The sequence below is a fragment of the Vulpes lagopus genome, chromosome 19 (assembly GCF_018345385.1).
Source record: "Vulpes lagopus strain Blue_001 chromosome 19, ASM1834538v1, whole genome shotgun sequence".
NCBI classification, from domain to species: Eukaryota; Metazoa; Chordata; class Mammalia; order Carnivora; family Canidae; genus Vulpes; species Vulpes lagopus.
Window position 1 is genome coordinate 43,534,432 of NC_054842.1, and position 72,089 is coordinate 43,606,520.

The window sequence follows — 72,089 nt, forward strand, 5'->3', positions numbered from 1 at the left end:
TCTCTAAATGATGTGATGATATTACCATTTATTGAATTATTAATTTTGTACAATATCTATAAACCTCATATTAAAATAGGTAAGGACCTAACTCATATAAACAAGTCTTACCTACTCTCTTCCTGATTTTAAAACATGAACTACCTTTCTCTTCTTTTTTTCTTTCTTCCTCCTCCTTCTCCTCCTACTTCCTTCACTTTTCTTTTAGAAACTATCTAGATATGTACTTATTCTTCTCTATAATAAGTACTCTTAGAAGAATCATTGTCAATCTAAAGATACATATCACAATCACTTCTGAAGCATTTAAAAATACAGTTATCAATCAATCTTCAGGGATTGAGCTTAGGCACGTCTACTTTTATAAAAGCCCACTTGGTTAAATCATTTATTTTAAACTGATTAATACTTTTTAATCTATAGAATAAAGTATTTCTTTACCTCAGGAAAGTTTTCTTTTATTATGTCATTAATTATTTTGTCTGTTTTTATGTATTTTTTCACTCAGAAATACTTATACTCCATTCTCTCTCCTCCAAATATATAATCTTCATTCTTAGTGTTCTGATTTCTGCACTTTTCTTTCATTTTACCAAAGACAGTACATCAACTCTGTACTTTTTACTTGAAGATGACACTGATAGGATTGTTCTCTTTTTGTGAAAAGATAAATTATAATTTACAATATATAACTAATATTAAATTTTACTTAAAGTTTGTTTTGTCACTATACCTGCCATATAATAATCCCATATTTGATTGACTTTATCAATAAAACCTGTAGTCTCTGAAAATTTTTTCATAGCAGACTGGAGATGGTATGATGCTATCTTATATTTTATCATGAGTTAATATGTACAGAAGTAACTGGGGAAGCTTGAGGACAAGACTGCCAGGAAGTTAAACTTTTCAGGGATTTGTGAGGCCCCTTTAGAAGGAAATCATCTTGTGGAAAGAGAGAGACCAAGCATACAATGGATTTGTCATGGAAAGCTGTGGAAAATGGTAATATTTAATTTATACTGTCTTCCTTTACTGACTACCCCAACTGATTTCCTCATGTGTTTCCTTCTTCTCTGATATACACACCATTTGCCACTAAGGCACTTAGCCAAAACCATAATAAATGGAAGCTGTAACTAAAAACTTTTTAAGATGTTTAAAGCACAAAACTCAAAGCATTCAATGCACTGAAATTCAAATGGGAGAAGGAATGATTGATGTCATTTTGGTATGAAACACGGCATTGTAGGTTTCAGAATACATAGGTAGGTTACAGAATACATAATGTGGCCTTGGTATATTGAGTGGCTTATTAGAGTTTTTATGGCCTTGGGACCCAGCTCTTTCAGTGATGACATTCTGTGGTCAAACCAGAGCTATTTTAGCTTTTATAGAGGCAGTCCTCTCAGCAATAAATATCAGCAGCTTCGATGTAGACCTTTGCATCACCAACTTCTGGAGCAGCTTTGTCACCTTGATCATCTTTGTCACAAGATTGCAAATCAGTGTTCAGATTTAACTAAGAATACATCAGAATGTCATCTGAGGCACAGAAGACAGAGAACTTACAAATAAATGAATGAGGATTCGAATGGAGAATAAGAACTTCCTGAAAAAAGAGGTGGGATGCATAGTCAGAGCAAAAGTATTTATTTTCTCATTAATATGATAAGCCATTTATTTGTATTTAAGATTGTTCTACTTTATGCATGTGAAGATGTCGAATTTGGAATAAAGACCAAAAAAGGCATGAGCATGTGAAATTCATGAGACTCTCTGTTTAGGAAAATAATCATCAATAATCAATAAGTCAGTTTCCAGATATAAACACTGTGCTTATTGTAGCTTACAAAAACTGAAATTTTCCACAGTTCAGAGTCATAGCCTAATTCTGCTTATACTAGAGGCAGACAGGGGAGTCCTGCAGGAAGCCTGGGGACTGGTAGTCCATAAAGGTTTGGCTGGTTTTGATGAAAATTAGTGTGATATGATACACAGATGAAAGAGCAAATGGGTTTTCTTTACTTGATGAAAGCAGTGAATTCTGAAATTATGCACAGCAGGTACAGATGGAAGATACTGCACAGATATCACACATAGTTTTTATGCTGAAACATTTGTTTTATCCTTTTACCTCACAGCCTTTTTGTGGGGAGAGGAAGAGCAAAAAAAAGTGAGCATACTAATCTAAATAAGGAGACCTTCTTTTATAGGGAAAAGTAAATGAGAAAAAGACAATGATAAATCACACTGCTTAATCTTCCTTCATCCATTTATTAAAGAAATATTTATTGAGTCCCTACTATGTGCTGGCTGGCCATTGTGCCACAGCAGATTTCTCACCTTCCTCCATTGAATAAAATGGATTTGTGTGATCTGGGTCATTTCTAGGCAATATTGTGAAGCGAGTGAATTTTCTACAGAACTTGCTTTTCCCTCTTCTGAGACCCTGCCTCTTCCATGCTCAGAATTATCATTCATTGATCCCACCTGCTAGCACTTTATTCTCTCCTTTCAATTATAATTTCTTTTAAACATTAGCATATAAAGTCACAAGATTGAAATCCAATGCTAACATAAAGCAATAGGCAATGTGTGTGTGTGTGTGTGTGTGTGAGTGTGTGTGTGTGTGTGTGTATGTAAATATGTAGAAAGGTGTTTTGGAGTGAGAGTTCTACTTGAAGGCCTATGGATCACACAATGTTAGCACCTTTTTCTTTACCTCCAAAATCAAATTTGTATACCCTTCTTTGACATACTTGGGGACAGAAACCATTTTTACTTCCTTGGTTTCTCCATAGTAGAATAATAAATCTTTTCTAAAAGGAGTTAGGTATTTTCATTTATTCATTCATTCAATATTTGAGTACTTACTCTATGTTGTTCTAGGGGCTTGGCATATTGGAATGAACAAATTAGACAATAAAAAATCCTTATTCTCATAGAGCTTACATTCTAGTAGGGGGAAGATGATGGAGTAAACATCATAAAAAAGTAAAGTATAGAGTTTCCAGTAATGTAATAATTTTCAAGTTAAAAAATAGAACAGGAAAAGGAAATTTGGGGATGCTGAGAGGTAGGAAAGGCGAAATTTTAAGTAGGAGGGGAGGAGGAGGAGAGTGAGGCCTCATTGAAAAGGCAACATTCGAGCAAATACTTGAAGTAAGGAAATTAGCCACTTGGCTATTTAAGGAAGAGTGTTCTAGATAGAAGGAGAGTATGTGCAATGGCCTGAGATAGAAAGTATGTGGCGAATTCCAGGAACAACAAAGAGCAGAATAAGCAGAGGGAAGAGAAGTAGGTGTTGAGCTCAGAGGGACCGTAGTGTGTGGGGCCTTGTGAGACATTGTAAAACTTCGGCTTTTATTCCAATTAAAATGGAGAGCCAATGCGGGCCTTTGAGTGGCATGATTTGGTTATCATTTCAAGGGATCCCTCTGGGTGCCTGGGCAAGAGGGAGAGCAGAGACCCATGAGAGACAGATTCAGTCACTGAAGAGGAAGTTTCATTGTATTGTTTGCTTTATTTTTTTATTTTTTATTTTTTTTTTTGTATTGTTTGCTTTAAATGGTTAACTGATTCTCTTCTATATAATCTCCCATCTCAGTTAGCCTCTACGGGGAGACTATTCTCTGTAGGCTTAGATTTGCTGAATCTTGTGCTTGAGTAAGGGTATCCATCTGAAGGGAAGGGAGAAGCGTGGAAGGGCAAATTAGGTAGTAGCCATTTATTGCACTGGCCTCTGCTTCAGTGTTCTTACCTTTAGAAAACCAGGGAAACAATAGCACAATAATAATATTCCTGGGCCCCAAACCAAAATAATTAAATCAGAATCCTGTGTTTGAGGCTCAGCCATTGGTTCCTTTAAGAAGCTCCCTACATGATTTACACACGTAGTCAAGAGTCCTTGTCACTGAGCTTCACATTTGAAACTCTAGAAATCCATCTTCTATGTATGATTTCCAAGATAACGCCAGCCATTTCTATTCATTTTTAGCCAATGGGAAGGAAAAAGGAACAGCATGTTCAGGGCTAGTGCCTTTTAAGTAGAAGTTCTGCTTACTTTTTTCACATTTCATCAATGAAAAATTAGCCACTTGGCTATTTGGGGAAGATACTCTAGACAGAGAGAGGGCATGTGCCCATCCCTAATCACAGGGGAGGCAGGAAAATATAGTTGAGTTGAGCATCCATGTGAGAACAGTTGTGTGTTGTGGAGGTGGAGGGGGGGGTCAACAAAAGTGTTTGCCATATTATCTCAATATCACAAGAAGGAAGATAAGTTTCAGAACTACTTGATAGGGGCCATTTAAAAAAAAATCCAGCCAGTTATAGATAAAAAATGAAGCTTATGAAAGCCGAGAAACTGAAGCACTTGAATTCTAAAAGGTTTTCCTTTCTTATCCACTCTGTATGAAAGTAGTATTTGAAGGGAATGGAGTTGACTATGAACATAAGCATAACAAATCAGAATTTCCTCAGTGGACTGTCTCCATAGTTTCTATAACTGACACTGATACAAAAAAGCCTGGGGTGAAGGAAGGAAAGTAGGGAAGTCATAGGGTGGTGTCCTGTTGTACTGATAACCTAGGCCTGTTAAATATATAGCCTTTTCAATCCCGCCTCCACTGGAGATCCACCATTGTGGGTTTTCTTAAATGTGGGGTTAGAAATAGAGCATCACGGTCTGACTCTGATGTTTCATTTGTCTATTAGAAACAGTAATTGTTAGGTGAGAAGGCTGGAGCTTTCATGCACAGTCATTGGGTATCCTGACAGTCAGTGGGAATAAGACAATTGGATATTGGTGTAGGGAATGCCACACTGAGTGAATAGCAGTCATCCCTGCATTTGCCTAGCATACAACAAGCACAAAGCAACACTCCGGGAGCAAGTGAAGAAAAAGGAAAGTAGGAGAGAAAGAGAAAAATAATTTTCCATTTTGGAATAGCCAACCTGAGGTATGAGGATCTGAAAAAAGCCTGCTCATATCGGTTCAGGGTGATTACACAATTAGGAGCAAACAAGTCTCACACTCCAAAACTCACAGCTGCTTCTTTTGAACCTATGATTGTAACAATTGCTCTCTTAATGAGAGAGATTAATTAACTTTCCCAAGGTCGCATAGATTCATATCTAAGCCTGGCAACTTCATCAGACTTTGTCTTTTAATCTTGCTTGATTGGTTTTATTTTATTGTCTCACTTTCCCTGGTTCTCCAAGTTCTCTTTCCAAATAGACATTAAGTTGAATTGACTTCAAGGACTGGAGTATTGTTGCTCACAATTCTTTTTGTATAATGAACCCAAATAATGTTTTTCAAGTAAATGCATGAAAATAAAATAATATATAAAGGAGTTCTTCTCATCCTCATATAAACCAGAATATATCCTTTTTATAACACTCTATTCTTACAGAATAGCATATCGAATTGTGGGAAATTTTAGAAAATGTTTCCCCCAGGAGTAGTCAGGTTATCTCTTTCGGGTTCATTGCTTCAGCAAATATTTTCCCATTGATTCAGAACCCTTTAAAAGGAACTTATCTTTTCTTCAGCTGGGTGAAAAATGGCTTGATTAGAACTAAATGGGTGCAATTCTCCCTAATGTAACTGGGTATAACATCTGCTGTCATTTATTTTTCTTACTAAATTGTAACAGGTGAGGCAGGCTGGAAGCTTAGTGGCAGCATTACTGCACAGAGACAGGCCAATTCCCAGTCTAATGCCAAACTACACTGGGTGTAGAAAAGCTAAGTTAAGCTTTGGGATCTCAAATGGATATCAGGGTAGTCTATGACACTGGTCACCTCAAGAACTACTGAAACATAGCTATGATGTTTTAGAATATTTTCTGTCATTTAAGTTAGACTTTTATGAGGAGCTGTTCTAGTTCAAATGGACTGGGGTAGGGGTAAAGGAGAGGGTTTTTTTCCTTTTTTTTCCTCCAGTGATACACTTCTAATATACAGTATAGTGTCAGGAATATAGTAGGTGCTCAATAAATATCATCTGTTGATTTGATGCCCAAATCATATGTGGATCACTTCTACATCCATGGAAGGGTTGTGGATGATGGAGGCAGAAAGGGGCAGCAAGGTTATCTGCAGTTTAGCTTGGACCCAAAATTTAAAAATGCCCAGGCCATACCATCTACTGAAGTCAGTGGCCTCCTTTTGACACGCAGTCTTTCCTAACCATTTGACAACTATCCATCCATCTAGGTTGTAGTAAAATCTCACATTTCTACTGATGCCATTTCAATCTCTCCATCAGAATGTGTGTGTGTGTGTGTGTGTGTGTGTGTGTGTGTGTGTTGCTTTTCTTTTTCTCTTTTTTGAGTTTGTTCAGGAATTCTATATGGAATGTAGAATTTAACACCTTTTATTCTCGGCCTCGTTTTTTTTATCTTTTAGCCTTACTGCCCTAGCTTGACACAGTGCCTAGCCTCATCTCCTAATGTGCCAATATATCAAGCAGGAAGTTGCTTTAGGCCTTTATTGATGATTGATCAAACTATATTACTCACTGTAGAAAATATATTCTTAAAATGTGTTTCTTCATTTGGGAGAAGAATATATGTAATAAAATAATGGAAATGTCAGTGCTTTTAAGACTACTGCTCTAAAATAAAAGGCAGACGTAACTATTATTCAAAGGAAATTACTCAGGGAAAAAGACTATAGGTTCAAGAAGAAAACATTGGGAAATAAAAAGTTGTTTTATATCCTATATCTTGTGTGGTGATTTTGGTGATTTCCAAAACATGGAAAGAGGCCAGATGTCAAAAATGATGAAATCCAAGAAGAAAACATTGGGAAATAAAAAGTTGTTTTATATCCTATATCTTGTGTGGTGATTGAGCCAGTAATGGGAAGGGAATAAAATAGAGGGGAAGACAGAAAAGAAGGGAAGGATAGGATTGGGGAGGAAAGAGAGAGAAAGGAAGGGACAAGGGGAAGGAGAGAATTGAAGTAGCAGAGAGTAAAGCTATTGTGGTATTTTTGGAATGACAAGGCTGCTCTGATGATACAGGAATTTAAACATATATATATATCATTTTAAGTATTAGAATATAGAGATTTGTGAATTTTATTAAAGTAGTTGATATTTTTTTTAAAGGAGAAATAAGCAATGCCGTTCCTATAACACCAAAGCATTTCAGTAATTGTATCTTCTCGTCACTTAGAAGGTATAAAAAAAAGATCACCTCTTATAAACTTGTCTGGATGGCATGTTAATTTAAAAATACTCCTTAGCATTCTACTTCTACCAAAATTTATTTATGAAGTTGGAGTAATGTTATACGAAATCTTGCAGGTACAAAGATGAAATGTTAGGTGGCACATAGCAGGTCTCAGTGTTTCTGGTTTGGCAGGGAGGCTCTTACTGACAGTTATTCTCTACTCATCATCATATGTAGATACATACCAGGAGCAGAAGATATTCAATCAGAAAGTTACTAGTTCTATTTAGAAATATTTGACTTTTAGATTATTAGTCAACAACTTTACATGTAAAACTAATTTTCTACATCAAAATTTTAATCTAATTTCATACATCAGGCACTTTACATTGGGAAACAAAATTATCAAACAAATCTAGTGGATCTGAGAAGTGTGAGTCTTGTCCATTAGGATAGTTTCCTGTGTGATGTCATGCTGAATCTCTGACAAAATTGCTGTGTGATACCAATAATTTTTCCATTACCAATCTAGGTACATTCTGTATTAATCTAAAACTACATCTGGCCATTTAAAGTATGATAAATTTAAAGTATAATAAATATATGTTTAAGCTTTGCTTAATGATATCTGGACTGGTGATCTGAAACTTCATGTATGTCCTTTTCATTATAAATTTTTTTTAAGATGTTATTTATTTATTCATGACAGACACACAGAGAGAGGCAGAGACACAGGCAGAGGGAGAAGCAGGCTCCATGCAGGGAGCCTAGTGTGGGACTCGATCCTGGGTCTCCAGGATCATGCCCTGGGCCGAAGGTGGTGCTAAATCACTGAGCCTCCCGAGCTGCCCCATTATAAATGTTTAAATATATATTATCTATTTTTTAAATGAAAATACAAATATTTTCAGCCAAAATATGGAAAGACCCCAGATGTCCATCGATAGATACATGGCTAAAAAGCTGTGATATATATATATATATATATATACACACACACACACACACACACACACACACAATGGAATATTACTCAGCCGTCAAAAATGATGAAATCCTGCCATTTGCAATTATGCAGGTGGAACTAGAGAGTATCATGCTAAGAGAAACAAGTCAGTCAGAGACAGACAAACACCATGTGATTTCACTCATGTGGAATTTAAGAAACAATAAAAGATGAACATAGGGGAGGAAAAGGAAAAATAGCATAGGATGAAAACAGAGAGGGAGACAAACCATAAGAGACTCTTAATTATAGGAAACAAACTGAAGGTCGCTGGAGGTGGAGGTGGGGGGATGGGGTCACTGGGTGATGGGCATTAAGGAGGGCACTTGAAGTAAAGAGTATTGGGTATTACATGCAACTGATGGATTAGTGAATTCTACCTTGGAAATTAATAATACGGTATATATTAATGAAATTGAATGTAAATTAAAAGCTTAAAAAACACAAAACACAAAAGCAAAAATAGATAAAAAATGAAATACAAAAAAACACACACACAAAAAAAATGAAATACAAGTACTTTTATATGTAATATACCATTTAGTTTATAAGGCATAAACACCACTAAAAACGATGAAGCATAATTATATCTACCTTTATATAAAGAATTGACTTGCACAGATGCTAAGTTGCACGTGTCCTCCTTTGGAAACCGCTGATCTAAAGGCTATCAGATTCATAATGGTAAACGTACATAAGGAACAAAAGGTACAGTTCAGGAACTATGGTGAAAAGGGACCTTTTAGCAATATCTACGAAGAAAACACTAAATACTTCAATGAGGAATGGTGACAGGACCAGCTCTGGGAAAATGGGGAAGTCCCAGCAGCGTAATCAGTACCGAGGCAAGGAATCTAAGTACTATCAAGATTTCTTATCCTTCTGTATCAAAACCATCACCTGATTCTATGGGATGTAGATGTGTGTTTTCCAAATTGTAGAATGAACAAAAAGCCATTATGTAATAAATGTTGAAGATCACCTAATATATAGTTTAGTTCAAAAAGAGCCAAGTGTTTATGGTAAAGTCTGCTTCTCCTCAAATGAGACCAGGGGAAACACAATGAGTTCCAGCTTCATTTTGCCTTTTGTGCCTTCCTGGTGCTTTCATGCTGTATCATAACACCATAATTTAAGTACAGCCTTGGCTGAAATTTTCCTCATTTATTTTTCAGAAGTACTGCTATAAAAAACACTTCCAGGAACGTTATAAATCACATGTTACTATACTGAGATACTTAACTAAATCCAGAGGCATTCTTGCTTATCAGATAAATATGAATTCTATCTTGTTTAAATATATACCCAGAATTAGTACTATACATTACTTTGCCTTTCGTCCCTAAATATGCACACACATACATACACACACATTTCGATATAAATATTATTTTAGAAATTGACTGTAACTAAATACTTAGGCACTTTCAAAGATTTTTTTTTAAATAAATGGATCATGTAAATTTCTTTTAGGCCTTTTAAGTCCGCATTATGAATTTAGCACCAAGTGGGAGACAGCATTTATGAATTTATGAATTTATGAATTTAGCACCAAGTGGGAGACAGCATTTTGTACACACTTTGGAAGGGCAAAATAAATGTATTTTTTAAAATAAAATTGAATACTTTTAGCTTTCAAAGATTAATAACAAGTGAATTCTCCATTACTGACAAATAGCTATACGAATTCCCGTTTAGAAATAGAGGCCCGACGGCAGACGTAAGTGACTATTTGGATACCTCACATTTAATTATCTTCAGGGGTAGCACATTATTGCTCCTGAGAAGAGAGTTCTGAAACAGGTCAATCCTCAGCAGGCACCTGGACATTATGGGGGTACCAGAGTGTCACTCCATCACTGAAAAATGTCCTAGGAATATCTGAACACCAGGGGAGAGAGATTTTTTTTAATGTGACTTTAAAAAAATTCCCCTTCTTAAGCTTTGCGATCCTCCTATATCATCATCCCAATGACATGACCAGTTGTCATATTCTACTTTCTGTCTACGTAACCTCATGCACAGCTAGGAAATAATGATTTAGGACTTGAAATTCAAAACATAATGGTGTTCCTTTTTTTTTTTTTCATTCCTCATTTTACTCAACACCCCTGCAGAGTTGATGCAAGTACTGAGCTCCCTTTGAAGTCAGCTTGCATCATCTTTGATGGAGTATAAAGCAATAGGAGATACTGACTGCAGTTTTGAGCATCTCAATTCCCATCTCAGATGATGCCGATACATTTGTCATTAAATGCATGGCATGAGTAAATCCTTGGAAGAATTGCCAAGCCGTTAAAATTGGCAGGTATAGACTACACATTTCTCCTGTAAAAGAATAGAAAAGGAAAATATCATCCTGTTTTTAAAGGATTTTATCTCATATTCCACTTAGGTTATTTTTACTGTGGGTGATTTTGTAACATATTCTCGTTACTCGGTTCATTCTTTCTAATACTTTCAATGTTTTGTGAAAAGTTATGTTACACAGATATATTTAGATGCCCCAAACACTTGAGATCTTGAAGGATGATGCCCTTCATTGTTTAAGTAATGGTAAAATAAATCAGCATCTGTGGATGAATGCCAGTAATGTTAGCATTGTAATACGCTTTGCTCTTGGCAATAATTATAAGCCACAGAGTAAAGATGAGGGTAATTTGGAGATACAAGAAGAGCAAGGCTTTTGATTGAGAAATTCTGTCTGCATTTATGGTAGGCGCTACTACTGATCACCAATCTCTCTCATCTTCTATGAGGCGCATGGGAAAATTGCACTTCTCTGCCCCCTTGATGGTGGGTTTTAGCCATGGGACATGTTTTGGCCAATGAAATATGAGCAGAGAGGCTGAGTGAAGCATTTGATTACTTGAACTCGCTTCACGCCCTTCTTCTGCAGAGATGATCACAGAGGTATGTGTGCTATGGGAGCAAAGCACATCAGAATGCCAAGTAAACATGTGGAGTACAGGTGCAGTGGAAAATAACCAAGGACACTGCAGTGGATTTGCCTGGTCGAAAATTTAATTTTAGTTTTGCTAAACCATTGACATTTGGACACATTATCCTCCTTACCACAGCACCACCCAGCCTCTCCTGACCAACCTGTATGCTTGTGCCTGTGTGTCTATCTAAATATACATACAAAATTTTAAAGAGATTTAATACAACAATTCAAAGAAGAAGACCAAAAATCCACTGGTGAAATATTCTATGACATTTTTGTGATTCCCACTGGCCTCTTGGAATATACCATACGTAGTTCCGCAGTAAATGTCTCTAAGTGTTCTTGAGTAGAACTCAAGCTGTACTCTGTAAGGATGATCATTACTTTCTATTGCCTTATACCCGTCTAAAAGTAGAGTTTCAGCATCATTTCATTTTTATAAAAATTTAGAATCAATTTTGATTGTTGGTGAAAAGAAGAATTTCAAAGGAGTAGGACTAGCGGGTAACGACTTTGTAAGAGTTTTAAGGAGCATGGTTTAGTTTAGAGAATGTCTGGTTGATTTGGGTGGCTAGATCATAGGTTATAAGAAGGCTGGGAGAAGAGAGGAGGATTATGGCAGAAAATATGTGTGGATAATTTTTTCCTGTGTTGCCTTAAGTCTATATATCACAAGATATTACATTCCATTAAGTTCTACAACATTTCCATTAAAAATACAATCCGAATCCTAAGAGGAAAATACTGACTACCAGAAACATAAGATTCTCAGAGGGCTTAGCAAACTGTATGCTAAATTGCAGACAGACATGTTAGTTTCCTTTGAATCAGTAATTTCCATCTTTCCCCTTATTTTTCCATCTAATTTTCAGTAGGTCACTCTCGAGTCAAAATTTAATTTTATGTGGTTGAAGTGCTAGAGCCAAAATGAAATTGCATGCTGTAGGGGGAAAAATTTAACCTACTTTTAATAGCCCCTTTGAAAGATACTTTGAAGACATGACTTACTCTCGTAGTATGTTGACTATCTGAAGAATGAATTATTATATCCTTGTCAAATTTTAAATAGCATGCTGTTAAAAATATTAGTCACACAGGGGGCTGTTTGACAGTAATGTCACAGAAAAGCTCTGGTCTGTATGAACAGAGTCTGCAACTTAATATCATGGTTCCATGGAGCTCTGCCTTCCACGGGCATCCACGGAGGGGTGGGGGGGGGAACCCGCTTCGAGTTTCTTTGGAACGGTGGCAAAATTCTGCCAACTGATGCATTTTACTTGCTGTTCCAGCCAGCTGAGGGGGCCTTGTGTCTTTCTCCCTTCCGTCCATTCCTGGCAGAGCTTAGAACAGAGCCTAAAAGAAATGAAAAAGCTATCATTTCAAGTGAGGAAGAGTTTTTTGCCTCCCCCCCCTTTTTTTAATACATCCAAGAAATGTGAGTTGACATCTAGAGTAGAGGTTGTAAAGAAAATGATCCAAAGAATTTCTTTTAAAAGGCAGGTTTTTGTTTTGTTTTGCCTACAAAAATAAGATTACCAACTGGCTTGTACGAGTCCAACTGTGATGAAAAAAAATAAATAAACCCTTCAGAATCAAGTCGAGAATTTTCCCCCTTTTTTGTTCTTTGACTTTTTCTGCAGGGAAAGGGGAAAATCTTTACCTATCAGAGCAAAGTGAGAATCACTGAGGCAGCGGAAGCATCACACAGGGGAAGGTCAGGCCAATTTTTCCCCATGTAATACTGTTTTATCACTCATCGGACAAAGATTGGGGCCTTTCTTGCCTTGATCCTTTGTGGCTTTCCCTATTACTTTAACAGATCTGAACAAAGCAGAGATTCTTTATCCAAAAGTTCCATTTAGCTCCATTTATTTCAAATCCTCCAAATTTCATGTCTCAATATGATGGCAACTTAAGGATGATACACAATCCACGTGTTAGGCAGGAAGGCAAAGTTACCTAGACACAGAATTGACACAGACCCCAGAGAATGTTTTCATTGGTCCTCTGCCCTTTAGTGCTGGGCTGTGTGTCAGCCCCATTAATCCAGGCACCTTTTAGTTTCAAAGATTTCTGTCTTCTGTGCCTCTACAAAACAGGAATCTTGTTGGTGAAACACTGAGTTACAAATTGAATGATGTTACTTTTGGCAACCCGGATAGGGGTCAGGTTGAGAAGCCAAGACCATAAAACAAATACTCACCCTAGGGACGGGTGGTGTCCTAAATAAATGCATTCTGCAGTTGCCTCGTTGCCTCTGAGTAACTGCCACGGGGCCCTAATGCTCTTGGTCATGTGCCATGGCCATTGACCCTCGTGAGTAGATCTGGCGTGTTCACAGGGGTGGGGTATCCGTGCGAGGAAATGGGGAAAGTGCCATTGTGCCAAGATGAAATTAAGAATTAGTTTAACGATTTTTGAAAAAATCATCTTATTTTGAAAAAGCAGGATTTTGATTTACAAATAGCACTATGGCACTGCTTCTTGGCCCTGACAGCTTTGCCTCAGTTTTCTCCTATCTGAGGAACTTTAAGTTATCCTGGCTTGCTTAACTCACCCAATCCTCTCTCTATTTTTCTACTTTTCACTGATCTTTCTTTCTTTCTTTCTTTCTTTCTTTCTTTCTTTCTTTCTTTCTTTCTTCTTTCTTTCTTTCTTTCTTTCTTTCTTCTTTCTTCTTTCTTCTTCTTCTTCTTCTTCTTCTTTCTTCTTTCTTTCTTTCTTTCTTTCTTTCTTTCTTTCTTTCTTTCTTTCTTTCTTTCTTTTTCTTCTTTTTTTTTTTTTTTCATATCTTTACCTGCCACTTATTTCTCTCTCCTTTTTTCCCCCTTGTCTTCCTTAACCAGAGCCCAGGTAAAGGGATGGGTGCTTTCAAATGGAGGGATCCATCTGGACCCTACCCTCCAGTCTCAAAGTGGCTCAAAGTAAGTTTTTAAAGCTAGAGATGTCCTAGCTTCATAGATATCCTGAAAATGTTATTTTGAGGATACTATTATGAATGTCTAAGTACTAGTGATCTGACTCTGAGAGGATTAAAATTCAGTATTTAATTGTAAATAATCTTGTATCCATCCGGACAGATCCAGAATTATTTGGTGACATGTTATCAGCAAGTCAGGTCATATGGCTCTCTCTGCTGAAAGAAAATTTAAAGTAGCGCCAGCTTTTCCTTTATTCTGGGATTAATTTTCTACCACTCATTTAGTGTCATGAACTTTCACAATATATTTGCTTCCTTCCCATTCTCCAGAGTTCTGTCTTCAAAGGGAACAATTTCAAACCATGATTTTTTTTTTTTTTTATCATTACTAGGAGAATCCAGTGACACCCGGTTCTATCACAAATATGGCTAAAATAAAAATGCTTACTTGGTAGTTTTTTTATTCGATACCCAAAGCAGTTTTCAGAAACTGGTAATGTATGATTCGCCGTCTGGTACAGTGAGCGACAAAACATTTTTTATCTGCTCAGCTGATGTTTGCGTGCTCAGCTAGCCAGCCCTTGCATGCACTGTCTACTCTAAGGGCTGCAGAAATTTCAATACAGTGAATGTTCTATGACAACTGCTGATGTGAAGCCAATTCATTTCCTTGAGTACAAGATCAGTTCACAATTACTTCAGGGCAGTCCATACAGGGCATCGTAGTTGGCCATTAATTAAGCAATAAGACATGACAGGCAATATATTTCTGGGCCATTTAACATATCTCTTGAGAGATTTTTAAAGCCAGAGGCTAAAGGTCAAGTGACTTTAACCACTTGAGAAGTTCACGGCCAGGATTTTTTTAGGATGACAAGAAAATTTAAATATGGATTATTGAAACTAAGACAAATGTGGGGATTTTTTTAGTGTGTAGTTAAGAAATCGAGTCAAAGCAAAATTTAAAAAAAATTAATTTATGCAGTGCTGTACATTGTACTGTGGTTTACTATGTATTATCTAATTTAATTTTTCTAATGACCTTGTGAAGTGCCCATTATCTCTATTATCCAGTTGAGGCATGTGAGGCTCCGAGCAATTTTATGGCTAAAATGCTTTGCACTATGATTTGGAATTCTGAAATTGAATATTATTGGATTAAATCTCTTGAATTAGCCAGTCTTAAAGCATTGTTCTCCCAAAACCAAACTCCACCTTCTTTTGATGAGAGCAAAGATGTTTTTAGAAAACATGGCTATCCCGTGGGCTACTGGAAAACCGCTTTTCCAGACTTCATGGCTCTTTTCAGTGAGCCTTGCAAAAATTAATAACAGAGTTTGTTAAATAAATTATTAATCCCACAAGTCAAAGAATAAATATAATGGTAGACATGTTAGGAAGACCATCTGGAAGAAATTTTTGAGCTTCACTGGATAATATTTGAGATTTGTCTAGAAACTGCCCTGCCATACTGAGATTCTTTCTGGATACCACTGTCCTACTTATGCACCTTATTGCCATATCCCCTGGCGCAGACATTTGTTCACATCTATCTCCTAGACGTCATGTTCACCCCCACTCTTTTTGTATATAGAGGCACAGTCTATTAATTTCTTTTTGTGAAAGGAACATGATCAACTCTCTTTTAGAGTTAATCGTTTAATTTTCCCTAAGTTATTCTTCACTCAACACTTAGTATTCCTTGAACTTAACCTCCAAGTCTAACGAACTCTCTTTGAGTTTTTCCTACTCTACAAATGCCCACCTTCCCCTGCTTGTTGTTCATAGGGATACTCTGAGAAGCAGTTCCCTAATTTCAGTTTATATCCCAAGTGCGTATCATGAAGGTCAATAATTATTTCATTTGCCATATAGATGAATGAATTACCTTATGGCTTTAAAATTTTCAAACCATAACTAAATGTTAATCAGGACAGAATGTTGCTTAATATCAAATTTGATTTTTTCATGAAGGATTTTTCTAGCTTCCCAAACTCACTTCCACTTAAAAAAAAATAGCCAATTTGATTCAAATTCCTTAAAATGTGTACTCCATATATTGTTTCTCAAATGTATGTCACTCTTTATAAAATGGCTTTTTGTTTCATCTTTATTTTATAGTTTTTTCATCTTGTCTTTACACAAGATGGCTTCTTCTTCAGTAGAAGCCAGAATCCTGAGCTGCCCAGTTAGGAGCCTCTGACCTACTATTCTGATTAAGTTTATTCTCAATATTTATGGCAAACATCTGGCCTCTAAATGAAAGGCTTCTGGTCTTTTCAATAATTGCTGATAGGGTGAGATTGTTTTGTTACCCATAACCACATGACCTAATTTAGAATCAATCTTGGCACCCAGTCTTGCATTGATGATCACATTTATAAGCCACCTTTCAGCTTCTTCTGGAATCATGTTTAGTTTGTCTGCCAACATGTTAATGTTGATACACTGGTGGGTGAATAAAAAGTCTCAAGTATGATGAGAGGTGCATTTTCAGTGAAATCTTCAAAACGAGCCACCAAGAAGTCATTCATAAGTACTGATTCACAATCCCTCAGCTTTTCCTGAGCCCTACTGAAGCCAAAGTTAACAGATAAACATTCAACTAATTTTGTCACTGGGTCTTTCTATGTGTAAGACTCCTGTTGAATAACTTTAACGGAATCTTTTAACATCTGTTGGGGTTTTCAGATGTTTTGTTTGTTATGGTGGGTGTAGCCAAATGGTGCAGAATAAGTGGACACATCATCTGAATTACATCAAGACACTGTGGCTGGTAAAGGAAGAGATCAATAGAGTTATCACGCCCTTTGGGGTGGGTGAAGAAAACAAACCAAGACCAGTGGATGAGCCATGTTTGCTGCCAAAGAGGCTGAAAGGGAGAGTTCACAGAATTACTTCTGTGGTTTCTTTTAACCCTGTCAGGTCTTCCATGGAGGCATCCCAATTCCACATTAAGATCTCAGAGGCCAGTTTTCCCCAGAGTGAACTCAAAGCACTTCTATCTGCTGCTGGAACCAACACTCTAAAGAAGTAAAGACGTTCCAGGGTAATGCCCACATTCATATTGGAATTTTTCATACCTGTGGGATGTATCTAAACATTCTTGCCTAAAATCATGCTTGTCCTCCAGTGAGTCAACCAACATCCGACCATCTCTGGTTGACGGCATCTTCCTTGTAGTTTCTGGATCAAACATCATCGTGACTGGTCCCGTTTCTGCCTGAAGCTGTTTCAGTTTCAGTTGTGCAACAGCTGAGGTTCTTTTTTTCTCTCAAAGCCTATAGAGTATCATCAGAATAAAGGTTTTGTATACACCGCCAGCAAAGTATGGTACCACATTGGTATCACGAAGAAGAAGGTCTAATTCCCCTTGTAATAATTCTTTTTCATTATATATCTCTCCTATGGAGAGAAATTCAAGCGATGGGAAGACTAGATGTGGATCCAAAAAGTGTGCAGTGTGGCTAAAAAAGAAGCTGCTTTCACATTTTTTTTTTAAAGATTTTACTTATTTATTCATGAGAGACAGAAAGAGAGGCAGAGACACAGGCAGAGGGAGAAGCAGGCCCCTTGCTGGGAGCCTGATGGAAGACTTGATCCCAGGACCCTAGGATCACACCATGAGCCGAAGGAAGACTCTCAACCACTGAGCCACCCAGGTGTCCCCACGTTCTTAATACACTCTATTAATGAGATTTTCTTTGCCTTCATTGAAGTAGTTACTTCTGTCAGCTTCCATGACACACCACTCACCTTGTTTTTCTTCTTATGATTTCATTTTTTATTCATGTTTATTGAGGATCAGCTATGCTTCTACTTTTTTTTGTTATAAAGATTATATTTTTAGCAGGACTCCGTAGCTTTATATGTCATTAAAATGGTTTCCAGATTCTGACGCTACATTATTGCTCAGTCTTAGTTTCCAAAATTGTATGATTTTGTTGTGTGTGTGTGTGTGTGTGTGTGATATTTGTGTGTGTATGTGTATGCACAGGTGTATTCCCACATATACTCCAGTTCAGAATTTTTTTTAAAGATTTTATTTATTTATTTATTCATGAAAGGTACACACAGAGAAAGGGAGAGACATAGGCAGAAGGAGAAACAGGCTCCCTGCAGGGGAGCCTGATGCAGGACTCAATCCCAGGACCCCAGGATCACAAACTGAGCCAAAGGCAGACGCTCAACCACTGAGCCACCCAGGTGCCCCTCCAGGTCAGAATTTATGGAGTCAGTCATTGTTATGCAGAAGACATTTGGAACCAAAAGAATGTCCTTTGGTCACTCTTTTTGTTCAAACTCCAAAGAAATCCACATGGTTTGCTTTTATCTCCAATGGCTAAAATCAAAGGAAATCTCTGTACATTTTAACATTTAAACCTGGGCCAGTTCAATCAAACAATAATTGAGGCTTGAGTTTTCAAGAGAAGGTTTTGATTTGCAATGTTGAGGGGAATAGGACTTGAGTTTGTGAGCATGTGCACAATCCTGCAGGTGCTGGCAGCCTTCCTGTTGCACTGAGAGGGGTTCTTGTCTGAGAGAGGAGCCAACCTAAGGAGAAGACCACCTGAGGGGCAGGGAGAAGTAGGCTGACTTCTGAGGTCATCCTTCAAACTTTTGTGTGTATCTTTGCTCCCAAACCAGTTCTTCTTATTAAAATAAATAAAACCCAAAATTTTTCTCTACATCTTTTCTTTAAACCAGTTTAAACCAGCTGGAGCTTTTAAAATTTTATTATTTTTGTCACTTGAAGCTAATATGATAAAGATAAGATGTTCCTAAAACTTTGGGATGAATTGTAGGTGTCAAATAAATTACTTTCTCTGATGTCTATTACCTGAAGTGTTGATCCAGTGCTCAGATTTATTCTGTAGGAAATAAATTTTACTTTTGAAAAGACTTTATATGTTGGGTCACTCATATTTTGGAATCTCTGCCCAATTTTGGAATTATTTAGATTCTAGTAGGTTCCAGAGAAGTGTATATATACAATGAAACTGGTGAAGAAGGAAGTCTTTTCAGAATTCAATATTATTCTGTTCTAAATGATTGTTCTCAGGGTGAGTGATATAAATTTTCACAAATACGTGGAACCAAATGAAGCCTAGCTCTCCGTATATAAATTTATGGTAGATTTCTAATAGTTTCCTCAGAGTTCTTTTCTTAAGTGGATTAGATAGAATGTTTACCACATGTCTTCCATGGTTTCACTGTTAAGGAAGACTTTCAGCAGTCAAATTATGGTGTCATATAAAACTTTGCTCAACAAAGTCTTCTTGGGGAAATCTCAAGCAAAATAGTGTCTTTATTGAGGAACTGTTTGAGTGCTACTTCCTGTTTAAATGAAGCTCCATGGAAATCATGCATTTTGAGGTCCAACATTGAGGCCAAACTTCAAGGTGTATTTTGTTCATCTTTTCTAGGCATCTGACGTCTGCACAAATATTAAGCTTTTATCGTTAGAATGCTTTTTCAGGTCATTTCCAGGAAGACCTGATCTGCTATATTACTGCAGATGGCTGTCTCTAATACACCAATAGTTATTAAAGGCTCAAATCATGGGTTCTTAGATTTCCCCCACATTTTTTCCTTTTTTTATTTGTAAAAGGCTTCTATAGGAATTACTGTACATGCACAAAAAGGCCCCATTTAGAAAATAGTTTGTGAATCCCCATTCTGTACAGTAATGGTCCATATAACTGTATTAAGTCAGTTCCTTTAATAGGGAGAGTGCCTTTTTAGTTTGTGAGAAATCTGCCCCTGCTGAGATTTGAACCAGGTACCCTTGGATCTAAAAGCATGTGCTTTACTCTTTAGATAAAGTGAAATCTTCTTAAAAGTGGGGGGAGGGGGAAAGAGATGGAGTTCTCTTTGACTTTGGAGCCATTTCTTTGACAATTTTATGTTTCTTTCTGAGTTACTTTCTCAGTCTCTTCCCTCTGTCCTTTGTTTTACCTGTTCCAGGGTCTTTTTTTATTTGATCATTTGGCTGGTGTTGACCCTTAAAAACATGAATATGACCCTCTGTATCTAAGACCACCATTTAATATCTGATAATGGCAGTATTGTTAAACTAAATAATCTGTACATGCCTGGTCTCAGACTTGGGCTAAAGAATCTGTAAAATTTTCCCACCTCTAAGAATTCATGAGCATATGTTATTTGTGTCAAGTTAAAAATAGAAACTTTTTTCCCCCTATGGAAGAAAAATGATCAGGTCATCCTTTGAATTTGCTACTTTCTGTATATTGCCTGATAGTGGCCATTTTGTCATCAAGGCTTCTGGAATCCTCTTCTTAAAAATATATTTTGGTAATGAAAGAAAAGTTCAATTTTCTATATTTCCTGAGTCTCATTATTAAGAGAATTATAAGAATTAAGCCAAATTCTAATGGTCCTGCCATTTCTCGTGTAACATTCCTTTATCCCTTACAGATCTCATCATGTTCAATAAGGTTTAATGAGAGAATTATAGATACTTATGAGCTTGTATAAGATGAACTTGCTTTATTCTCAAAACTAGATTGTGTTCCAAGTGTGTTTTTTTTAAACAAAATAGAGTGTGAGGATTTCTAATAAACAGATCAGATGGGATAATAGGCTATAAAATTGCAGTAACCAAAGTGAGGTTTCCTCCTCCTTTGTCATAGCAGAGTTCCACTTAGATTACAATAGCCACAGGAAACCAAGGTTTAGATTCTTAGTTGCCATTGTTGCATCATTAAACACTTCTTAAATGCTCACAATATGCCAGGTGCTTTATGGAACATATAAAGACTAGTCTTGCATAGGACAAAAAAGTTTATTAAAGGATGACATTGGACACATTGTAATTACTCCCACTGGAGCCATATGTATAACAAAAAGGGTTTTGGGTACAAAAAGGAAAATTTAGCAAGGCATGTTTTCTTTTTGTTGCCATGTCAGCCCTAACTGTTTACCCATAGCCCTCTGAGGCTGAACTAGTAACAATCTGGATCTGGATTTGGTAGTTTATTCAAGGTGAGAATATAATAAAATATTGTTATTTAACAGGATCTTTGAAAACCAGTGAAGCTTGTGTGGATTCTTTCTTGGATAGTCATTGTCAGTCCAGACCTAAATTCCTGGAGTCACCTTGTATTTGCCCTTGAATGAAGTCACCAGCAATCGCTAGGAACTTGAGGTTCAAAACTGACCAGAAATCAGGCCTGGTCTACTGGAAAGGTTTTGTATTAGAGAGTATACCAGTTCTCCGCTAGATTGGGAGACAAAATACAAACATCAATACTATTGAATTACTTATAGTCTTCTTAGTGACAGACCCAATTAACTACATAGCACGTGTATGAATGTCCAGGGAAGTGCTTGCAATATAACGATCACTTGATAAATATTTGTGGAACAAAGGAAGTTCTAAGAACTGTGATAAGAAAATATGAATCATGATCCCTTACCACAAGAAAATGAAATTAACATTTGTAAACCAATTAGACTGATAATTGTGAAGTATGGAGACTGAATTTTTATTTCTCTAGCCTTACCTTTTGCATGCTATAAAATGTTAAAAATAATTTTTCTTTCAGGGTCAACATAGACACCATTGAGTTTTAGGAGCAATAAGAATTTTCCACTGAACACCCCCCAAGTGATTTCTTCCTTCTTAACTGTTTTCTGAAAGCAGTTTTTTTTCAAAGGAGAGAATTCACAATTTCAGTAATAGAGATAAAGGGTTTCAATGCTTTATTTCACTAATTGGAAAAGTTAAGATAAAAAGGTTTGCTAGTTTCTTTCTTGTACCTCCGGGACCTGGATATTAAGAAAGTAGGAAGGCACTAGATGCGTAAAAGAGGTAAAATAAATATCACTGAAATGTTGCAAGAGTCACACAAAGGGAGCATTAAATTTTAGACTTGCTTTGGCTTGAAAAGGTAAATGTGAAAGTTGTGTACAGTTATTTCAAACAATCATGGGTACTCCAGGTAAGAATTTTGGTTCTTTTGGGGCACCTGGGTGTTTCAGTCTGTTGAGTATCTGACCCCTGGTTTTGGCTCAGGTCATGATCACAGGGTCCTGGGATCAAATCCTGCAGGGCACTCCACGTCCAGCATCAGAACAGAGTCTGCTTATCCATTTCCCCACCACTGTCCCTCTCCCTGCTCACACACACCTGTGAGTGCTTGCACACTCTCTCTCTCTCTCCTAAATAAATGAAATCTTAAAAAAAAAATTTTGGTCACTTTTATATGATTGTATTTGCCTGTTAGGTAGCATAAACATCAATTTTCTCCAGGCAGTGATTACTATTTCACCAAATACAACTAATGTAATCAATACATTTTTTTCTACCTCAAATTCTTTATTAAGGAAACATAATTATCAGTAGACATGTCCTATAGAAAGACAGAGATGAAATTGCACCTTCCACTGTATATTCCTTTGCTTAATTGGCCTGTTGTCTCTGCAAGATAACTAGCACCTTGAAAAAGGGAGAATCCATAGGTGCCCCAGGAATACAACTCTATTTCCCTTCTCCCTATTATCTCCACTCCCTGTCATCCTCACCTTAATCTTTCAAACCTCTTTTCCAGACTTGTTTTCTGCTCCTTGGATGAGAACTGAAGCAAGTACCATAACTTCCCTGGACATCCTTCGATTTTAAAGTCCTACAGTCAGTGTTGGTAGAAACAAGTTCTCACAGGCATTATGAAAATGTCCTATTTATGGTAATTAAAAAATAACATGAATTTCGCTTAAAATCAATGCTTGGTCTCGGTATTCCAGCTTGGTATTGCTTTGGGCATAGGGCAAGGGAGAGGAAGAGCATGGTTGACTCCATCTTTGTTCCTTATCCTAAGTGCCTCCACCCTGTCTCTACTTCCCTTGCTGACTAAGGTTTCTAATCCTTCTTACAGATGGAGGGAGGAAAAGGAGAAGTTTGACATGGTAAATATCTTATTTGACGACAGCAACTTAATCCAGTGATGGTTTTCTTAATTCTGATTCCTAATTCTGATTCTCCCAGAGGGTGATTATATGGATAATTTGGAGAACGCCTTGTTGGGATGCTCTAGTTGCAATGACTTCCTACGGTGAGGTCTCCATTTGGCTAGCTGCTTACAACTTCAGTTCCCAGGGTGTGGGAGGTCCGTGCCACACAGACTCTCACAGATGAGGCTCCACCATTACTCCAGGAATCTCTCTTGGGAAGGTCCTCTTCAGGCCAACTTGAGCCTGGCTCCCTCTCACATGGTCCGTGTTTGGCTCATGGAAAACTCATGCCTCTGCTTCTGCCAAGTGAAGTTTTCCTCAACGTCATCATTTCTCTTTGTTCTCCAGCTACACAAACATTTCCAGTCAGTCTTTAGCCTTTTAATCTCCCAGGTGCAGGTCAAATGCTACCTGATACGGGAAGACACAGCAAACTCTCTGCAAGTGGTCTCTTCTACCCTGACCCCTTTCTCACAGGCAATGGAAAATTCAATAGTTTTCCCCCAAGAAATTCTTTCCCTAGAAATAGTCATTTTTCTTGGTTTCTCCAACCTGTAAATATCCACAAGGATAGTGTTAAAGTGGGAATTAGAAGACTGGTTCTTAACCACCTTCTTTTGCACATCATGCATAAATGGTCTAGTCCCTCATTTTGGAGTTCTCGACACCTACAATATTTATTCTCTATTTTGGAGGTCTTAGCTAAAACTAAGAAAGGAAGATTTGACTTTCACATCCTGTTCTGTTGGTTGGTAAATAACTTACCTTTCTTTTCTTACTGGAGACGTCTAGCACAAAACTGGAGCTCCTGCCTCTCTGAGGTTAGAAACATCTAGAGGAAAGGATGAGGCCAATTAGGTGAGGAAATGTTACCAAATATACTCCAGCTCTATTTATTCATATTTCAAGGTGAAGACTCTCATCAGTTGAGGTGATGTTAAACCACATTGTTTGTTCTTCACCCAATTTCGCATAAATTCAGAGACAAAGATCATGCCATTCTCCAGCCCTGGGTTTCTGTGTCTATTCTTTGCCCAGGCAGAGGTCATGCCTATGTCTGGCCTAAGTGTGGGTGCACAATATTCAGCAGCATATGGCCATATACGCTTAATCTCTGACTAAACCATTTGCTGTGAGATAGAAGTGGTACCTCACCTCTCCTTTTGGTCAGTTCTTGCCAATTTAGTCCATGTTGGAAGTTTTTATTTTTTTTTGTTTTGTTTTGTTTTACTCTTTTCTGCTTCTACCAGGAAATGTTGGTTGCATGACACTTACTTACTACAAATTCATGTTTTAATTAATCCATTCAAAAATTCTTTACTCTTATTTCTGAAGAATATTAGGGACTTCAAGATAATAGGAAGAAATAAGACAACTACAAAAATTTAATGTAGTATATAATATATGGAGTGTTACAAAATATATTCAAGGAAAAATGCTGTGAATGTTGAGAGGAAAGAGACTTACTTTTAGTTGAGAGTGGTGAGACCCTAGGGAGGACGTCTGAGAAGGAATTTTATTTCCTCTGGACCTTGAAAATAAGATAGCAGATTTCAATAGGGGAAATGTTACCCCAGATTGGGAAAATAGCATGGACACATGCTAAAATATTGGGGCATGTTTCCAGGAAAATCTTTTCATTGTATATAATATAATATATGAAAGGGAAAAAACTAAAAAGGAAGATTTCTGCCAGACTTGGGAAAATCATAAGTGTCAGCATTAGAGAGATTGGACTTTTTTCGATGTGAAGGATGGTATTGAAATTTCTAAAGAAGAAAACTGAATAGTTGGGGCAGTAGATTAGAAAGGTTAAATTGATAGCAGAGGAAGTTAAAACTAATAAACAGAATGCTTGGAAATGGAAAACAGGAAGTAGATATGAATTTATGACAGGGATCTAATTAAGAAGCAATGGAGTCATGCATTAGTGAATATGGTGGAAAGAGAAGAGAAAAGAGTAAATGTGGGAGGTGTGACCATGTAGAATGGATAAGGCCTGATTATTGCTTGGACATAAGATTAGAAAGGGAGACTGGTTAGTATGACTTCGGGTTTATACCTGGAAGTTGCAAATAAGCAAAATTTAGGAGAAAACGTTTTAGTAAAAGAAATAACTGATGACAGTGGCACCTGGCTGGCTTAGTCCAGAAAGCATGCGACTCTTCATCTCTGGTTTACAAGTCTGAGCCCAATGTTGGGTGAAGAGATTACCCGAATAAATAAAATTTAAACAAAAAGAACTGAAGACATAAAATCAAGTGTTATCTGAGGTTCAGGGAAGAGAGCAATCAGATGTTGACGTAGTTGAGGAAGAGATTTCACTAGAAGCTTTGAATGTTGAGCAAAAATTCCTGGTAAAAATGTGAGATAAAATTTAAAAAGTGATGTACAAATAAAGGACTCCGACTCTTTCCAATTTGTGTTTAGGTTTTCTAATTAGAGTGCTTTATTGTAGAGTATTCTGTCCTTTATATAGTCCCCAAGTTGATCAAGAATAGAAATAATAGGTTTAGATTCACTTAGGATGAGAGTTAATGTAGCTCAGTCTATCTTTGAAGAAAGGGACTTCATTTCATTTATTTTTCTCTTTTTAATTTATTTTTTTAAATTAACAATCAGTAAAATTCACTATCTGGTGAAGAGTTCAGAGTAATGAGAAATTCAGAAACTCAGATACGGAACCTTTTCATTCACTCCAAAAAGGTTCTCTTGCCAACCCCTCCCCCAACATGTAACCCTTTGCAACTACAGATCTGTTCTCTTTCCCTAGTTTTGCCATTTCCAGGAAGTTGTTGAGGGAAGCACAAACCTGGCCATAAAAACTCCCAAAATTATGCTGCGTGATATGGGTGGGCCTAACACAGGCTTTTCAGAAGCAGAGAACTGTTGCCAGCTGCTAACAGAAAAGGAATCAGAGATTTGGAGCAGGGGGCGATTCAAGGTGCTCCCCTGTGGCTTTCTGATAAAGGGGGCCTTATGGAAAGGCCCTGAGCATGGCCCCTAGAAGCCATGAGGAATCTTTTCCTGAAGACAGCAGGGAAAGAAGCACCCAAATCCTATAATCTGAATTCTGGAACCGAATTTTGCCAACAACCTAAATAAGCTTAGAAAGTTTCTTCTTCTTGGGAACCTCTAGGTAACCTCTAGGTAACACCTAGCCTGACTGACACCTTGGTTTTGTCTTTGTGACATCTTAAGCAAGGAACCCACTGGGTTTCCCCTGACTGCTGACATACAGAAGTGTGAACTCATACATGGATGAAGCTCCTGAGTTTGTGGTAATTTGTTATGCAGCAATAGAAAACTAATATAGAAATGAAATCAGAGAAATGCAGCCTTTTGGAACTGGCTTCTTTTCAAATTCAACATAATGCATTGGAGATTCATTCATATTGTTAACAGGGATCACTGAGTTCCACTGAAGGGATTATCACAATTTGTTAATTATTCATCACTTGGAGGACATTTGGAGTGCTTCTAGTTTTGGTGATCAGAGAAAGGCTCTCTAATCATTAGTGTTACAGGTTTTGTGTGAAAATAAATTTTCATTTCTCTCGTGTAGCTATCTAGGAGTGGGATTTCTGCATCACATAATAAGTATATGTTAAAATGTTTAAGAAATTGTCCAACTTCTCTGAAGAGGCTGTTCCATTTTTGCCTTTCAACCAGCAATATATGGGAATCCCAGTGGGTATTGTCAGACTAATAGCCATGCTACTAAGTATAGAGCAATGTATCTCTTGAATTTTATTTTATTTTATTTTATTTTATTTTATTTTATTTTATTTATTTTATTTTAAGATTTTATTTATTTATTCATGATAGACATAGAGAGAGGTAGAGACACAGGCAGAGGGAGAAGCAGGCTCCATGTCGGGAGCCCAACACGGGACTCGATCCCGAGTCTCCAGGATCACACCCTGGGCCAAAGGCAGGCGCTAAACCTCTGAGCCACCCAGGGCAGGGATCCCCTTGAATTTGATTTTAAATACCCTTACCAGAGACTAGAGGTTCTGCCAAAATTATCATTTTCATAACATTATAATACAAACACAAGAATGATCTAGCATCTTCATTGGGAAATCACATTTTGAAAGTATGTCATTGGCAAAGACCAAATGTTTTTAGCTGATGGTTTTCCACTGAGATACAAAGAAAGTGGTTTGAGCTGAGATTTATTTATTCAACATTTACATTTATCAGCTACTATGTTCCAAGCATGATGATGGGGGCTAGAGATGAAAGATGAGCAATAGATGGCCCTGCTCTCAAGAAGCCCATGCTGAGGAAACAGACACATAATGTGTAATTGTAATACAGTCTGGTAGTTGTCATGTGGCAGGTATTAATTAGGTCAGTGCTATTAGGTCACACATGAGGGAGCAATAAATTCTGTTTGAGGGCACAGGCTAGTAAGGTGATAAAAATTGGACTATAGATATACAACATCTGAGACTTAAGACTTATTAGCAGTCAATATTAGCAGTGAAGATTTACATGAACTATATCACTAGCGTCCGATTGGAGTCACTTTGAACAATCAAAGTTTAAGAATCGAGAGATACTTTCTCTCAAATTCTTTCAGATTTTTGGAATCCTTCCCACATAACTGTGTTTGATATATAATTAAGGGTAATATATAACATGATCTTGTGGATTCCCGTAGGAGAAATTCTCATTCTCACAGATGTATTTTTGTGGTAGAAACACAAAACTGGACAGAAAAAAGATGTCTTGGACTTTTTTTCTTGTTTTTTTTTTTTTTTATGTCACTCTTTCTCACTTTGATGTTGCCTTTGTTTTGAAGTTAGTCAATTGTTTATGCCGTCCGTATTTGTATGTGTGTGTGTGTGTGTATCAATAAAACAGAGTTAGTTGGGAATCATGAAAAATAAGTCTTCATGAAGGCCAATGATATGCTTGTAAGTGGCTACCACTGCTAGCAATAGGATCTTTGAATCTCAAATTCAAGAACAATTTACCTATATTCTTTTTTTTTCCCCTAAAGATTTGTATTTATTTATTCATGAGAGACACACAAAAAAGAGCCAGAGACATGGGCAGAGGGAGAAGTAGACTCCTTGCAGGGACTCTGATGCAGGACAGGATCCTGGGATCATGATCTGAGCCAAAGGCAGACCCTCAACCACTGAGCCACCCAGGTGCCCCCAATATACCTATATTCTAACATGACTAGTATGGTGCATGGTAAAAGTAGTAAAAGGGGCATCTGTAGTCCTGTTTTTCTACTACATCCAGTATTTCCCATATCCAGTGCCAAAGCATATGTGGAACATACGTGTGAAGATAAATGGAGCAGCAACAAACGTGCACCAAACAAATGAGGGATTGCACATAATTGAGTAAATGTAGGGTTAATGATCCAATCATTGTAAAATCATTGTTAAAAAAAAAAAAAAAAAAAAAACATCCTCCCACACAATGCCTGAGTTCTAAAGGAACCATTTGGACATTTTGAGTTTTATTTGATTTTAAATTTCAGAAGAGTTTTCACTGAGGTAACATTGACTTTTGAGGTGTGTAATCTAGGCTCAGCAGGTTGTAATGCTAGAGCCTTTGATGTTTACCAAGTTTGTTTATGAACTGTGTGAGAGATGGCAAGCCAATATCTTCCACAAAAATCCAGAAACAAACACAGGCCATCTTTTTCTATTCTATTCATAATAGTGCCCTTACTGCCCGAATGTAACCAAAGATCTGTTAGAAATGTAAACAAGATTGCCTCTGTGCACCAAAGAGAATGTGATTGGTGTACTGATATCAAAAGCCAGTGCATTTTAGATGATTGTAAAATGTGCTGTAATGTGTGCAATATCCCGAAGCATTTCTAAAGCTGACTGAAGCAAACTATAGGCACTGAGGCTACAGGATATGAGTGATTTGTGCGCATCAGCATATTTTGAAAATATTATGTTTGCTTTTGTTTGTTTTCGACTTTTTGCAACCTATCAGCTTGAGCTGGGTTTTGTGAGAGCTGCTGAGACACCATATTGCAGTTTTTGAGAGCTCTGCCTTTGATGGCTTGTAATAAACCACATAGGATATTCCCATTGGGGGGGAAAGAAGTTGTAAACTGTCACGAATATTACAATTTACATGATTTGGAGCTTGGGGATCTCTTGTTTAGATTTTTAACTCCACCTAATCACAGATTCTTCTGTTTTGAAAACAATCATTTGAATGTAAACCAACTCAAAGAGGTACAATGAGGCAATTTCACCAAGCTAATTAATTTCTTTAAAAAAAGAAATTTCACATGTTCTGAATTCTGGTTTTTTTTTTCTTTTTGAAGACAGCTCAAGAACATACACTTCATTACAGAATCAGTCAAAACCAGTTCTACTGGTAAACATAAAGTAGAACTCAAGTGTCTGTGTCTGAGGATGACATCCAGCCAGGTAGCACTGTGAAAATATATTAGCACTCATCCAAAAGAAGCAATTAGGAAGTGTCAGATAAAAACACTAAAAATAAAAATAAATTTAAAAACACCTCTATTACAGACAGGAAAAGGATTTTCATTCTCATAAAACTATTAATTTAGAATTTTAAGCGATACTATCATCTCTGTTATGTTCAAAGCAGACAGAATAATAGCAGGGCTCAAGTTTGTTTTATTTGTTTCTCCTTCCAAACAAAAATATTCTTGAATTTCCTACAAATGCCACCATCTTGTTGGAATTACTTACAAAGGGAAATATATGCCTTTAGAGTAAATAAACCAGATGAATAATCCATTTGGCATTTCATAAAAGTAAATGTAACCTGTCTATGAATAAATATTCTATGAATTTATATTAACAAAAGTGGAAATGTATACTTATGGATATTTAAAAATATCTATCTAATTACAAAATCTTTGGACATGTCTTTTGTTCAGTTTACGAGCTTTTATGTTTAAATGAAGTCTTAGCCATCACTGTTGAGATGGGAAACCTTTTACTTTTCATTAGTTTAACAAGTATTTATCAAGGATCATAGCCAATCATTTTCCCCATCCCATTGTTGCTCTTCCATTGGAAGCCACCGTCATCTCTCACCTGAGTCATTGCAGTAGACTCTCTGTGTAGATCTCTCTGCTTTTGCCCTTGGATAAATTATCTCATGGCACTTTTCTATGTAAAATCTCCCAGTCATTTCCCATTTCACTAAGAGTAAGAGCAAAAATCTTTTGCTTGACCTCAAAGACCCTAAATTATCTACTCTCATCTTCTATCCCCACTTGTCCGGACTGCATCTCCCACCTCTTTTCCCCTTCCTCATGTTGTTTCAGACCCTTAGCAAATTGGACCATTGCTAAAGAGCTCCAGGTGCACTATCTAATAGACTCGATATTTTTATTTATTGATCTTATGTATTGTGGGTCCCTTTCACTGGGATATAAAATTCATGAGGGCAATTATCTTGGTTGTCTTGTTATTTCTTTATTCCTAGAACCTGGAACAGTTCTTGACAAAAAATATGATACTCTAGGGCAGGCACTATTGTAATTGCTATAGGGTCCAGGAAGTGATAAGTTCTGCTTTCATCATGTGAACTTTCTAATGAGCAAAACAGATAATAAACAAGTAAACAGGTAAATTCAATAGCATCAGATTAGGTAGAAGTGCTATAAGGAATAAGTATAAAAAACACATGGCAAAAAATTGGGTCATGGGGTCGTGGACACTTGTGCTTGAGTGATCAGGGAAGGCATTCCTGAGAAGCAACATTTGAGCTGAGGCCTGAAGGACAAGAGGAAGTACAAAGAGAGATGTGCCAAAGACTGACTGGCATAACAGATGAGAACAGAATTTTATATTTAATAAAATTCATCATTAATCAGCAAGGCTTTATTTCTTAAATGTGGCTAGTCAGTGTGTGGTTTCTGAAAACCTTGTTTATTACTGGGGACACAATACTCACTAATATGAAGCAACAAATAATAAAATATGGAATTTCAATAAGGAGATACAAGCTATGAATGTGGACTGTAATAATCAGCACTAGAGAACGTGGGTGAGTGATGACTGGAAACCTTCTGGGCAAAGTGAGAATGAGCCCTACATGTGACAAGAATAAGGAAGAATGGCAACGGGGGTTTTGTAGAACAGAGAGGGGAACTCAGGGTGGATAGAAAGGGGGCACTTGCTTTGAAAGCTAGACAAAAGAGGTTACGGCCCATCTGCTGGAAACCACGGGAGCCTTGCTTGATTCTCCCATCTTTTTTTTTTTCATTACCTTGAATTTATCAACAAGACACGTAGGCTCTGCCTCCAGAGTATAACCTGAAGCATCCATCTTACCCAATTTACTTGTCTTTTCTTGCCTGGACTATTCGAATACAAACTATTATCCCTGTTTCACTTTTGGGCCCCTGCATGACGTTCTCCATGCAATATGTGTTCATAACATTTCAGTAACTTCCTTTTGAACTTTATAAAATTCAAACCCTTTACCATGTCCTACGAGTCCTGCATAACCTACAAGATCTCCTCTGTCTCACCATGCTTCAGCCATGCATTCTTTGTCTTCCTCATTTTCTAGAAACTATGTATGGTTACTAGGCTTTAGGAACCTAGCTTTTGGTATACTTTAAGTAATTTTCCTCATCTTCACATGGCTTTCTCCTTATTATTGAGATTCACCTTAAATGTTAAGTCCCCATCGAAGACCTCCCTGACCATCTTACCTAAACTATCACCCCCATCATCCTCTGTAACACTACTTAGTTGCATTTTCTCTCTTGTTTTTACTCATTATCTGAAATACTTTATGTATTTGTATACCTGTTTATTCATTGTCTTCCTCTACCCAGATGTAAACTCTGTGAGGGCACAGATTCTTTTTGTCTTATTCCTCACCATGTTTCCAAAGCTGAAAAACCAATTTTTTAGGCATTCCTGAAATGTAGTAGGTAGCAAATAAGTTTAATTGGAAGAATGAAAATAATGAATCATTGAAACCTTTTGATCTATTTACATGAAATGGGAAAAAAAAAAAACCAACATATTTCAGAGTGGCCTAGGAGGGAGATCCTTATCTGCACTGAAAGTAAAGAGGAATTGGCAGCTGTGACATTTTCATAAAAGAAATCAATGGGGTCCCCTCACTGACAAGAGACAGAATTGCAGTGAAATCAAAGGAGAATATATCAAGGATGTTTCATTCTATAATCATCAACAAATGAGTCAAAAATAATTTTTAGAAAGATTTTAATGACTAGATTATATAGTTAATATAGGATATTAGTAATTGGCAAAGGTTGCTCTATGGTTGGGGAGAATTCTGTGTACAAATTTGTTCTTTTGTAGTTATCCTGGCATATTTTTGCAATATTATTGTTGCTCTCATTATCGTGCATTTATTTGCAATCGTGGGCTCATAATGAGGTGTGAACTACTCCCCTGGAGTAAATAAGACATTTTTGGAAAGTTTGTATCATATATTTGAAGCCATCAGGGTACTATTGAATAAGCTGCTACTCCCCTGAACCCCACCCCATTTCCCTATATAAGCTCCTCTCATGGTATTCTTTTTTTTTTTTTTAAGATTTTATTTATTTATTCATCACACACACACACACACACACACACACACACACACACACAGAGTCAGAGACACAGGCAGAGGGAGAAGCAGGCTCCATGCAGGGAGCCTGACGTGGACTCTATCCCGGGTCTCTAGGATCAGGCCCTGGGCCAAAGGTGGCACTAAACCGCTGAGCCACCCGGGCTGCCCTTCTCATGGTATTCTGACCATAAGGAAACCTCTTAATGAATCTTTCAACTGCGTTTCTCTTTCCTAGCTCTTTTGTATGAGAATACATATTAGCCATCACATTTCCCTACCTATGATTGATCTTGGATAGTCTGAAGAACTGACTTATCAGTATACCTCACAACCACATTTTATTCTTAAAAATTCTGAAATACCCCAAAGAATTTTGTCATATAGATTTTATCTATCAGCACTCACCTGTATGAATAGGCATGCAAGAAGATAAGAATGAAAAATTAATTAGTTTTGCTATTAAACAGTATTTCTTTGAAAAGAGTTTTGACCTCTTAGACTTGTTTATATAGGTTTTATCTATCAATAGTCACCTGCATGAAACTACATGCATGTAGGAAAATGAGAATGAAAAATTAAATAACATTGCTATTAAACAGTACTTCTTTGAAAATAGTTTTGACATCTTAGACTCCATGAAAGAGTGGTTGGAACCGTGAGGTCCCTAGACTGCACTGGAGAACCACTAGTCTATGGTAACTAGCATTTATATAGGTCTAGCCGATCTGCCATCTTCCTTAAATGCCATAAATTTGTATATGAATGTCAGAACAAATTAGCAACTCTCAATAAAAACTTAGGTTTTGAAAATCCAACACTTTTCATTGATTTCTGAAGTTTTCTGCATCAAGCTTTGTGAACTACAAATGACAATTTTATTTTTAAAACCATAGCTAGGGCCATTTTGTTTAGTCCAGAACATGAAATACTTTGGCGTATTTACCAACAAAATCTATGAACTTTTGCTTAGAGCACGGTACTTCATGTTTTATTTTTAGAATCAAGTTATATATTATGGTATATCAAAAATGCCAATTTCTGACTTCTTCATAAATACTAATAGAATAGTTAATGTCAAATATAAAGTTGAGAGTACAATCAATTCAATGGAATATTCTTTAAAGAAGTTTGAGGGCATGAAGGACTAATAGTCCTATGAGTTATAGTATCTAAAAATTTTGTGGTGTTTTTAATTTACAATGCTCTCTTCACATTCATGGTAACTTTTTGTCTCCGCTGCAACAATTCTGTGAGATTATGCCTTATTTTCTGTATCTTTGTTTTACACAAGAAAAATGAAAGAGGCTTTAGGGAGTGACTAGTTTTCTATGGCTGCTGTAACAAATCCCTACAGCCATAGTGACTTAACACAACACAGATGTATTATTTTACAGTGCTGCATTTCAGAAATCCATTGTCATTGGATTAAAATCAAGGTTATCAGTAGGGCGGCATTCTTTCCTGGAGGCCCTAGAGGAGAATCCATTTCCTTGCCTTTTCCAGCTTCTTGAGACTGTACACACTTTTTATTTCATGGCTTCTTCCCTCCACCTTTAAAACCAGCAACAGGGCACTGAGTCCTAACACCTCCATCTCTCTGGGTCTGTCTTCGGAATCCATCTTCTACTTTTAAATAAAGACACATCTGGATAATCCAGGATAGTCTTCTTATTTTAAGGTCATCTGATTAGCAAATTTAACTCCATCTGCAGCTTAATTCTCCTACTGTATTCATAAGTTCCAAGGATTAGGACATAGACATCTTTAGGGGTGAAGTACGTTGTTCTGCCTACCACATGGGGGATAAGCCATTTACCAAGTTCACCAAACTAAAAAAAGTTGAGATTCGGACTCACATCTGGCCTTCTGACTTTCTTGTTCTTTCAGGGGAAACTGTTCCGGCTCTTGAAAGTCTTACCATGAAGGACAGCTAATATTGCTGGAGAAGGATTGGTGATAGAATTGGAAGACGAAATCTAAACCTATGAGGAATTTGGGTCCTATAAGAAGAGGTTGTATGCTGGGATGCCTGGGTGACTTAGTGGTTTAGTGCCTGCCTTCGGCCCAGGGTGTGATCCTGGAGTCCCAGGATCAAGTCCTGCATCGGGCTCCCTGCATGGAGCCTGCTTCTCCCTCTGCCTGTGTCTCTGCCTCTCTCTCTCTCTCTGTGTGTGTGTGTGTGTGTCTCATGAATAAATAAATAAATAAAATCTTTAGAAAAAAAAGAAGAGGTTCTATGCTGAAGGATGAGTTATTTGCTAGGGCAAGAAATTGGATTGTTCTTCTTTTTCTCTATATGTCTAACATTTTTGTCTTTATCGATCTGTGCATTTCACCTTCTTTTTATTCCCTTAAATCATCATTATAGGGAGATGATATACAACTGCAAGGTTGTTATATTTTTATTTTTTAATATGTTTTATATTTTTATTTTTAAATACATTGTTGTAAGACCTATTGTCAATTTATATTTCCCTATTTTTTAATTTAAAAAAAGAAATCTAAACCAAATTCTGTTCTAAATCTGTAACGCAATGTCTGTGTTAGACAAATAAATTTTCGTTTGAGATGTGTAAAATCATTTTTACTTCTGTGAATTGGTGTATTTTGATAAGAAAACCCCAACTATTACTAACCTTCTTCTTTTATTGGATAGAGATAGGCTATCTTGGAAATAAGACACATTGGGCTAAATGACTTGGTCTGAATCTACTTAATCAATGAGTTCTATAGTTAGATTCTGGGGACATAGGACACATACATTTTGATAAAGGCAAGAAGAGATGTGAAAAGAGACAGACCCACGGGCCATGAAAATAGGATCCTGGAAGACAACACAATAGTTTTGACAGAGGACAATTTGGGAAAATTACATAATCTTTCTGTGCCATGGTTTCCATCCATAAAACTGGGATTATGATACTATCCTATTTTAAGTGTTGTGAAAATTAAATGAGTTAATGTAGATTAAGTGCTTAGAATATTGCTTAGAGTTTTACATACATTTAATGTAAATTGACATTAAATTTACTTAGTTTAATATGTGCAGCTGTTATAAATATTGTTGCTATTTTTGGGGGGAGACAGCCTTGGAAGAGAGTAAAAACATGCAAAGTAAAGTGTTAAAAGAAAAACCACTCTTTGCCTAATTCAGTTTTCTCTATAGTTGAGCCTCTTCAGACATTTAGACTCATCTGTATCTCTGTTAACACGAGACAAATCCTTTCTAAATGTTTCCTACTTTCTGTAGAGGTACATGAATATACAAATCTCTATCCTAAATTTAAAAAGATTTCTCTCCAACCTGGGGCCTCCTGTAATCTTGGTTTTCTCCTTCTCATTTTTGATGCCAAATAGCTCCATCCAGAGGTCAGCTCTTACTGACTTTGCATCCTCACCACCTCCTCTCTTTCTAATTCCCTAAAATCTAGCCTTAAAGTGCTATCACATCCATATCCGTTATTTTATCACCATTATTAAATCCTCAAAAGGGCGCTACATTCAGAAACAGTGGCAAAGTAAAAGTAACCTCTGGAATCCACAGAGTTAGGTTACAACTCTCTCACATTACTTAACCCAATCAGGATCTCAATTTCCTTACCTCTAAAATGGGAAAAATCAAGGATAAAGGTCACTGGATGTAGTACCTATCATATAGTCTCTGTCAGTGAGTGGCTTTAATTGTATAGGTCATTTTATTGAAACAAGTGAATTGCAAAAAGCACGATAGCATATTAGTCTCATTTTGTACACCAAATTTGGAAAATGGCCAAGAACTGTGCAGTTTTAGAAGGATAGGTGAAGTCAAACGGAAATTGTATTTGTGCTACTGTCACCTGGCAGCATCGCTTTCTGACACACAGAAGTACAAAATAGGCAATATCATCGATCATGCTGTACATGCACCAGAAATTTCCTGAGTAATTTTGGTAATGATTGTAGTATTAGTTTTCGAATTACTAACATTAAAATTTCTTTTAAATCCTAAAACTATGTTGCTTGAGTTCCCCTTAAGTTGCGGTGTTAAAACGTGCTGAAAACATGAAAGACTTTGGAAAGATGTTTAGATGTAATAAAAAAGAACACTTTGAAGAAGATCTAGAAATCCCACAACACCCCGTGCTTTTTTTAATTTAAGAGAAGGTACTTGGAGTAGTTTTAGAGAAAGTGTTAAGAAAAATAGGGCACTTTTTGATTCATACACTTCGTATAACTGGGCAAAAATAATAAGAAAAATAACAGGAAGAAAAAAGAATGTGTGACCTGACTTGGCTGCAAGATTAAAAAACAAAACAAAACAAAACAAAAAAACCAAAAACAAAAATCAGGGCCAAGTGTCTCTAAGCCGCCTTGGGTGGAAATTTACGCGTATCAAAAACACAACCTGTGTATTTACTCCCATGGGAAAGTCCACCTTAAGTCATGTACAAGTCGAATGATGTGAAGTCTCCAGAAACACATCCCTTTCATAATATTAGACCACCCTGCATCTTTAAGTTCAAGTCTGGATTCAGTCCACTGTGCTGGTGGAGTGTTTAAACAATTTGTTTAAATAAATACTCCTTGTAAAGCTTGCATTTATAAACTGATGAACTTACTTTTAAAACCACCTCTGATGTGTCTTTCTAAATGAACAAAGAAATGTATCCTGCAGTGAAGAATCACATTTCCCCTTCTGCAAGCTCAGGGATGGTCTTCGGCTCTGTTCTCCTTGCTGAGCTGCAGAAAATTCCCTTACCTGTCGTTCACACGTCTGGCCTGTGTTAGAGATGCTGTTTTGGCAGAGTCCAACAGCTTGTCTGATACTTCTCAGGTACAATATATATGTGACAGGTCAGGGCCTTGATGTCTAGCTAAGCTGTGACATTTGTGAGGCCAGGGACACTTATTTTCTAATAGAGCCTGCTAAAGAATTCTTTCTACCCCTATCGGTTCTCCAAGACCATGACCCCTGGAGACCTCCACCAAAGGTAGCAAATTCTATTTAGCGTTTTGGGAAGCACTAAATGGATTGGAAAATGTGTCCATGACACTACTGTCCACTTGTTTGTGGTCCTTAACATTGTGTGGCTGCTCTGAGAATCCTCTGCTCGTGGTCCCCAAAAGTTAGCCGGAGTGGGAGTTCTTGGGAGAGATGAACAAGGCACCCACCTGAAGTCACAGAGCTCGTCAGAGCCTGTACACAGCTAATGCATATGTACTGATGAAGCCATCGCTCTGCCTAAAATACTTTTTGTTAATACATTTGCAACAATGACAGGAAAAAAGAATCACCAAAAAACCCATCTGGACCATAATTTGCTCTTAACTTTGAAAATGAGCTACCACAATTCTTGAAAAATTGAAAATGATGAATGTTCCAAATGGAAGATATTTCTGCCAAATGCTACAGAGTGTGTGAGAGAGGTTTTCTCAAATTGCTCAGTATATATGCTCAGCCTATATGTCCTTTTCTCACGGCTGCCAATCTAGCTGTTTAAATAAATACTGGTTGGAGAGCTTATATGAATAAGAGCTTTATTATCTAAGCTGCTTATTTTACGAAGTCCATCTCTTTCTCAAGGCTTCCTTCAAATATATACCTTCTCCTCTGTTCTCCAACTCCTGCCACCAGAGTTGTGAATCACATTTACGGACACAAAAACATAACAATTTTGTTATGCTTATTACTGCATTTCTAGTTCATCAGATCCATTTGAACCTACAAATTAATGAAAACTATAGAAATGTGAAGACTTCTCTATCTGATTTTATATGTACTCTTAGAATTATATGTGTCTTCCTCATAACAACAAAGAAGTTATTTTCCCCGACAATAATGCACAGAATAATTTTTAAGGTAAATTGCAAAAAATAACTTATCTTTTCCTATAAAACTTCTAAATAAGAACTTATTTATGATAATAACAGCTTAATGTCCTTAGAATCATGAGTGATATTTAAATGCGTAGTAAATCTTAAAGGCACGGGTGCCCATTAAACAAAAGGAGTATTGACCAATCAGAATTGTCCCTTATAAATAACTCTGATACTATGATACAGCCATGCTGGTTGCTCCTTATTGTGATTTACATGGCTTTTTTCCCCCTAGATGAGAAACAGAAAAGAAAGAGGATGATAGGCAGTTTTTGCTTTTCCATCTACCTCCTGTTGGACAAAATGCTTAAATTGGGACTTGCGATGCAACTAAAAAGACTTTGAAAGAATATCAATTTTAAATTAAATCAACCAAGAAATGTTTATTGAATATATGAATTTCTTCAAATTCTTCTAGTGTATGAGATATCATTTACAAGTTATTATGCTGGTCAGAACACAGTGACACACAAGAACAAGCTTGAAAAGTGCAAAATTGCACCAAAGAGGTGCATTGTCCATGGGCATTCAGATTGCGACAGCCTGAATGTCCACTCTCTGACAGTCCACTCCCTGAATGAGGATCCCATTTTTTTTCCTCAAAGGAGAAAATAACCTTGTTCATCATCTACAGTCTGCCAGGCCCTACTAGTGCCACTTGACATATCTCACTTTAGCGCTGCATCTTCTGTGAGTTTAGGTTCTAAAGTCATCTTATAGAGCTGAATTCATTAATATCAAAATTATTCCTGGAAATCTCTTAAAACATTACCATGGAGACTGAAACTCCATCTCTTAATAAATAAAACCAGTTAATAAAATCTCTCAATCTCTTAATAATAAAAAACAGTTTTTTCTATCAGCTTTGGGACAGAATGTTCTTTCTTGTTTTAATTCACAGATTAAATAGTCAGCTTGAACTTAAAGAGAAGTGCTTATCCTAAAACACTATAAAAATAACTCAAGATGGCGAGAAGCTTACACCGTGCATGGGACCTGAGACCAGCCGAAGGAAGTATGGATTCACACCTCTCAGCTAATGCTCACTCACACTGGCATGTGAGTTCTTTGAATATGTAAGTAGATGGAATCTCCTACATTTTTTTAAAAGTGCTATTTCTCTATCTTTCCTTTCCCCTCACTTTTGAGGCCCAAGAGTGTAAATTTGAATTTGCTTTACCACTAAGTGAATGTGCATATCATGTTACCCTACTGTATCCATAAGACTTGCAACAATCCTGCAGGGTAGGGTAATTATTCTCATTTAAAAGATCAAACACTGAGGTTAGGGGAGCTTCAGTGACATCCTATAGATCTCGCAGCTGGCAAAGCTGAGTTTGAAGGAGCACAGCTCCAAAAACATTATGTTCTCACCCGTGCACACAAGCCTTGAAGCTAGTGCTCTGCTACTATATTGTTTACAGAAGCTCCACCATGTTCCTTCCAATCCTGGAAAAGCCTCTTCTTCGGACATCATGTCCTTAAAGTCTATTCATGGACTGGACAAACTGCTCAGGAGTCTATCTGACCTATGAAGTGATTTTTCATCTAGATCCAGGGTCTACCAAAAAACAAAAACAAAAAACGAAGTCTTTGAGAATTCAGACTCAGAGAAATTATGAGTTTGAAAGAAAGTATTAATAATAAAAATCATAGCTCTTAAAATTCTGTTAGTTCTCAGGGTTATTGGCTATTAGGTTGAACCATATGAAATTGTCATTTTTATGGGTGAAAATGTTGATTATAAGCAATTTCATGGGGTCCAATGTAAATTTATCACCATGACTTTTATAGCAGAAAAAGGCCTTGAAATGATGTAAAGTGTTTTCTGGTCACTTTATGAAATACAGTCTTCTTGTAACTCCTTATTCTATCAACCTGATTTTCCTGCTTTTTGGGTTTTTCTCTCTCTCTCTTCATAGCAATTATCAGAAGGTGGAATTGCCTTGTCTTTTTTGTTGTTGTTTATCCTCTATTTCCCTTTCCCCAGTACAGTTTACTCTCATCATCTAGAAAAGTACCTGGAACATAGGAAGTTCTCAGTGAACAATTGTTGAATAAAATAAACTTGATGGGTTGAAATGTCTACCTAAAATGTTGAATTATTAGACATTTTTTTCTATTTGGAGTGTTGCTATAAAACATACATTTCCAATTCCCCAATGTGCCTTTGAAAAAGATAAATTAATTCATTTCGTTAGTGATATTGTATTGCCTGTGGCATGACTTGTCAGTGTGGCTACAATAGACTAACGATTGGGTAACGTGAGTTTATTTATCATAGAACCAATTTTTGCTACTGAACTGAAGCATAAATAATGGTATATCAGTATTTACATTATAAATACTGTTTTAGGGTTTGTTAGTTGGTCATAAAAATTCTCTCTAGGCTGAAACAGCTAGTGGGTAAACATTACATATACCACATATAATATATCAAAATAAGAGTCTAGTACTTCTTTGTTAGGCAAAGAACAAACATTGCGTACAAATTATTTTTGTACAATGAGAGTGAAGCCACTGAAGAGCCCCAAATTCTTGAGGACACTCAGGGTCTTCAAAAAATGTATTAAAATAATATTGAGGAGATGAAGTATATACCAACCAGAAGAAATGTAGTTCTTTTTTTAAAATTTTATTTATTAGTTCATGAGAGACACACAGAGAGAGAGAGAGAAGCAGAGACACAGGCAGAGGGAGAAGCAGGCTCCATGCAGGGGGCCTGATGTGGGACTCGATCCCGGGACCCTGGGATCACGCCCTGGCCAAAGGCAGGCGCCAAACCGCTGAGCCACCCCCTGAAGAAATGTAGTTCTACTAGAAGTTTCATTCAGAAGAGAAAAATACATTTTTTAGATAATATCCAGGGTCAAGATAGGTTTAATAACTGTGGCAAAAAAAGGGGGGGCCAAAAAGGGTTGCCAAGAAATACAACTCTTCTGGTATTCCATCATGCCAGCTCGCTTGACGTTGAAGTGCAATCTGACCCATCACAGGCATAAGAGATTGATTTTTACGAACCTTCTGTATAAGTCATTACTTTTGGGGAAAATACAATTTGGCCACAAAACTCTCTCTCATGTCCAAAAAGCTTATTTTGTAAAGCATAGTATTTTGGTCAACTGAGAATACCCCCAAATCCTCCCTCTCTTATATCCTCAGACCATGGAGGTGCCAATCAAGTGACTTCTCCTTTGGAACTTATGTGGCTCAAGATGTCACCATGATGGAACAACTTGGGGAGCGGTGTAGGGATAGAAAGACCATCCTGGAGCTTCTGGTTTTCTGGTAGGTAGGGAAAAGCAGATTTTTGCAGCAGCCAGCCACAGGAAATAGTAGTGATCTGTTTGGGGACCAAGAAGCACTAAGAATTATTGTTCTGATGACTTATCTAAAATATTTTAAATTTCCTCTGATGCAACAAAATTTTTCCACGTCAGAGGTTTTGTACATAGAGCTTTATCTGCCTAGATTGTTCTTCTCTTGATCATTGCTTACTTATCCTTCCAAGATCCTGTTTATATCTTATTTTCTCAGAAAAATCTTCCTTAGCACCCCGTCTGTCCTTATGTTGGCAGCTACAGCTACACGCAGGCCTTCCTATTACACATTCTCATAGCCCCTTCTCCATTTCCTCCATAGCACCTTCATATGTATATGACCATTAGTTCCAGAAGGGCAGGCATGTCTTTTTAGCTTTTTGCTGCATCCCCAGCACCTAGCAGAGTACCCGGTGCAGAGTGGTTACTTAATAAATATTGCTGAATGCTTGACTCTTTGAAGTTGTTTTTATTCTGTTCCTCTGTGTTTTTCTTTGAACTAGAGTTTATAATAGATACAGACTGTACATTCCTTTGTGGGACTGCCTTGTTTTGTTTCCAGCCTTAACTCCACACTCCTGCCAAACCAACCATTTGTCATCTCCTGTTGATCGCTCCATGGCTGCCAACTGCAGCTGCTACTCTGGGATTGGCTCTCCTATGAGATTCATGGCTGAGGCAACTTTCTTTGGCATCAAAGTTTCAGTTCTAGTCAATGAACATTTATTGAGCATCTGGAATTTGGCAGACACTGTGTGAGGACCTTAGATATAAAAATGAAGGAGATGGTTTTTATCTTTGAGGATCTTTGAGTTAGGGGTGGGGAGAGAAACACACTGATAGATCAGTGCAGGGAAATGTGCTAAGTGTCACAGTTGGGGTGCTATAGGATTTAACCTAAACTGAAGGAAAAGAGGCATCCTCATTGCTGTGACTTGCTGACACAGGAGGGTCCCCGGTACTTGTATATTCCGCGATTCTCTAATGAGAAGCAAGTCTTCCACCGATTGAATCAGGAGAGTATCAGAGGGTAGTACAAGTTCTTAAACACATAAAAATTTTGTCTGGGACAGGAGCTTTGTAAATCTCGTTCTTAGTGTGGGTTTCTTTTTTCTGTTTTTAAATTATTTTATTTTTTTTAAAGATTTATTTATTTTTAGAGAGAGAGAGAACAAGTGAGAGGAGCAGATGGAGAAGGAGAGAGAATCTCAAGCAGGTTCCATGTGGGGCTCAATTTCATGACCCAGAGATCATGATCTGAGCCGAAACCTAGAGTTGGATGTTTAACTGACGGTGTCACCCAGGCGCCCCTGGGTTTCTTTTTAAAAGCAGAGTTCCAGGCTCTAACCTCTAATCAGAGCTCTTGCTTCAGTAGATTTATTTCTAGCGAGCATTCAAGGTATTTCTGATGCTGCAGGGCCACAGACCTAGCGCTTCCTTCACAAACGTCAACATTGACCTTTTGGGTTGTATTCCATCTGGCAACAACCTTCTCTTTCACCCTTTCCTCACTACTTTACAGCAATTTTATTTTCCTAGAAATCTTTCTCATTTTGAAGACAGTCTCCCTTCAAACCACAGGAAGACATAACTGTATTTGGTGGGAATTACAGCCTCCAAGCACAGATGCCTTTCACTCTATTGTTCCAGATGAAGGATGGAAATGCAGAGCCAACTTTAGGTGCCAGTGCATTGCATCCTGCTCCCTCACTTGTTAATGACCAATCTCTTTGAAATGCTCACACACAGTGGATTGGAGTTGTGAATGGAAAGCCTAGGAAAGTGATCACTGGTTTTTAGGCATTTAAGCCAATATAAAGCATCCCATTGTGGGAATCTGTGCCATTTCCATTAGGTACAGGTTAGCTCTAATTGAGAGCTATTGCCCCAGTTGGATATGATCCTTTATTCCTCAGGGCTTTATTTATTTATTTTTGGTACTTCCTCTTATCTATTATACTTAATTCTTTCTTGAAATATAGTCTGTTGGAAGACAGAATCTGAGCTCTGAAAGACACCTCGTCTCTGAAAATACAGAGCAAGATCAAGTTAGGAGTGCAAGCTAGAAACCATGGGTCCTGCCTGCCTGCTTCCTGCCAAATTATAACGAACTTTTGTAACTTCGTACATAAAAAAATGCATTTTTCCCCCGCACATTATATCATTTAGTTCTCTCACCTTCCCCTCTGGGTTAGTTATTCATAAATATTTTACATATAGAAAAATAGGGTTCAGGAAAAGTCAGATGACTGGCCAATGATCACAGAGCGAGCAAAGGTAAAAAAGCCATCAAAAGCAGGCCTTTAGCCTTCAGAGTTTGTAGTTTTCCTGTGTCTTCCAAATGCACAGAGTCACTCTGTACAGGCTGTGTCAGTTTCCCCTTGGCCAAAGATTTTATTCATCTTTACACCCGCACCCCCCAATGGCTCCTCTGCCTGGCATAAGTGGAGTTTACTGTGTTTATTACTTGGTTGAATTGAATTTGGTTTTTTGGGCAAGAGTTTGTTTAGTAGTTATTTGTTTTCCTTAAAAAAGAGGTATTATGAACTTATTTTCAAAGTTCAGAAGTAAGCAAAGAACCACAGAAAAACAAAACAAACAAAACAACAAAAACAAACCGGCATTTCCTCTAAAAAGAATGCAATGACATTTAAGCTTCAATTACACTTCTTGCTGCCCTGGGAGCAGCCACACCAGGGCCCAAGGCCTCTTGCTGATTGAGAGCACATTTTGAGTTCCCCCCATTGTTCCTGGCAACACGGCTCCTGTGTAGCAAGCAGGATATTCAACTTGACAAGGCTCTTTCTTTCTGGATCAGGGAGGGAGCAAGGTTCTTGTCAGTTTGAATCATGAGCCCACACTTGGCAGAGCTGACTGGACAGGCACAGTGGGGGAAGGTGCCATGTGCACGCCATCCGTGCGCCCGTCATGTGGGCCTCTCTCCCCATCTCCCAAATAACTCAACTGGCTTCAAGCTCTCCTGCTCCGAGAGGGCCTCTTTGCTATTTGGCCAGTTGATTTGCTTCTAACACTAAATCTCCTTGTTATCCAGTGTCTAAAATTTTATTCTCAGGCTTCGTCTCTCTACCCATATTTTTTCAGAGCTGCAGCTGAGAATATCCAGTTCTACAATTCTCAAGGTTTTAATGTTTTAAAATACATTTCTAAGGGAAAAAAAAATATGCCTTTTTTGGAGTCCACATCAAAAGGCTTTTAGAAGTCATCAAAAAAAAAAAAAAAATCCCCAAACTGAAAACCTATTATGTGCTGCTCTAAAAAATGTTTAGTCTTTATTACTATTTTTAAAAACTGAGTTTAAAAAATGATATAGAATTAATGAATGATAAGATCTGGAAATTTTGATTATGTAATGAAGAAAACAAAAGTGTTCTTATTTATCCTTAAAAGTTCACACATCAGTTGTGTTTGTTGTAAGAGGAGAGCAGAAGAAAATTTTATTGGTTAAGAATCCGAACATATGTCTGAAAAGTAAGTAATCTGGTTCCATGTTTCTTCTCATAGACATTGAGAACAATATATTTGATTATTATATGAATGTGGAATTTTACCCTTTGCTATTTTTGTTTCTTAAGGGCAAAATTGCAATAAAGCTTTAAAAAATACATGCAAACGTTTCTTTAGAATATTTTTATAGGAACAGAACCCATCACTAGCTATTTGTGACTTAATTATAGAATTTTGTGATGCTGACTACTCAATCAACCTGCTAAATATATCAACAAACCGGGTGATTAAGGGAAGGGGGAAAAAGAAAATCACTATAGTGTTAAATTCGGTCAAAACAATTGTCCTGTGCTTTTTGTAATCCTTTTCAATAATGTTTTCAGCTGAAACTAAAACTCAAATAATAAAAATAATCCTTTGCATAACAAACTCAATTTTTTTTGTCTAGTTACCTAATACTGAATGAAATTTTACCACACTTATACGTGTATATCTAAAGTTGAGTTTGCATTAAAACTTTGCAACAGGTAATAACTATAAAAACATTATTCTTTGGGACTTTTGGCCATATTCCTCTTCACATTCTACTTTCTTTGTTTCAGTTACATTCTGTTTGTGCCCTTTACCAGAATCTTACAGGGGCAATATATTATTATTATTCTATTAATCAACTTAGCAACACTTTGGATGTAGATTTTTCCCACTGAGGTAACTTTTTGGATGTCTCTGATGCACTGATTCATTATTCCCAACATAAATTTGCTAACTTAGGTGGTACCTAATCAGGACCCTGTGATGCTATGTATTTTTCAGTCATAATTATAGTTCCGGGGGTGCCTGGGTGGCTCAGTCGGTTGAGTGGCTGCCTTCAGCTCAGGTCATGATCTCAGGGTCCTGGGATGGAGCCCCATTTTGGGTTCTCCTTTGCCCTCTGCCTGCTCCTCCCCTTGCTTGTGCACACTCTCTCCCCCCCCCACCCCTCTGTCAAATAAATAAATTAAAAAAATCTTTAAAAAAATAATTATAGTTCCAGCCCTAAAAGATTTTGTAGTCTAAAACACTAATATAGAGAAGGCTAAACCCACTAATATAGAAGTTAATGATTATTCATAGAATTTGGAAAATAATTCAATATATATGGGATGCCTGGGTGGCTCAGTGGTTGAGCCTTAGGTTCAGGGCATGATCCTGGGGTCCTGGGATTGAGTCTCACATCGGGCTTCCTACGTGGAGCCTGCTTCTCCCTCTGCCTGTGTCTCTGCCTCTCTCTGGGTGTCTTTCATGAATAAATAAATAAAATCTTAAAAAAAAAGTCAATATACATGTATATGTAACTTGTCACATAAAACTGGAGCTACACAGTGTTTAGGATAAAGGTCAGTTGAGAGCTGAGCCAACAGATAAAATCCAGAACAGTCAAGCAGAGATTAAAGTAGAAGGCACAAGAATTGAGAAAGCAGGATTTTTTTCCCCAGTGGGGGTCTTCAGGGTAGTGAGGATGTCTCCTGTTGTAAACAGATGTTCAGAGAAGTTGTTATTAAATATAGGGTTGTGGAAGTGTTTGTGCCCAGTAGATGGGTGAGGCTTTCAAATTAATCATGAAAACAAGTATTGGTTAAAACCTCTGTTGGTCACTTACCTTGGAGAATGTTATCTGAGGATTTGAGTCTTATTGTCTCAGGGTTTTTTTGTTTTGTTTTGTTTTGTTTTGTTTTGTTTTGTTTTGTCTTAGCTTTTGAGAGGAAATGGAGGAGTTCTTACTTTGGTATCATATGATAGCACTGGAAATACATTAGGTGGCAGGAACCACCAGGATATTAGGTGGCAGGAACCACCAGGATATTAGACAAGCCCCATGTCCCTGAATGACAACAATTTAGGCGAAGGTTGGGTAGGAGAGGCAGCGATAGGGAAATGAGGGCAAGTCACGTTCTTTAATCCAGTTAATAGTTTTCCCAAGAGCAAGGTGATACAACACAAAGGTTAACTCAAATTTGATTTGACATCTCTTTGTGGTGTGTTTGTTTAGTTGTATATATAGCTTTGTATTCCATAAAAAAAATGTAAAAAAAAAAAAAGAAGTTAAAATAGTTCAGAGATGATCAGATGAACTATTTGCAGTGGAAGCAATAAAGAACATTTTTAAATGGAATATAAAATCATCTGTAAAAAGCTAGATTTTGAACTAACTGGGCATATTAACATGTGTTATGAGTTAGTGGTCTTGTGATTTTCGAATTATGCCACTGTACATAATAGAGCGTTGTTTGATAGACCTCACTAAGTGGCCTGGCACTAAACCAGACCTGTCATCTAGAGGAGAAGAAGGCAATTCCAATTTCATCTAAATAAGCTCATATTAAAATAAGGAAAAACAAATGTGACACAGCTGCAGTAGCTTGGCCAAGTTAAAATGCTTACAAATATTTTATGTGTGTAATATAAGACTGCTTACTAATGGGAGAATCTTATGTGTAAAGAGTGCCAGATTGCCTTTGATATAAGTTGGTAATAAAAATGCTATAGGGTTAGTATTTATGATCCCTGTAGGTTATAATAACATGCTTCCTGTGCTATTACTTTAACAGACACTAAAGAAAAAAAATCTATACAATGTGGTCACTTGCCTTAAATAGCATGTACGACACGTGCACAATCAGCTAGGACATTGAATCAACAATTTATCAGCACTTGTTACACATATTGTAAGTAATAGTTTATATAAATACGTGCCTTTTCTTGCCTGAAGAGAACATCATGTGTGCTCTGGATCATGCTATGTCCCACTGACATACGAACAGGAAAATACAGAGAACTAAGAAATGTCATGTTTTAGTCAATACCTACAATGCTTTTTTAATAGAAGGAAAAAGAATATAACTAGGCTAAAGTGATATAATAAATGATGAAGTTCTGAGATTTGTTAATAAAGACATCTTATTCATTATACAAAGCTAAGGAATTTCCCCCGGGGAAAAGAAAATGTGACATAACTTCACTAATGTATTTGAAACAAAACAAAACAAAAAAATAGCCTCCTAGAGGTAATGGTGTAATTCCTATAGTTTCCATCTGCATTGGTAACTAGGAAATATGGAATAACGTGAAGGAAAATAACCCCGACAGCACTGTAGATCATTAAGCAAAGGGGGAACCACCATATTTAAAGAATAAAACCAGACCACTATCTTACACTATACACAAAAGTTACTTCAAATTGGATTAAAAACTTGACTGTGAGACCTGAAACCAAAAAACTTGTAGAATGGTAAGCTTCTTGACATGAGTCTTGGCATTGAATTTTTGGATCTGACTCCAAAAAACAAAGGCAGAAATTATTGTGATATCTTGGTTTTGAAGTCAACATAGGATTTTAAGTGTCATTGTTTTCTGAATATTATGTTGGGAGACACACGTATGGAAGCTTGTAATGTCAATCCAAAAGTACTGAGGTGTTCCTGTAAAAGAACATCATCAACATTAAATTTGAATCCCTCAATGGACCCATCCTAGCCAACTCGATCTCTTGACTTTCAACTGTATATATTTCTGGAGCATAAATCCCACAGAGTGACTCTACTGAAGGTGAGGTCAGGTTTCACTGCAAGCCTGGGAAGACACTTTCAGGCAGATGTGGTCAAACGGCACCCCTTCAACCACGCATATGCCGATTCTTCTATCTCCATGCTGGGCTGGCCCATCCATAAGTTTTCCTTTTGAAAAAATGTTCTGTAAGGACTTTTGATAGGAATGAATGGGATTTTCATCTACTCCATGGTTAAAGTGAAACTCAGCCATGGAGTAGAAAGTGATATAGTTTGGAGTCAGATATGTAAAAATTCAGATTATGTGGTAGGCAGAGTTCCAAGACAGTCTCAATGAGTCCTGCACTTTCACCCACATGACCTGTATAATCCTCTCCCCTTCAGTGGGGATGGGACTGTGAGTATCATAGGATCTTACTTTTAATCCTTGCAATAATAAACTTGATCCTCCTTGTAGTAACTGACTTTTTCCTACCACTCCAATCTATACATCAAGAAATCTGGAATCTCTTGGTTTTTATATACACTTAACTTCCACATGCCACTAACATTTCTATAATACATATTTTCAGTTCTAAGGATTTTTTTTTGAACACACTTCAGTTTTCTCACATATCCTGTGTTGACTCAATAGATTTAAGGTCCCATAAGGAACTCGCCACCAATAGTGCAATGCAGGCGTTAGTCCTTGCCCTTATACATCATGAATCGTTGTATGCTATACATAGGAAAATAGATCATTTGTCTTTCTGTCCACTTGTTTATTTGTTACAATTTGTAATGCTAACTGGAAATTGTTGATTCAAATTCAGTTTGGGTGTCCATTTCAACTCACATCTCCTCTTTGTCATTGAAGCTATAGCAAACGTTTCCCAATTTTAACTCTATAGTTTGTTTCAGAACGAATAGAACCAGGCAAGTATTGACAGCATATCACTGTTTTCTGTTTTGCTTCATCCTGTTTAAATTGTGGTAAAAAACATAAAATGGGAAACTTCCCATCTTAACCTTTCTAAGTGTATAGCTCACTAGTGTCATGTATATTTATATTATTGTGGAATCAATCTCTAGAACTTTTTCATCTTGCACAACTGAAATGCTATATTCATTAAACAACTCCCCATTTCCCCCCTTCCCCAGGCCCAGCCACCACCATTCTTCTATATGTTTCTATGAATTTGAATATTCTAAATACTTCATTAAATGGAATCACACAGTATTTGTCTTTTGGTGACTGGCTTATTTTGCTTAGCATAATGTCCTGAAGTTTCATCCATTTATTACTCAGTGTTCTAAATTAGAGTTCTCCAGAGAAACAGAATAGGAGATATATATATATATATACACACACACCCCCACAGAGATAGATATAGATAAAGATATAGATATATTTTAAGGAATTGGCTCACACAGTTATGGAAGCTGTAAAATCCAAAATCTACAGAAATGGCAAGCTAAATCCCCCAGGGAAAAACCAAGGCTGTAGTTCAAGTCCAAGGCCGTCTGGCTGAAAACCCTCCAGGAAGAACTGTCCAAAAGCCCTCGGATAGCAGAATCATCTCCTTTCTTAAAGGTGAATAATATTTTCTTATGTGTATATACCACATTTTGTTTATCTATTCATCCGTGGATAGATATTTGGAATGTTTTTTATTTCTTGACTATTATCCACAGTGCTGCTATGAACATAGGTGTGCCAATCTCTCCTTAAGATCTTGCTTTCTTTCTTTAATTCTTTATTTGAGGGAGCGGTAGAAGGAGAGAGAGTCTTAAGCAGACTCTGCACTGAGTGTGGAGCCTGACATGGGGGTCCATCACAGGATCCAGAGATCATGACCTGAGCCGAAACCAAAAGTCTGGTTTAACCGACTGAGACACCGAGGCACCGCCAAGATTCTGCTCTCAATTCTTATGGATATATATCCAGAAGTGGAAGTGTTAAATCATATGATAGTTCTATTTTTAATTGTTTGTGAAACCATCATATTGTTTTCTATGGGGGCTACACCAATTTACATTCCCACCAACAGTGTGCCAAGGGTTCCTGTTTCTCCCCATCCTCATCAACACTTATTTTCTGTTTTGTTTTTTAACAGTAGCTACTAGAACAGGTGTGAGGTGATGTTTCTTTCTGGTTCTGATTTGCATTTTCCCAATGATTAGCAATGTTGAGTGTCTTTTCCTATGCTTTTTGGCCATTTGTATCTCGTCTTTGGAGAAATGTCTATTCAAGTTATTTGTACATTTTTTTCATTGGGTTATTTTTTGTTGTTGTTGAGTTTTAGGAGTTCTGGTATATTCTGGGTATTGGCCCTTACTAGATACATAACTTACAAATATTCCCTCCCATTGTGTAGGTTGCTTTTACATTGACTGTGTTCTTTGATGTGCACGAATTATTATGTTTGGTATTGTTCTATTAGCCTGTGTTTTTGTAGTTGTTCTTACTTGTGCTTTGGTCATATTCAAAAAATCCTTGCCAAATCCAATGTAATGAAGGCTTTTTTCTGTGTTCTTCTAGGAGTTTTATAGTTTTAGTCTTATATGTAGGTCTTTAATCCATTTTGAACTTACTGTTTTGGCTACTCAGCGTCTTTTGAAAATCCACATGAATTTTGTGGTGGATTTTTCTGTTTCTTCAAAATGCCATTGAGATTTTGAGAGGGATTGTATTAAAGCTGTAGATCACTTTGAGTAGTATTGACATGATAGTAATATTAGGTCTTCCAATCCAAAAATATGAGTTGTCTTTCCATTTCTTTATGTTTTCCTTCATTTCCTTCAACAACATCTCTCAGTTTTCAGTGTATAAATCTTTTACCTCCATGATTAAGTTTATTTGTAGATATTTATTCTTTCTGATGCTGTTGTAAATACAATTTTTTTTAATTTCCTTTTTGAATCATTCATTGTGAATGTATAGAAACACAACTGATTCTTGTCTATTGAATTTATATCCTGCAACTTTGCTAAATTCTTTTATTAGTTCTAACGCTATTTCTATGGAAGCTTTATAGGGTTTTCTATGTAAGGTCATTGTGTCTTTAACAGAGATATTACTTTTTCCTTTTGACATACATGCTTTCTTTTCTTGCCTAATTGCTCTGGATAGGACTTCCAGCACTGTGTTGAATAGAAGTGGCAAAAGCAGACATTCTCTTATTCCTGATGTTAGAGGAAAAGTTTTTAGTCTTTGACCTTTGACTATGGTGTTAGCTGAGGGATATTCATATGTGGCCTTTGTTATGATGAATTAGTTTTTTTCTATTCTTCATTTGTTGAGGTTTTTTTTTGTCATGAAAGGGTATTGAGTTTTGTTAGATATTTTTATGGATCCATTGAGATAATCATGGTGTTGGTTCCTCATTCTTTTAATGTGATTATATTAGATTGATTGAATTTATATGTTGAACCATCCTTTTCTTTCAGGAATAAATCCCAGAATCCTTGGTTATTGTGTATAAATGTGCTGTTGAACTTTATTTGCTAGTATTTTGTTGGGGATTTTTGCATCAATATCCATCAGGGATATGGGTGAATAGTTTTCTTGTATTGTCTTGATCTGGCTTTGGTATTAGGGTAATGTTGCCCTCATAGAAGGAGTTTGGAAGTGTTCTTTTCAGTTTTTGGAAGAGTTTGAAAAAGATTGGTGTGGATTCTTCTTTAAATATTTGGTACAATTCACCAGTGAAGCCATCTGGTCCTGGGCTTTTGTTGTTGTTTTGGGGCAGTTTTTGTTTACTGATTCAATTGCTTTACTAGTGAAAGATCTGCTCAGATTTCCTAAGTCTTCATGATTTAGTTTTGGCAGGTTGTATGTCTTTAGTTTATCTATTTTATCTAGGTCACGAAATGTATTGGCATATAATTGCCAAAGTTTTATTTATTTGGTCGATCTTCTCAAAAATATAATTCTTGGTTTTATTGATTTTCTCTATTGTTTTTCTATTTCTTTTGTTTATTTCTGTCCTAAACTTTATAATTTCCTTCCATCAGCCAGTTTTGGGAGTAGTTCTTTTTTTTTTTTTTTTCCTTTCTAGTTCCTTAAGGTATAGAGTCAGGCTATTGATTTGAAATTTTTCTTTTTTATTGTAAGCAATAACAGCCATCTTAGTACTGTCTTCACTGCATCCCATAATTTGGAATGTTATTTTTTTCTTTTAATTTATTTCAAAATATTTTATAATTTTTTTGTGATTTCATTTTTGACTCATTGGTGTTGAAAAATGTCTTGTTTAAAGATACCTGACTGGTTCATTCAGAAAAGCATGGGACTCTTGCTTTGAGGGTTGTAAGTTTGAGCCCTATGCTGTGTGTAGAGATTACTTAAAAATAAAATCTTAAAAAAAAAAGTCTTGTTTAATTTCCACATATTTGTAGATTTTCCAGTTTTCCTTCTATTGATTTTTAGTCATGTTTCATTTTGCTCAGAAAAGGTACTTAGTATGATTTCAACTTTATTAAATATATTAAGACTTGCTTTGTTGCATAACATGCAGTCTGCCCTGGATAATGTTCCATATGTACTTGAGAGGAGTGTATATACTGCTGTTAGAGGGTGGAGTATTTTGTACGTTATCTTTTAGGTCCAATTGATGTAAGATGCTGTTCAAGTACTCATTGATTTTCTGTCTGGCTGTTTTGTTATTTTTTAATTGTGAAGTTTACTTCCATACTATTTATTTGATCATCTTCTCTAATTCCCTAATTTGTTTCTGAGTAAATATTTTTTCTCTCTTTTTTTTTTTGTGGGGGTTGGAGAAGGTATGGAGAGAGAAGAATAGTATTACCTAGATTGTTGTAGAAATAAGGACATTATGGGGCTATAGAATGGCACGTTTAGCACCTTCCTTCAGAGCTTTTTGAGTGGTTGACTCAAACATTCATCATTTGGCTGAAGTGTACATATTACTCTCTAAAGTAGGAGAGCAGACATCTGAGATTTCCAGGTGAGTCCTAGGGCTAAAGAAACCAGGCAAACATTCCATATTTCTTAGAGCTTTTGTGCAGGATAAGTACTTTAGCATTTGATAGACAGTCTGCACGCCTTACAGCAGAGCCTGTTCAGCTACAGGTGTTCATCTCTCCCTCTGTAGAGCCACAACTTTTGCAATCATGGTTCCTTCATCAGACATTGTATTTACTACCAGGCACATAGATACTCCTCATTTTGGATAATAAAATGAATTTAGGTTCTATACTTGTGTATCGACATCTCATCTATAAATGTAAGAGGGGGAAAAAAAGAAGCATCAAGGCATAAAAAGGGAAAACTAATTCAAATGGAAGAGAATTAATATAGGAAAAAGAAGAAAATATTAAAATATTTATAATTAGTATGGAGATTTTATTTACTTATTTTTAGGCACTCTCTACATCCAACATGGGGTGCTAACTCAGGACCCCATAGCTCAAGCTTACTCACATGCTCTTCAGACAGAGCCAGCCAGGCGCCCCTCATCATGGGGATTTTAAATAATAGCAAGCACACTTACCAGAAGAATTCGACAATCAGTAAACTAAGCAGCACTGAAGAAATTCCTGAAAGTTAAACTTAATTTTTCATGTGTCACTTTCCATCTTTCACGTATTAAGCTGATTTTCTAAACCAGTGATTTAGATTTGCAAGTGTGGCCTCTGGACCAACAACATTGGTAGCAACTGAGAACTTGTTACAAATGCAAATTCTTGAGCCTCAACATAGACCTACTGAATTAGAAGTTTGGGGTATGGAATCCAGCAATCTGGTTTGTTGAACCCTGCAGGTGATTCTGATGCGTGCTTAAGTCTGAAACCCACGGCCTGATTGCACATTGGAATCATCAGCAGAGCTTTAAAAACTACTGGTGACTGGCTGCTACCCCAAGCAATTCTGACTTAATAGACTTGGGGTGCAGCTTGGGCTTTAGGAGTTTTAAAATCTCCCCAGGTAATTCTAATGCTCAGCTAAAGATGAGAACCAATGATCTATATCTACTGGGCTCAAACAATAAGATCCCTTTCCGGATCTGATTAAAGCAGTGGTTTCCAAATGCATCTGCTCCTTGGAATCACTTGGAGAACTGCACAAATAACTGACGTAGTAGAGCACCCCAGGGATGGTGAGTTAATTGGGGTGTGGCCTGAGCTTAAAAAACAAAAGTCAGGTGATTCTAATGTGCAGACAAGTTTGGGAAACAGGGGGTTAAAGACTAAATTCCTAGTTCCAAAAGCTAAATTCCTAGATTTAAAGTCGACACTAAATTTATGACCTTTATAAAAACTAATTATATGTAATTATATATATGTATAACTGAACTAAGATTTAACTGCCTCCCAACATCCCTAAACAAAATTGGAGATTAAAAAAAAAAAAAAAGGATGATTCGTAGCCTTAGGTAAGGTAAAGGGAGCAGTGCTTCTCAACCTTGGCAGCACATTAAAATCTCACGGGAACTTTTAAAACTTCTAATACCTAGGCCTCACCTCACACCAATTAAATCCAATTAAATCTAAACCTCTAGGTGTAACTGGGGTATCAGAATTGTTCAAATTAAATCAGAACATTGCAGAGTAATCAAAGTTTCAGTATTATTTAAATCTCCTCAGAAGGTTCCACAGGGCACCTGAGGTTGAGAACCATGGGTTAGAGTGTAGGATCGCTTTAGGAAAGATTTATTCATTCCAGTTTTCTTACAGGTCACAGAGGAGCTGGGCCTGTCTTGTGTGCTCAGGGAAGGAACAAAAATGTCACCGGCAGAGGTTATGATGCTGGTACCAGTAGGACTTTTCCTAATATGTGTCTATCCAGGATATTTTTGGCTTTTATTGTGAGTTATTTGATATTTGGTGACTGGATACTATCTACACAAGTCATTTGATAATCTTTCAATATTATATTATTACTGAAAGTAAAAGATTTGAGCCCCATTTGAACTGCCGCAGTAGAACAAAGTTGCAATAACTTAGGTTAGTTCAGTGGTCTTCAGCCAGCGGTGATTTGTCCCCCAGAGGATATATTACAATGTCTGGAGATGTTTTGGTTTTCACAACTGTTGGAGGAGGGGAGTCTTCCATTGGCTTGTGAGTAAAGGCCAGGGAAGTTTCTAAACATCCTGTAATGCACAGTACAGCTCCCCACACCAACAAAGAATTATCTAGTCTAAAATGTCAGTAGTGCTGAGGCTGGGAATGCCTGCTTTTGCGGTAAGCCTACAGACTTCCATTTTTTTCAGGCAAAAATGTAGACCAAAGGTAGAAAGAACATTAAGAGGAAGAATTTGCTTGGGGGAGGGTTCGGAAAAGTTCCTAGAACTTCTTGATAGAACCAAATACTCTGAAGAACTACATCTTATTCCTAAGAAAAAAACTTCATCCACATATTGGTTTTGAACTGATAATTAGTATCACAATATCTTTTTAACATTTGCTCCTGTGTATCTTGTAAATTCAAACTTACAATATCAAATATATTTTAATGATAGAACCCATCTCTCTGGAAATATTTTAGACCAATCATGAGTATTCATAGAGTAATTATATCCATACTTTTGTTCCTTCAGCCCTGAGTGCCCTTTGCTTTCTTCTATCCAGGCTAGCCCAAGTACATTTTTTTTTCAAAAATTTTATTTGCGAGAGACAGAGTTAGTGAGAGAGAAAAGGAGCAGAGGTAGGGGCAGAGGGAAAGGGAGAAGCAGACTCCCCGCTGAGCAGGAAGCCCGATGTGGGGCTCTATCCTGTGGCTCTGATCATGACCTGCGCAGAAGACAGATGCTTAACCGACTGAGCCACCCAGGTGCCCCCAAGTATGTTTTTGAAGTAACAGTTGAGGAGTCAAATACTCCAGAAATCTTTGTTTGGCTTAGGGCCCTCAGGTGAGAAGTATTTCTTCATGTTCTCAGAATACTCTGTGCCCATTTGTATCAGTACTTACAGAATTTTTTTTTAAGATTTTATTTTTAAGCAATCTCTACAACCAACATGGGGCTGAACTCACAACGCAAGCATCCCATGCCCTATTGACTTAGCCAGCCAGATGCCCCTCGCATAAATACTTTAAAATATTGCACCTGACTCCTCCAATAAACTGTGTTTCTTGAAGGTAGAGTATTTGTTCTCTGGCTCGAGGATCTAACAAAACCTGTGGCACATTGTTTGTACTCAAATTTTTGCTAAATGAAATGATGATATATTTGCATCCTTAGTTCTTCCTTATGCAATACTAGGAAAGTAACTGTTTTGGATAAACTCTTATGTAGGTAACAGATCTATCATTTCAAAAACAGTTTTGAAGTACACTCAACACAAAAGTCCACATTTATATTTAGATCAATTATGGATTTTTGCCTCCTTCCTCTTCCAGTAACTTTCAACCCTCATTTTTTAGAATTTAAGGTCACTGAGCACAAATAATAAGTTGTTTTTCTTCCCCATATAAAATACTATAAAAACTCAACCTAAACGGATTAGCAAAAAGCTGTGGAGTTTCATGTGCTTTTTTTTTTTTTTTTCAGGCTCATTACTTTAAAAAGAAATCCTCATGGAAATACATATTGGTACCAAAAAAAAAAAAAAGAGGAGCTGGAAACTTTAACCTCCTGAGAATATGTCTTCCAGCTCTTTCTAGCTGTATCTTTCCAGGTCCCAGTTCCAAGTACTTGTATGATATTTTTAATCATTTGTGCCTAGCCATTTTGATTACAGGAATTGGGGGGGGGGGGATAAGAAAGTTTGCCCTTCCAGATAGGGCTGCAGAAAGTATGTCATTAACATTTTTCTAACGCCAAATTTAGTCATCAACTTAATTGCCGAGGTTTAATTGTTCTCATGAGGTTTTCACAGTGACTGCTTCATTGACCATCTTGTTCTAAAAAAACAATATATGTACAGACTTTGAAATTCTATATGATTACTGGGAAATATCAGCATTTAGTTGATAGAGAAAGCAACTATACCTAATTCAAAATATGTGCTTGTGAGATTTGTGGAGCATAGTCACTCAAATCTAAGAATACTTGCCCTGCCATCTGTACCTGACGGCTAAAGTTCTCAATGCACGTGTAAGGCATATCAGGGTGTGCAGCTAGTCAACAAACCTCTAATAAAACCCTCTCTCCCTTCACTTATATTTAACACAAATAGAAAAACCATTGAAATGCAGACTAAAGAAAAAACAAGGCTATAAACTTCAAGTCTGACTCACTAAGGACTTTTTATGTCTTCCTTGGTGCTGAATTTCGATTGTTTACGAACTTTTGTTGCATTTCTGTGAGCTCTTTCCCTGTTCTTCCAAGATAATTTTGTATTGAGGAGGAGGCTGGAATGGAGGTTTTTGTTCTGGAGCTAAGAGACTAGATTCCTTATATGTACCTTAACTTTGCAACTGACTTGTACTGTACAATTAACACCTGCATGGCATTCTATTCTTTGTATTTCCCATAAATCATCACCGGATACAGGTTAATTCTAAGTAAAAGACCCTTAAGTCTTATTTCATGTCATTACACCCACCACAATTATATTTGTACGTGTGTATAAATATACAGATTTATGTGTATTGTTCCAGAAGCAAAGTATAATGGTTCTAAAAACCACTAATTGCGCAATGTGATGTCATAGAAAGGAAAATATAAGATACATTTTTCAAAGTTATATATACACACATACACATGTGGGGGTGTGCTTACTGGATATAGAAAAGTGGGAAGCATGAAGGCCTAGTGAAAGTGGCATTTGCCCACATGTTTTGGATGGGTGGCAAAGACACATAGGCATGAGGAAATGCATAAATATGTATTTCAACCCCCTTCCCACAACAGAGGTTCATTGGTTACCTATAAATTAGGTTGTTGAACTAGATCATGTGAATTTCTTAGTTTTATACATTTTAGGATTCTATGAATAAGTTTTTTTTTAAAGCCATGCATTTGCCCACCAAATTTTTCATCTGATGGTAAAGCCAGAATCGCTATCCTTGTGATCCTTCCAAGAGAGTTCAGATTTTTTAAAGCCGAAATTGGTACCTGGTCTTTTTCATTTTTTCTGATCACTTGACAGTTATCTCTTTCTTCAGGTTCTCTATGAATCACCCTTTGAACCGTTTGTGTTTAGAAGTTTAGTAAAGGAATAAAATTATGGGAAATGTCTCACAAAAAATAGGAAAATCTGGGTGAGGACTGGTCTCTTTTGAGGGGCAGTACCAACATTTTATTTCAATTTTCTAAGTTGCAACAAATCAGCTTACTTTAAAATATTTCATGACTTAAAATTACTTTAGATATGTATGTGCTGCATGAGAATGACTTGCCCAATTATTTTAACAGGTTTTATTTTTTTTCTAACATGTAGTGCGGTTCTGATCACACAGTAGCAGTCAAGCAGTATTGTTTGTCCATGTAGAAATGTTACTTCTTGAAAGGAAGAGTCTCCAATATTTTTTTTTCTGTAAAATGAAATAATAGCTGCTAGATGTACTACATTAAATTATGATTTTGTTGGAGATAACAGAATCTATTCTAGTTCGTTTAAGTGGTAGGGGATTATTGAGAAGTACTAGAAATGTAGCAGAACTTTTGGAAGGACTGAGGGAAGAGATTCTAGGTTCAGCTACAGTAATAATTCTAATTGTCACACTGCAGAACTGCCACTGCCCACACCAGAACCACAGTGCCTTTACTGATGTCAGGCTTTTCCTTTGCTGAGCCCAGAACCTCATTTGGTTCCATGACAGAAAACTGCCACAGCCACTGGCAATCTCGGATACTCTCCATCTCTGCCACTCCCCACCCAGTGCCCTCTCCTCACAGTTCTTGCTTCCAAATGAAACCTCACACAAGTACATCTGATAAGTGGAAAATGCATTTAGCACAAAGGAGGAAAATGTAGAATTAAAAAATCCTACCATGGAAAAGCTTACCACATAGGGGACTACCAAATATTTACCGAATGTGAGAATGAGGTTCTGAAGCTTGGAGAACAGGTGACAGATCCCTACTCTATGAACTCTGTAATAAGCAAACCCCTCGGTATTGCGGTGTTACCTTCGTAGTGGTTTACTATTATTGTGGTTCCAGTTCAGCATCTTCAGGGTAAGGAAAACCAGGAAGTTAACCTGCTGTCCAGCTTTGAAACATACAACAAAAAGGTCAGGACTTGTTGGCTGCACTGTGCCTGTTTATCTAAATATTTAGACTTCCTTGATATGGCACCAAATTCCATGTCAATACAGAGAGGCTGATTTATCACTTCAGGACCATTTCTTTTTTAAGATTTTTATATATTTATTTGGGTGGGGAGGGGCGAAGGGAGGGGGAATCTGAAGCAGACTCTACACTGAGCATGGAGCCTGACATGGGGCTTGACCTCAGACCCTGAGGCCATGACCTGAGTGGAAACCAAGAGTTGGATTCTGAACTAATGGAGTCACCCAGCCACCCCTCATTTTAGGACCATTTTGGCAAAAATTATTTCTGCATTGCTAATGAATGGTTAGGCCATGAGGTCTAGATCAAGCCAATAGAAATTCAAAGGTTTCCATTCACACGGTTTTTGGACTTTGACATTTCCAATTTATTTTCAAACAGTTGTCTAGAGAGAGCATATGTTGGCAATGATTAAATCAGAATGAACTCTCCATAAACATAGTCTTAATTTTCCCTAGGTAATGGCTAGCTGGAAATTTTCTCCAAACCCAGGCAGCTCCTTCTATGTGGATATGAAAGAATTCAGAGTAAGAGGACTGTAAGAAAGATACAAATAAAATATACATAAATATATAAAAATTGTACATAATATCTAAATATATATAAGTAAACAAATATGAGTAATGATACAAGGATACAGCCAAAGTATTGAGCCTAAAGTGAAATTTATTTTTATACTTCACAAATGAAACATATCTGTATTTGTGCCTTCCAGACTACAAAAGCATTATATTAGAATATTCGAGGACCTAACCCAATTTTTTTAAAGGTGTATTTATTTATTTGAGAAGTGGGGAGAGGCAGGGAGAGGGAGAGAATTGCAAGCAGACTTTGTACTGGGTGCAGAGCTGACTAGGGGCTCAATCTCACAACACTGGGATCATGACCTGAGTCAAATCAAGAGTTGGACACTTAACCGACTGAGCCACCCAGGCACCCCAAGGACTCAACTCAATTTTAACAGCTTTCTTTCCTTTGGTGCAAGCATGCGCGGTAAACATTTCATACAAATAACAGCATGTGCTCAAGGTTCAGGCAAGCACATAATTGCTTAATGAAAACAATTAGTAGCGTTAGAAAACACTTATCTTGTTTTCTTTCTCCATGCCCATGAATGGATCTATGTGAGAAACACTCACATGCATTTACTGTCACTCTAATAGTCCTTCCACAATTCATGTCCCTTGAAATATTTTCTAGGGCTCATTTTTATCCCAAGGAAAATCTTCTCTACCCTGAATCTGTTTCCCCTACTTTCATGCCAATCCCTCCTTTTCATGTTCCTCAGGACTATAACCACTTCTTAGCTTTTATTTTTGGTTGGTGTTTCTGTCCACTCTAACCCTGTACTGTCCTCTTTTTCTTGGTTTTGCTCTGTTTGTGTATGTTCCTTTTAAAGACCTTTTATAAAGTTTTTCTTGTGTGTACTAGCTCTCCCATATACACATGAAGAGCTGTCACCAAATAGGCTGATAGTACCGCAGTCCCTTAAGTGGCAGTGATGGCAGAGAGAACGCACTGTAGGCAAAGCTGGTCCCTACATGGCTACCATGGGCATGTCTTTATGGCTTTGTGGGCTGGGACATTTGATTGAAGGGTTGTTTAAGAGATAAGTTTTTTATCCTAAATTTTAGACTATCATCTAATAGCACTGAAGGAGTGGGGGAAGGAATAAAACTATGATATTTAAGAATATTTTCAGGGTAGGGAAATGACAGAGACCTTCACTAAATCAGATATGTGCAATCTCACACTCAGACACTTGAAAGAGTAGAGCTGAAGGATGAAAGTTTAGCCAAAGCAGAATTTAGGAGGTGCTAGACTGCAATACCTAGTGTGAAGGTTGTTTTCAGCTAGGAAAAGAATGTTTATATTCTCAAAGGACAATTTCATTGTTTAATTATTTCTATTTCTCTATAAGACTGGGTGCTTAGTGAACACCCAGTGGTTTTTACTGATTGGGTGATTTTTGTTGGGATAGTTTCTGACCGCTTAGCTCATCTGGCAGAGAACATTACCATTAGCTCCAGAGGATTGTCCCAAAAGTTTCATGAGCAGGAGAACAAGAATAAAAAGAGAGAGAGACATGGGCAGTGAGAAGCAGTAAGGGTATATGTGTATGTGAGAGAGAGTGTGTGTGTATGTGTGCAAGAGACAGTAAGAGTGTGAACGTGAGAGAAAGAGCATTTATATAGGAATTGTCTAGGTGTTTGAGTTTGCAAATTCAAATATGGCATGGCTGTTTTCAGGGCTTTTGTTCTAGCAGCGAATCAATCCCATGGAGGGGAGTCATTTATTGTGTCTGAAGGATCAAGGAATTCTTCACAGAAACACTGTTTTCTGAACGTGGTATTTTAAAGCAGTGTTTTCAAAGTTCAATGCTCAGTGGTTTCTTGCAGAACATTGGAAGTACATGGGCAGTATTTACATCCCACTATTGTTCCAAACATCTCGTGAGTGCTTCCCCACCTTTCTTCCAGACTCGACTTTATTCTAACACACAGCCTGGGTTGAAAAATCACTGGTACAGTGCCCATTATTTGTATCAGAAATACCTAGGTTCTTGGGGTCTCAAGTGTGGGGCCCTTGGACCAAGTACCTGTGATACTAGCACACCTGGAAGTTTGAAAACTGTCAATGACTGACAAGATTGTACTGGGATGATTGCAGGTGGTAGAAGCAAAGGGCAACCTAGGGAGGGATCCACACAGGTGCGAATGTGGATGGGGATGATGAGTCTGGAGGGAAAAGAAGGGAGTGTAGCTAAGTGCCAGCTAAGGAGCTTGACTCTTGCCAGGCAGATGAGGAGGGCCACTGAGGGTTTTAAAGGTCCAAGTGATGTCCTCAGGGATGAATTTCGAAGGATCTTTCTGGTGGGAATGTGCGGGAAGGCCAATGTGAAAGCGATTGAAAAAGTCAAGGGGATGAACAGAAAGGATCGGAAAATAAAAGGTCCTATGTACACTTAAAAGAACAATTCACAGAATTTGGAGATGAATTGAGAAGAAGAAGAGTCCAAGAGGACTTCTGTGTTTGCTTGTTTTTGCTTGAGTGGCAGCAGCACCACCCTGGTTTTCTAGTTGACATGTAATTAAAGGGAATGACACATACCCAATCCATGTTCTCGAGGAACGTTAAATAAAAATACATGAAAATGCAGAGAAACACACCATGTTGGCAGGTAGAAAAATGGAAACACTATGGATCAATAAATGGACTCCCTTTAGGTGCTAACAAGAAATCTAGTCCATATGGCGAATTTTAGAATTCATAGTTGCATGCAATATCAACTAAACGCAGTTTTGAAAATTCAGACGTAGTGTGGTAAGACTCAAAGGTAAAATCAGGTATTGTTCTGGCCATTTCAGGTTTTCTTAAACTGACTTAGAACTGGTAGAAACAGCTCTGATCTGGAGTTGGACCTCCCATGGCTCTACCTGTTACACCGGATTGTCTCCAGAGCTAGAACCAGAGATAATTTTATTTTTGAGTGTATTTGTTTAGTTGGGTTATGTTTCAAATTTTAATAACAATATGTGAGAAATAACTAATAAAATTGTTTTGAGGAGTGCTGTGAATGTAAAATATGAACACAGACATAATAATGTGCTTAATGAACTATAAAAATAAAAGGGTAGATTAATGTCCTGTGAAACTTTAGCAAGTTAATTACAATACACTGAGAGGCAAAAGCATATGTGTTGTACTTAGCACGGTGTGGGAAGGGAATTTTACATATTCCTGGTTCATGGGTGATCACTGGTGTGCTGCATCACAGAAAGAAAAAAGGCATGATATTCATTAAGGACAGAGTGGGGAAATTAAAAATGAAGCAATTATGGCAAATGCGTGTGTTGTTTTCAAATTTTAATCATTTATTTAAATGTTCAAATGGCTTCCAAGTGATATGTTTGGTTTGAAATAAAGTTACCTAAAAACGAATAAAATCATTTTTTTAGAGAGTTACATGCAAATTGATAAAGTCACTGGAAATTGGAAAACTCCCACGGCTCCCACAAAATAATAGTGCGTGAAGGTATATGACTACATAAAAGAATTAGTTCATTCATTACTTGTTTAGTTAAGTAAGACTTTTAAGAAATAAGAAAATAGCCATGTCATCTTTTCTTATTACAAGCAAAAAATCATACTCATTGCAAACTTTTCAGAAAATTATGAGGAAAATACATTCTACCCAGAGATAACTGCTACTAATATTTCTAGTTATGCATCCTTAGAAAATAGACTTGGAGCTTATCTGCCTTGAGCTGTTTGTGTAACCTGCTCTTTTTCTCTTAATAATATGGTATGTGCACTTTTTAATGTCAACCATTTTAAATGATCGTAAACCCCCCCTAACAATGGACATTAAGTTCTTACCATTTTAAGAAATATAAACGAAACTGCAATAAGTACCCTTGTACATATACCCTCAACACACTTACCTAATTACATTCTTAGGAGAACTATCTAATAACCTCAAATTATATTTCTAAATTGATGTCTATAAAGGTATCAGTGCACAGTTCACACTCACATTAATACTAAAAATGTTGATGTTTAAGCCCTAACAAATTTCTTACCTGAAAAATATCTGCCTAGACAACTTTTCATGTTTTATGGGCACATATATTCTTTTATGCATGATCCTACATTTTCTTTGTTGTATTGTTCATTATAAATTTCTGTGTAATTCAAACTATTTGTCTTTTCCTTAGAAGGTTATTCCTAGGGAAGCCTGGGTGGCTCAGTGGTTGAGCGTCTGCCCTAGGCCCAGGGCATGACCCTGGGGTCCTGAGATCAAGTCCTGCATCGGGCTCCCTGCATGGAGCCTGCTTCTCCTTCTGCCTGTGTCTCTGCCTTTCTCTCTCTCTCTGTGTCTCTCATGAGTAAATAAATAAAATCTTTAAAAAGAAAGAAAGAAAGTTATTCCTACCTTAAAATAATAAAAACAATTTTCTAAGTATTCTTTTTATTTTGTGATTATTTTCTTCCCATTAAATCATTAATTCATTTCAGATTTTTGCATTAATTCATTTGTAATCTTTGGTATGAGGCAAGGATGCAGTATTTTTTAATCAAAATCAAATTGTTTCAATCCCACTTATTCTTTAATCCATCCTCTCCTCTTGCCCCATAAGAAAAATGCCAATTTTATTATATGTTAAATTCTCATATATATATAAAACTCTGTTTTGGGAATTTTTAGTGTATTCCATTGTTTTTTTCCCCCATTTTTAACCCAGGAACAATTTGATTATATTTTTATAATAGTCTTCCAATGTCTGGAAGAGCAAATCTTTCTTATTTTTATTTTAAAATATTTCTCTGGTTAAATTCACACATTTATTACCCTAATGAACAGAAAAATATTAAAGATGAATTAATATACACTCACTAATGTTTGAAATATTACTTCAGAAGAGTAATTCTATAGGACCTATTGTAAAGGATAAGGCATAAGAAGTAATATTTACAGATTTTATTATACATAGAGCCTGTCTTTTCAAATTTCCTTAAGGTCCAGAGGCACATTTTATAAACATGCATTCTATTTTTTGGAGTAAGTGTTCCAAAATGTCTTCTTGACTTTCATTTATTACATTACTTATCTTCCCTTGAGTGATATTTTTCATTGGCTCTGCAGATGTTTTGTTTCCTGCTTCTTATGGCTGTGGAGGAGCTCAGCATGAGGCTAGGATTCCTGTGAGTGGACCCTCCTTGAACTCTCTTCCAGTTACCCCAGTTGATCATTAGACTTGTAGCTGGAGGGTTGGACACAGAGCATTGCTTGTGTTCGGCTGTTCAACTACCTCTTGCACTGAAGGACCCTGACATGGGGTGTGAGGCAGCCATACTGAATGCATTCTCGGATCACTCTCCTGTTCTTGGCTTGGATACATCTGCCAGCATCTTCTTGATCTCAGTAGCTTGACCATCGTGAGGACATCTCCGCCTCACTAGAAGTGATGGGTGAAAGACTTGTGACTCAAGTGCTTTTGTTTGCTGCTTAACCTACCTACATGTAAGTGAGGTTTTGTTTTTCCAAAAATATCCTTCAAGAAAGTAGATTTTGCCTTATACATGACTTCTTATCAAACCTTCTCTTTTAGTGGGCTGTATCTCAATTAGTTTATTTTTAACCTAAAAAATTCGAAGGGAAGATCTCAGACTGAACGACTGTAGTCAATGGTAGACAGGTCTCACATGCAGCCTTGACATTTATTCCTGGTGGTCTGACAAATGTGAACCATGTTTGAACTTTCCAATGGGAATATATAAGTTGTTTCATTGATACAATTAAAATATTTTATAATGTTTTCTCCAAACTGCTCTACTTTCACCATCCCTTAAAGTCTAAAATGATTTCATTCTTTCAAATGCTCCAATGCTGAGGCATTTTAAAGAAAACCAAAAAGAGCAGTATGTTGTTCAATTCTTTCAAAGAGCTTTTCAAATGAGATGAAACCTAAATCTAGTGTGATCAGTAACAGCCACTCTCCACAGAAATTAAATCTTAGTAAATATTTTATTAAAATAATGCTATTTACTGGGCATGTGGGTGGCTCAGTTTGTTAAGCTTCCAACTCTTGATTTCGGCTCAGGTCATCATCTCTTGTTGAGATTCTCTACCTCTGCCCTCCCCCCACCCCACCCACTCTCTCTCTCAAATAAATGAATAAATCTTTTTTTTTTTTTTTAAATCTACACACAATCTTAGTGTTCAATCTTCATATATCCCCCAATGCCAGGGATCTATATTTAGCTTATTACATCTAGACTTTCATTTATATAAGTAAAAGAAGAATGTAAATTGTTTAACATTGTGAACATTCCTCAGCCCCTGTGTGCGAACTGTTACAAATACTGATGCGATTTGTGAGTACCTCGGGAACTAAGCCTTAGAACAAGAAGAAGAGCAAGAAAATTGATGGTTGATACTATTGGGAAACTAATCTTTATTGTACAAGGTATATTATATTCACACTATCTGAAGTGAAAGGTTTTAAAAATTAGTCTCTTTCCCTTCCCTAGTTGCTTTAGCTACAAAAATCCTTTTTGAACTTGATACTGTACCCATCCCTGTGGCACGACCTGCAGTTCACCAAGACTTACAGATGTACTCAGCAAGAGCTGTGAACAAGAGTTCTGGGTGCCTGGGTGACCCAGTTGCTTAAGCATCTCGGACTCTTGATTTTGGCTCAAGTCATGATCCCAGGGTCGTGAGGTCAAGCTCCACATAGTGTTCTACACTCAGTGGTGAGTCTGCTTGAGATTCTCTCTCTCCCTTCGCCCCACCCCCACCACTCATGTGTATACGTGGTGTGTGTGTGTGTATGCATGTGCTCTCTCTCTCTCTCTCTCTCTCTTTCTCTCTCTCTCTCTGAGTTCTCTCTCCCAGAGTCTGAATGATGTCATCCCAGAGTCCAGGTTTAGCTGTATGGTGCCAGTGCTGAGCACTGAACTCTTTGGGACCAAGGGGCCTATGTGTGTAGTAATAAATTTGCTTTTACATGTTTCTGATAGACAAGACATATGAGATTCTCTGAGGTGCCTGGCCCAGGGCAAATTTACCTCTTTCTGAGTCTCTACTGCTCACTAATGAAGGACAGTGCTGGGGATAAGGTGCCAGAGAGCCTTTCTGCTTTCCTCATGGCTCACTTCTGTTCCCGTTCTTCAACCTAGCACCACTCAGAATTGCCTCACTTATTAGCCTCCCGAGATTAAAAAAAAAAAAAAGCCACATATTGAAACTCTATGTTGTCTATTGATTCCCTTCAAATTTTGTTATATCTGGCACATATGCTTCAGAGGCTGTGTGTGTGTGTGTGTGTGTGTGTGATTATTGCCACTTTCGACTTTCATTAAGGATAGAATATACTCTATTTTTAGCTCTTTTCATTCATCCTGGCATGTTTTTGAGAAAAGAAAGAGAAAAGCATGCAGTCTCTGCTGACTGTTTTAAACATTCCTGAATACTTTTTAAATCTAAGAATATTTATGGCTGAATTCATAAAATTCATTGTATTCAGAATGAAAAGGCAGATTCAAGCACTTTAACTGGATTGTAAAAGTCACATAATAAAATTTAATAGCAATGTATTTAGGCCTTTAAGATAACATAAACTATTTAGGCCTCCTATGTCTATTTGTATTTTAGATTATGGCCTAAAGCATGTAAATAATTATAAGAAAATAATATTGGAATCAGAACTAGAAGGATTAGCTGGAAATGAAAGTGCATACCTTTTGTCTGACAGCTGCAAAGTCTTGCTTAGACTCTGTTCAGATGTATTAATAGCACTATTATGACAGAACACAATGGTGTCATCATGTACAGGATATTTCTTCAGGCTGGGGAGCAATCGTGTGCAAGTGACATATTAACAAAGCACATTTGTTTCATTTTGATAGTGTTAATTAGTGCCTCTTCTATAATTATTGTCATCTGGTCTCGTTTTCACCTCCCTTCCTTTTGCTGGTAAAATCCAATTTTCATTTTAGGTGAGGTTAGCAGAGTGGGCCTCAACATAAAGAACTGTATAGATGAGACAGTACACAGGCTTCGACTTTAATATCAAAACAGGTTGAGAGTAAAAGAATCCAAGAAATGAGGAAAAATGACATAAGGAAAAGAATACATTTATATTGATATCCAGATGAGTCTTTGTAGACCATGGAACCGGGAATTCAAAGAGGATTCTGAAGAGTCTATCTGTACATTCATCCAATTTCAATACAAAAAAATATTATAACTTGCTTAATTGAATAAGTTCTGAGAAAACAGATAATTGAGTTAATGGAATTTTTACTCTGAAATTGATCTTTGTTTCAGTAAATATTGGTTAGAAAGTCTTGTAAAATAATTATTGTCAGTGCCTCCTTCTACTTTAGTAAAAGGCAAGCAGATATTTTGTAGAGATGGAAGATTATGTAATACTTTGGTTCATTTTGTTCACTAAATATTTTAATCTTTTTTTTTTTTTTTAAAGATTTTATTTGTTTATTCATGAGAGAAAGAGAGGCAGAGACACAGGCTGAGGGAAAAGCAGGCTCCATGCAGGGAGCCCGATGCAGACTCGATCCCAGGACTCCAGGATAACGCCCTGGGCTGAAGGCGGCGCTAAACCCCTCAGCCACCCGGGCTGCCCTAAATAATTTAGTCTTAAACTAGCATACTGATTGATTAAAACTTCATCAGGGGAACTGTAGCACAAAATCTAGTAGTTAATATTTTGAAAAGCTCCTCTGTTTTACTGTCATCTTAATTTTATTTAATTATATTTTATTTCATTTCATGTCATGTCATTTTTTTGGTAAGAGTCTGGTGTAGACAGTTTAGATCTGCATTTGTCTTGGAAGTGGTTTTGCTGAGGAATCTGTCCTCTTTCACGTACTTCAGAAAATCCCTGACACTTTTTCTCTCCTTCATACTATCAATTTTTCTCTCTCTCGTAGGTCATTCCCACTAATATGCAAACATTACTCTGCTCCCATTCCACTGTAGTCCTTTCCAATTATGCTCTTGTGCCCACCACATAACCCAGACTTTGCTTTTCAGGTTCACCTCCATGTTGCTCAATTGGTAGTCACACTCTAGACCCTTTTCTTACTAGACCCTTCACTGACATTTACTTACTCCATTGATCATTTTCCCCTCCTTGGTATGCTTTCCTCCTCTTGGCTTTTAGCTCACCACACTTTTTTGGTTTCCATCCTCCCTCTATGCTCATTCCTTTTCAATCTTCTTGTGCCTGGTTCTTCTGTGATCCTCTTAATGTTGGAATTTTTTCCCAATCTACACTTATTCTCTTGATGACCTTATCTAGACTCAGGACTTTACACATTATCTCTAAATCAAGAGCTCCCCCCAAAAAATAAATAAATAAATAAATAAATAAATAAATAAATAAATAAATAAATAAGTAAAATAAATCAAGAGCTCCCAAACATGTATCTCCAGTCCAGACCATTCGCCTGAACTCCAGATGTGTATATCCAACCACCTGCTCAGTGTCTCCACTCAGAAGTATAATAGATAAACTTAACATGTCCAAAACTGGACTCCTGATCTTCTTCCAAAAATCTACTCTACTTAGAGCTTCAGGAGACTGCAATGCTTTCGTTTTGGTTGCAAAACAAAGGTTGCTAGGATGACCAACCACCCAAGTTTCCTGGGGACTGAGGGAATCCTCAGGATGAAGAACTTTCAAACTTCAGCAACTGTGAAACTCCTGAGCAAACCAGAATAAGTAAACCTTATCAGTTGCTAAAACCAAGGACCTTAGGGTCATCCTTGATTCTTTCTCTCACATCACATATCGAATATATAAGAAAATCCTGTTGGTTCTACCTATAAACTAACTAGTTTGCACCATCTTCATTGCTATCACCTGGTCAAGCCACCACCCCTCTCTTGCATTCCTGAAACAGCCTCTAACTGGTCTTCCTATTTCCACCCTTCCTTCTTCTATCATGCATTTTCAACAGAGCTCCCTGAGTAATCTTTTTAAAAATATAAGCCAGATCATGATATTCCTTATTTCCCAAACTCTATAATCCCTTCCTGTTTCAGGGTGGAAGCTAAAATCTTCACAGTAGCATCTGAACCTGCATGGTCTAACTCTAGCTCCTGTTTTATACTGGACCCCCTCCCACCAGCCTCAATTACTTCAACTTGTATGATTATTTTCCTTGTTTATTGTGTTTTTAGTCACATTAGTTTCCTTACTGTTATTTTCTGTAGCTAGGCTACCACTTTAGGGCTTTTTGCCTTGTCCATTCTTTCTGCGTAGAACACCCCACATATCTTCATGATTAGCTCTTTCATTTGCTTTAAGTCTGCCTCAAATGTCACTATTGTTATGATGATCATACCATTAAAAATTCCACTATCCTCCATTCCAGATCTCTCTTCCCATGTTCTATTTGCTTTTAATCTTTTAACATTCTACATAATTTATATATTTATTATATTTATTTTTCATGATCTGTCTACTCTTGGTAGGATATAAGATCCAGAAAAGCAAGATAATAATAAAAAAAACCTCTTTCTTACTTGAGAAATACCAAGTGCCTAGAACAATACTAAATATTGAACAGTCAACGACATTTATTTAACTTCACTTCTGTAAGTACGTTTCAAGATCCCCCTATACCCATAGCTCCATCCCAGATACCTACAGAAGGTTCCAAAGATGAATAAGACATTGTCCTTAAATTTGAGGTACTTACCATCTGTTTGCAGAGTTGAGATATAATAAAATTATTGTGGAGGTGATTAAACATTACAACGTGTGGTAATAGCTACAAGCCTTCTGACTATGAGAAAATCTGAGTTTTTTTTTTGTTAATCTGAAAAATTAGTTATTTACTGTAGGGGTTACCTAGAGACTCTTTCAACTCTAAAACTATAATGCTTTATGTTTTTGTAAATTATTAATGTGAATGGACTACAAAATACAGATGGGTATGGCTAAGCCAGGAAAAAGACCTGCACAAATCAACAGATGTATTGTGGGACAACTTGAGAGTGAAAAAGTGTTATAGCACATACCACAAACCAAGGGGGAAAAGAACATTCATGGCAAGTATTTCCAAGGGAAGAAAGGAGACTACCATGAGCTGAAACCTGAGTGGATGGATCTGAGAACAACAGAGGGTGTGCAGCAAAGTTCTCATGGCCTCCAAGGTGAAAGTCAGTGCAAGAAAATCCGTGTGTGAGCCTGGGACAGTTTAGGCCTTGAGAATTAGTGAAGTATGCAGTAACCCCCTTCCCAATCTCCTCTGATTTTCAAAGGGACAGAACTCACTCTGGGAAAACTGGGAAAAACAAACATGCTTGATGCCAGAAACAAAATTGAGCAGAAACGACTGAAATAGAGGTTGAAGTATCAGATGGTGGGAGAGGGTAGAAAGGAGGATACAGTTCCTAAAATGTACTTTAACAATGAGATATAACATCTGAAGCTGAAAGCACTGTCCAGGTCGATGAGGCTTGTAGAGTTTATGGGCTATGTATAGTTCTGAGGGCTGAAAATCTTTCTAGCAGATAAATCTGTAGAGAGAGACCATATTCTTAGCCCTTTTGGTTACAACAGAAGAGTAAGCCCT

The 72,089-nt window shown here is 37.1% G+C and overlaps 1 pseudogene; it reads right to left on the bottom strand.

Moving 5' to 3' along the window:
• Positions 1-16,218: 16,218 nt before the first annotated feature.
• Positions 16,219-59,543, bottom strand: LOC121478695 (annotated as a pseudogene).
• Positions 59,544-72,089: the final 12,546 nt, after the last annotated feature.